General features: G+C 32.2%; 2 protein-coding genes across 2 annotated transcripts; one reads left to right on the forward strand and one right to left on the reverse strand.

Moving 5' to 3' along the window:
- Positions 1-2,714: 2,714 nt before the first annotated feature.
- LOC143056862 (uncharacterized) lies at positions 2,715-16,410 on the reverse strand. The gene is made up of 6 exons (XM_076230030.1): positions 16,355-16,410; positions 14,672-14,830; positions 12,819-12,897; positions 8,210-8,304; positions 6,465-6,548; positions 2,715-4,317 (listed from the first exon to the last, which is right to left on the reverse strand). Exons 1-6 carry the CDS (start codon positions 16,364-16,366, stop codon positions 3,247-3,249), a joined length of 1,500 nt encoding a protein of 499 aa, XP_076086145.1. The 5' UTR covers positions 16,367-16,410; the 3' UTR covers positions 2,715-3,246.
- A 5,912-nt stretch (positions 16,411-22,322) lies between these two features.
- LOC143057531 (uncharacterized) lies at positions 22,323-53,837 on the forward strand. The gene is made up of 8 exons (XM_076230843.1): positions 22,323-22,384; positions 27,780-29,422; positions 39,628-39,744; positions 40,286-42,585; positions 43,665-43,892; positions 44,891-45,087; positions 46,112-46,333; positions 51,928-53,837. The coding sequence occupies exons 2-8, from the start codon at positions 27,817-27,819 to the stop codon at positions 52,700-52,702; spliced, it is 5,445 nt and encodes a 1,814-aa protein (XP_076086958.1). The 5' UTR covers positions 22,323-22,384; positions 27,780-27,816; the 3' UTR covers positions 52,703-53,837.
- Positions 53,838-72,089: the final 18,252 nt, after the last annotated feature.

Genomic DNA, 72,089 nt, shown 5'->3' on the forward strand with positions numbered 1-72,089 from the left:
GAGTGAAAGTTGGATGTTTTTTAGTTTTGACGACATCTAAGTAATTATCGATTTGACCTCTGAAGAATGCTGATGGTCAAATTAGCGATATGAACATACATATAGATAAAAATGGAAAGTGAAATCGCGCATTTTAAATTCTATCGGTCTGTTTAATTTTATTTTATAGATCAAACATATATGTAAATGACTCGATCCACAAACATTCATTATTTTACAAGTAAAAACGATTTATTTCTGTGGATCGAGCCAATCAAATAAATGATTGACCTTCGTTTCATTGTCAATGTTGACATTCTTTTTCCATTAAATAACCGAACACGCACAATTTATGTGTTATCCATCCCTAACTAAGGGGTTAAATTAAAAATCACATGAATACAAATTCAATGAGGTCAAATTATTCACTTGCAAGTGAATAATTCATCATCAATGTTTCTCAGCTTAATTTGACAAAATGAACAATAATGGCTGTTAAAAGCGAACTATTATTCAACACAGAGCCTTGGCTCACATCAAACAGCAAGTTATAAAGGGCCATAAATTACATGTGTCCATTCAAACCGGAAATCGAAAGGTCTAATCTTTATAAAAAAAAAAATGAGAAGCGAGAAGCTAGAAACACGGGTTTCAAGGTTTTAATATGTACCAACCTTCGCTCTTATCTGAAACAATAGTGCAATATCACAATATAAAAAAAAACAATATAAAATATCAATTGAAATGGCTTAACTCAGTCAATATACAATATAATTAACGTACGTTTTCCTTGATGTTATTACCTGTATCGACAACGTCATATATGGCGCAACTTTGTCAAGTATTGTTCAGAACGTTACCATTGGATCAATATTCTAATCGTGAACCCAAAAGCATACACGTATGAGCTCTTAACTGGAATAATTAAAATGTCTAGAATGAATAAGTCACACTATTATATTATTATAAGCATTTTGAGTTGAAGACTCCTATATTTTCTGTCACGTTGACCTTATGTTTTTTTTATTGCTTATAATGTTTACTTCCGGTCATTTAACATAAATACCTGTTCAACGCCATGTTCTTTGCTGTGTTTACATTTGGCATAAAGCAAGGATTCCGGGGATTCCTAGAGGTAATCAAGAAACAGCGCATTTAGCTGTATGCCTAACCGTATATCTGATGAGTAAGGTTGTTGTAGTTTAGAGGTAAGAAGCAGCACAGATAGCTATAAGCCTCGCATTTTATTCTCATTGTAGAGTTTTTACGGTAAGATAACTGTGTTTGATCCGTACAAAAATCCGAGAAATATATTTTTGTAGCTTCGCCCCGTATGTAAACCATAGATTGTTATTAGAATATTGTTCATGTATGAAAATATATCGGCTGTTCTAAAAGTTAAATAAACGTATCATTTTCTGTTATGGATTATTTATTCACGCTACCAATGCCAATGCTGACATAGCAGACATCAGAATTGTGTTTATTTATTCCTTCATGTAGTCATGAGTTTTATGAGTGTATTCGTAGTTGTTTGCTTTAAACTAGACAACACATGGCAAGAAGCCGAAATTACGATACAAGGGAAAATACACTGAACGAATAATTTTGATCTATAACATCATGTAAATACAAAATCAATATAAACTGTTATCACAGAGATATGTCTCGCCTTTTTGTAATTTTGATTATGCAAATGTTGAAATCAAAATATCAATACTTTAACATCTTACACAAGTTATGCAAATATTCAAAGTCAATGAACTATGACTGAGTTACATGGCTAAACAATCTCCATGTAAATGAGATGTGCCAATGCTAATACAACTGCATACCAAATACCATTGACTTATTATATGTCGTTCCCAAACCTAAATACAAACATTAACTTGTAAACTATGTAAAAGTTTCAAAGTCAATGAATCATGAAGAGGGGATGGGGCTATACAATCTCCATGGAAACAATACTTGCAAATGCAAATAAATTTGCATACCAAATATCATTGACTTACCATTAGAAGTTCATCTTAAACTGATCTAACCACAAACTAATAGTAATACATCTACACTAAGATAAGTTTCAAAGCCATTAGACTGTGACTGAGGGGCGAGACCAAATATTTTCCAGGGAAAAGAGATGTTCAAATGCGTATACAACTGAATACTAATTAGCATTGGCCTATCACTAATGGTTCCCCTTCAACTGACCTAATCACACGAACTAATACATGATAACTTAGAAAAAATTTCAAAGTCAATAACCATGACTAAGGGTGCGGAGCCAAATTATCTCCATGGAAATGAGATATGCCAATACTTATACAGCTGCATAACAAATATCATTGACCTACCACTTGTGGTTCCTCATAAACTGACCTAATCACAAACTAAATCAGTTTAATATATATAAAATAAGAAAAGGTTTTCGAAGTCAATTAACCATGACTGAGGGGACAGGGCCAAATAATCTCCATGGAAATGAGATGTGTCAATGCTTATACAACAGCATACCAAATATGATTGACCTACCACTTGTGGTTCACCATAAACTAGACCTAATCACAAACTAATACATTGTTGACGCCATCGCCGCCGCCGACGCCGGAAACAGCATACCTATGTCTGGCTTTTTGACTCCGTCAAGGCGAGACAAAAATAAGGTGTGACATTATATGTTATATGTTATATGTTAAAAAGACATTCCAGGGAATACCAAAATTCAGGCAATTTTTTTTCCCAACATTTATTAAAACCTTAAACATATCAAAGTGTCATCAATAACAAAAAAAAAAAAAGCCTTTGTATTACAATTACTAAATGAATAATTTTAACAATAATGTTCTTAAAATCACAGATACTCATCGGAACCCATTCTATAGGAGAACGACCATTCATCTTCATAAAAGAGGGTATGGGTTTTTCCAAAAAAAAGAACATTCTCATCACCAGTTGGGTTGAGATATAAAAAAAAAGTGTGGTAAAGCAGAGGACAAAAAAAAATATTGCGAATTAAGATTAAATCAAAAAAAGGATTTGATTGATATATAACATCAAATACTTTTTTTAAATCTATCAAATAGATAATCAATAAATGACACTTACTAAACAAATATTATCTGACATATTTTCCCTTAATGTAAATAATCTTTTATTATATTATTACAAACGACTTTTTTTGTTTGAAAACTATTTATATTTTCAAGCTAATATGCCTCTGATCAATCACGTGAGAACTAGTTTTCAAACGATGAATTACTAGACACTATTTTACCACCAATCGTCAACATTGTATGCGACCGATGTCTCTGTTTCATCATTGACTGATAATAATTGGTTGGTTAAATTATCAGATAGACAATTATATCTTGCATTGGTTTCATCCTTTTCAAACTGCTCTAATTCTGTACTAATACCAGACTCTTCATCCGAATCCCACTCTTCCCATGTGTCTTTTGTCGGTTGAGGTTTTAACCACCAAGATTGTTCATCCTCTCGTTTGCTTTCAATTTCTTTGCATTTTTCTAAACAAATTTCTCCTTTCTTATTTGTAATACTTGGAGAATCCAAGCTATCACAAGCTCGTCTGTCATATAAACAAGTTTCTCCTTTTTCATTTGAAAATTCAGGAAAACCCAAGCTAATGCCAGTATCTCTGTAATCATCATGGTCTGTCCAAGTACCAACCCGCAACACTTCATTTAAACCGTTGTTGTTTATAGCTGCCTCAATATATTTACCGAGACAATTGTACCGAAAGCTTGCTATTGTGCGGTTAATATGTCCATGATCTGTTTCAATAATGTAATTTTTCACTTTCGCTTTTACTGTTTTTGTTTTAGTATCGTTATGCTGATCTTCATAATATTTATTCTCAGTGAAAGAAAGACTGGAATGAACAATGTCACCAATGAGCAGTTGAAAATCAATAGGATGTCCTCGCTTACTCAATTTTCTTTCACATTGAATCTGCATTTTTACATTAACTTTATCTAACTTAAGAAGAGCACGCTGTTTTTGTTTTTGTTTTTTAACATAATCTAATCTCCTCAACATCTTGTTTTTGAGAAAAAATACAAAGCAATCCTCATCTGGAGTCTTTGAGCGAGATCTTTTTTTATCTCGTTTTTTATGGCTATCCTCATCTGGAGTTTTTGAGCGTGATCCTTTTTTATCTTGGTTTTTATGTCTATCCTCATCTAGAGTTTTTAAGCGTGATCCTTTTTTATCTTGCTTTTTATGTCTATCCTCATCATTCTTTCCTTTAAAAGAAATTTCTTTTCTGCCATTATTGAACAGTTTCTTTATGACTGCGTCCCTTTGAATTCTTTCATTGATACACTAAAACCACATAGATAAATATATATTTTAACATAATAAGTCTCTCCATACAAAAATTACTAGACTTTAGTATTGAGATGACTCGAAAGGACTAGCTGGTAAACACTTTTATCTGTTCACCTTTCAGATTAGCAATTGCTGTTAAATATTTGACGTTTAACCTATTGACCTTAAAATCATTATCATGTCTCTTCGTCTACAGGGGCATTGAAACACTAAGTTTCAAAGGAGTAGGTCCAGTAAGACCCCTTTTTGGCCCCAAAATATAGCAGTTTTACAAAATTGTTAAAATGTAAACTTTTAGTTATTTATTGGACAGTAGAATGCTTCTGCTACATAAATATGGGCTGTTTTTGACAATACAATGCCCATTTATCGGGTACTAGGACCATTAAGTCATGCTAAATTACTGAAATCTTCACAATTCTAGCATTTTAGTTAAATTTTAGACAGTTTTCGTGTAAAACGAAAGTGGCCGCATTCGTGTTCATCCTTAATATTGAAATGTATGATAATACATAACATATATAAGGGTTGAGGATGAACACGGATGCGGCCACTTTCATTTTTGACAAAAACCATCAGAAAAGTGACATTTTTTGGCATATTTGGTAGATTTTTCATATTTGAGCTTGAATCGGATCGTTTTTAGTGACTAAATCAGTTAAAATCTTTCACTTAAACTAATTGATTCAAATGAAATAGACACTTAAGTGATTAAAAAGTGGTCAAAATCTTTCGTCAGATGAACCTGAAATTTGAGGCCAAAATCGGTCCTTACCGGACCTACTCCTTTGTTTAATAGAAAAGGTATATCCTGAAACCAAAATGTTGACCAGTTCAGTCTATTGATACATGTAAGTCACCTTTTCTTTAAACATTTCGATTTGAAAATAGATGCATTCCTTATACTCTAATATATCAAATGGTGAAAAAACATCTTTGAGCAAAAGACAAGACGCGAACTGTGGTGTAATAACATGAGAATGATGAGCTTAATATAACACTATAAATATATTGAAAAATTTACCAATTTAAAAGAGAAGAGTAATTGTGCTCAGAAAAATTGATGGGACCTTGAACTTCCTGATTCCAAAATCAAAGGAGGTTCTCATTGCCATTAAAGCGGGAGGTTTGGCATGCCACAAAACCAGGTTCCACCCACCATTATTTTTTTCTTGAAATGTCCAATACCAAGTCAGGAAAATGGTAATTGTTATATTATAGTTCGTTAATGTGTGTGTTACATTTTTATGTTGTGTTTCTGTTGTGTCGAAGTTCTCTTATATTTGATGCGTTTCCCTCGGTTTTAGTTTGTTTTTTTCTAAATCAATTTACGAATTTCAACTGTCATACAATTGAGAAGTTGAGCTAGCTTTATAACCATGAGTAATCAAATATTTTCTACATACGGAAATGCATGTACCAAGTCTGCAATATGACATTTGTTTTCCATTCGTTTAATGTGTTTGGGCTTTCGTTTTTGCCTTTTCATAAAGGACTTTCAAATTTGATTTTACCTCAGAGTTCGATATATTTGTTATTTCACTTTTTTTTTTAAATTTACGAAAACTGATATGTTGAGGAGCTGACTCCTTTCGAACGACATGATTACAATTGGATTAAATGCAGGTCAAACTTATTGTTATGGCCCGACAATGACTTATCATTTGGTCTTGCTTGGTAACTGTCTCATTGGCAATCATATCACATCTTCTTATTTGTATATATTAACCAAAGGTTTCCTTCTGTTAAACTATTATATATTTCAAAAACAGCTGGTTAATAGCGTGTATCAAGTGTATTTTTGTTTTGTTTTAGAACACACAGAGCTAAATCATGTTTAATTAATTATGTGTATGGACAAAACAGCACATACTTTCAAAGTTATTTTAGGAGTATTTTGTTCGGGGCAGCAGAAATAAAAAGGCACAAAACTACAATTTGTTTCCGGGAAAAGGTAAAAGACTACGACTTTTTTAAACAACATTGCAACAAACATTTAATTATATTTTTGTAAAAGGTACAATATAAGCTATACATGCTGACAAAGTAAAAAGAAGTTCTATGGATTTTAATTTACACCCTTCCCCACCCTTTTCCCATCCCCATTTAATATCTTAATAATTAAATAGTTGTATTGCTACCTCAATTTCTTTCAGTTTAGTATTCAGCATAAGTACAGCACGCTGAATTGCTTCTGTTGAACCTATTATATTAAATGTCACAACCTAAAAATAAATGATTAAGATTTTAAAAAATTATATTGAATTATAAGGTGAGCTAAAAAAATCATAGGTCACTTACTGCACCTGGAAATGATTTAACATTTAATGAGTAATAAACATTTATCACTATCATTTCAATAGTGCTCGTTTACATGGTAGCTGTCTAGAGGGAGAAATATCCACTTCATCCAGAAATATTAATGCGAAAGAAATACAAACACTCTTTGCTATTACTCATCAATGTTGTGTGTTTAGTGAGCAAGTATCAAAATGCTTTCGGTTTTATCTAACCAGGGATCTTAAAAACAACCTTCTCTCTGGAGAGGAGCATGCTATCCTTAAAGAACAATGAGACATAACTGTAATGACTTCCACACTAAGAAAATGTACATGTATGTACAAAGTCCGCAATATGACAGTTGTTATTCACTCGTTTGATGTGTTTGAGCTTTTGATTTTGCCATTTGATTAAGGACATTTCTCGGAGTTCAATATTTTTGTGATTTTAGTAATAGCACTATAAGACAAAAGAGATGATTTCAGCTTCCCAAGTATGACCTTTTCAATTTTAAACCAAGAGTTCCAAACGGTGAAGTTGAAATCATCACTATATGTTACGGACGCCATCATGAGTTGGATGACCGTTATGGAATATCTGTTATATAGATGATATCGGATATGTTCCTTATGTCGTAACAACAATCCTATTCTCCTTTCACGAATGTGACCTATCGAATTAGACATTTTACCACTATTCGTGACATGTATACCTATTGTGTCTGTTTATTTGTTCACGCATTAATATCATTATCATTAAATTTGATTCGACTGTCATACAAAAAAGAGGTTTACCTCTATAAAACCAGATTCAATCTACCATTTTCAACATTTGAAAATGCCTGGAGCAAGTCAAGAATATAACAGCTGTTTTCCATCCGTTTGATGTGTTTTATCATTTGAATTTGCCATTTGATTAAGGACTTTCAGTTTAGAGGTTTCCTCGGAGTTCAATATTTTTGTGATTTAAGGTAGATCACAAGTATATATTTTTTGAGACAGAATTTTTTCATAATTTCCCAAAATGAAGATTTTATTATGCTCCTTTCACAAATTTAATAAAAAGTATGGGTCACCGTGCTATTTTTCAAGCTATGGGTCGTTGAAAATTGCCAAAATTTGGTTAGTTTGTTCATGAAAAAACACATTAGTGTGCATAAAAAAAAATTCTATGAGATAGAATTTTGAAATAAATTGTAAGAAAGGTTTCATAATAGGTTTTAAATAAATAAAACGAAAACATGGTGTCACCGAACTTGTTTTCTTGCTACAAGTAAAAATAAAAAATTTCCCTATTAGCCCAGTATAAATTTTGTACTAAAAGAGTTATTTCCCCTTAAATGGCTCATTTGAAAAAAATTATTTTATACCAAAAATATTGATATTTGTTAAAATATTTTGAATAATACGATTAATTAACAATTTGTCTTCAAATAGAAGAAAACAGTCGAACCATTGAATTGCAAATCTGTCTCCAAATTTGCAGATTTAGGCAAATAATTAGACCGATTTTGTACTGCGATTGTGCAATCCAAGATGGCGGTAAACCATGAATCTACCTTAAGTAAAAACACTTTATTACTATGAATGTTATAAAATAATCTTACAGCATTGTCCTCTTTGCTTTGGTTTTCAATTTTCTTCACTGAGGACTTATCGATCACTTCTTTAATTGCATTTCCATTTTTTCCAATTACTCTACCTAAAATAAGATAAAATCAAAGCTAAGACTTTTAAAGCAGCTGTAATGTGTAAAGAAGTGTTGACTACTGGGATGGTGATACCTTCGGGGACGAAACGTCAACCAGCAGTGGCATCGACCCAGTGGTGTAAATAGTTATCAAAGGTACCAGGATTATAATTAAGTACGCCAGACGCGCCCACATTGCTCAATTATAATTGCTTTGGTATATATAGCTCATATTTTTGTAGCATTGATATATTCGTGTAACAGACATACAATTCTTAATTCTATTAAGCTGTTGTTGTGTACTGTCTTCAATTAGTTTTAGTAATTCGTTGTTATTCTGTGGTTAACATGTCGAGATGTAGTCTCTTATATTATTAATTTATGTATTTCTCTGTCTTGAGTGTTCTTGTATTTACTTGACTGTACTGTATTTCTGGCATGTCATGTTGTCCTGTTAGCGGTATATTTTACATTGCCATCGGAAGTTTGGCTAGCCACAACCAGGTTCATGTATGTCCTGTACCAAGTCAGGAATATAGCAGTTGTTATCTTATATTACGTTTCATTGTATGTTGCATTGTTGTTTGTTTTTTGTTGCACTTCAGTGTTATGTTGTTTCGTTTTTGTCCTCTTATATTTGATATGTTTTCCTCGGTTTTAATTTGTAACACAGATTTGTTCTCTTTCAATCTTTTTATTATTCTAAACAGCAATATACTACTGTTGCTTACATTCATACCACAAGGTTTAATGTAAAACAAGAATTTACTGTCTGATTAACAGCATTTAAATCCATTGTAAAGACATTATAGAAACTGATTGTTCACCAAAAAATATGAAAATAAGAAGTTTTTTCTGCCTGTTGTGCTAAATAGTTTCCTCAGTTTAGGAGACAAACCAACTTTTTATTTTACATGGCCTAAACCTTTTTTTTATTTTGTTGATTCAGTTGAATAATTAATTAAAAATGCGAGTTTTGCAAAGCCAATTCAAGCGTACCTAAATTTCAAATTTGAAATCTTACATCGATGTTAGATTAACTAATGTTCATTACTGCTCCTAAAACTGTTACACAGTATAGAAATTGTATGCAAAGAGATTTCAAAATCTCAAAAGAGATATTAGTCGAGTAAGTGCTTCAATAATAGGGAAAGAGACATATTCTAGCGGCTACAAATAATGTATAGTTGGACTTGATGTTTAGTAAAGGCAAGAATAGTGTACCGATGTTAAATAGACATAAATCAATCATTCTGGATCACAAACCAAAACCAAGGAAAACATATCAGCCATAAGAGAACGATCAACGTAACAACAGAAACAGTGAACAAATAATCGCCAACATACATAGAAACTGATTATCTGAAAACAATTGGCATACTCCTGATTAGGTACATCTTAAAAAAATTGGTGCGTTGAACCCCATTGTATGGCTAGCCAAACCTCCCACTTATTTCCCGCAATGTTGAAAATTATGTTGCTTAAAAGACAACATATATATGTGACAGGAATATAGTACAAATAAACGAAAGAACATGTAAAGGACAGACAAATACATATTTAAATACTACAACAGTCCATTTACAAATAATTCATAACCTTGTGGACATTAAGACAACAATGCCTTTGAGTCCGGCAAGTTATTTGAAGGGTTTAAATAGGATATTGGCCAATTTGCACAATGATTATAATTGTCAAAATTGAGAATAGAAATGGGGAATATGTCAAAGAGAAAACAATCCGATCAAAGAGCAAACAACCGCCGAAGGCCACCAATGGGTCTTCAACGAAGCGAAAAACTCCCGCACCCGGAGTCGTACTTCAGCTGGCCCCTAAACGAAAATGCATTCTAGTTCAGTGATAATGGAAGTCATACTAAACTCCGACATATACACAAGAACCTAAAATTAAAAATCATACAAGACTAACAAAGGTCAGAGGCTCCTGACTTGGGACAGGCGCAAACATGCAGCGGGATTAAACATGTTTCTTTTTAGATCTCAACCCTCCACTGTACCTCTAGCCAATGTAGAAAAACAAACACGCACCAGGGGGTCACAACAATACGCACAGTAAAACTCAGTTCAAAATAAGTCCGAGTCCGGTGTCAGAATCAGGTTGCATATAAAAAAAATATATACATTTAGTATTGGCAAGAAAATTAAAAATGAATAAATGGAGAAAGTGTGTATGGACAACAGTTGTCCCTGCTTGTAAATATGCATGAGTCAACTTCTCCTTACAAATGCAGGATTCATGTATTAATGATCGTTTAATTTTTAATTATAATGATTGTGTATACGTTTCATAACATTTGGTTGAGGCAATAACTCAAGAACAGTAAAATATTGAAAAAAAACGTTTTTAATCACTTCTTGTGTCCGAAGCGCTTTTCTGGATTCAACTTCATCAGGAACGCTCAAAGTTAAACATTTGAAATCCAAAGATGTATAAGTACCGAAACCGTTGAAGAGCTGTTGGTCAAAAATACCTAAACTAAATAGCCAAATCCATCTAAAGCCAACTTTGCCTGAGGGAGTTGAAATCTTTGTTTCTCAATAATTTCAAAATTTATAAACGAACAATTTTAGTAAAGTTTGTTAAATCATATCAGTACCGAAGCTGACGATACCCTCGGGGACTGATAGTCCACCAGCAGAGGTATCGACCCAGTGGTGTAAAACATTGGAAACAACACGTTTAATAATTGCTTGCATCCGAAACGCTTTTCATGATTTACCTTCAACAGGAACGTTCAAAGCCAAACATAAAAGTGACGCCACATAATTTCAAACCTGGTCGTTGTTTTGTGGTAATAAGCAGTGTGTATAAGTTTTATGAAATAAGGTTGAAACCTAATAAAAGTGAACGGAAACAAAATAATTCAGCAATTGTTATGCTAATAAAGGGGCATATCTCATGAGCAGTAGAAGTGACGCCACCCAGTTTCGAACTCGATCTGTCTTATGTGTTAGTAAGTGTTGTGTAAAATTTTATAACATTGGTTGAGGCAAACTAATTTTGGGAATGGAGGTGACGTACAGATAAGCAAGGGTAATTTTTACCGAATGGGAGAGCATGAAAAAAGAAAAGAACCATGAACTCTTAATCAGACACCATCATAAACTCATAAGACATCATAAACTCATAAAACATCATGACCACCACCATCCTTTAAACTTTTTGCTGTCAACATCATTTAGAATATGATTCAGACTGAGAAATCAATACTCAGAATAGTTGTTTCCAGCAAAAAGTTTTGTCTACTAGTGCTTTTTTTTGTAAAGTTTTATGCCTTCATATTTTGATATTTTCATCAATATTGAAACAGGTTGACGACTTCACTCTAAAATCTATGACAAACACGATGATTTCAATTTTCCAACTATCAATTTCCCATTTATCAGCAGTAACATACCCTCGGCTCCGTCGTATTGTGTTTACATATCTCAATTGTTACGTTAACCTCCTGCATGTTCACACTATACTGACTTTATATGCAGTGGACCTCTACTCAGAAACCACTCGGACATTGTTATGAGGAGGAAAGATTAAAAATGAAGTAGATTTCATGATCATTATCACGCATTGGTTGATCTATAAATTGTGTACGTATCTAAACTAACTGATGGCATGTTTACCTCGTATTAGGTTTAACATATATGTCGTCTGTCTGCTACTAATATGTACCGAACGTGGTCTATTCCCGAATATTACTCTTATACCTTGTGTGTATATACATTGCTATACGACGTGTTTCGGTATTTTGTTCAACATTCATGTATTTATTTTGGATGTTTCTGTTATGGTTCAAGTTGGATAATAATGTTATATCTTATTGTTTGTAGTCCATATAATTATAAAATAGCCTTTCAATACTATCATGGTCATGTAAAATTGTTTGGAATGGTATCCAGGGGAAACAATTATATACTTCAAGATTGCATGTGTGTTTCATGCGTCACTGTTCGTGTTGCATGTGATGTCTGTCCTTGATGGAAGATGTTCGCTGTTGTTTTGCGGTTTGCATGTTGTGTCTACTATTACATTATTTGTGTTTGCGTTTCTCTACGGTGAGTGTTTGTGCTGTATCTAACATTGCCATTTTAAGCGAAAGCATTGGCTAGCCATTTAACCAGGTTCAACCCACCATTTGTTTCTTCAAATGTACTCTACCAAGTTAGGAATATGGAAGTTGTGTTCAAATCGTTCGTTTCTATGTATGTATGTTTGTTTTTGTTGCATTTTAGTGTTCCTGTTGTTTCTTTGTTTTCCTCTTTTAGTTATATTTCCCTCGGTTTTAAATTGTAACCCAAATATTTTTTGTTTATCTCAATCGATTTATGATTTTGAACACTGGTATACCAAGGTTGCATTTATTCATGATCCAGGAAAACGATATACGACGTGTGAATCGACATGATACACCTAACATTGGAATTGTCTCTTAACTTTCATATCGATGACAATTAAAACTATTACTAGCGTTAAAATCACATGTTGAACAGTTACTTATAAATCATTACCTGCTAAATGATTTGGCACTGTGTAAGTCTTTTGCTTAAATTCCAATACACATCTAGCTTCGTTTACAGCCCTTTGTGACTAAAAAAAACTTACAACATATAGATCCTTATCATTACTGAAAAGTTTCATGGGATTATCTTTATAAGGTAATTAATCATATATGACAAACAATTTGGCGAGAAAAAGATTTAAAATTATCACTTCAGTAGTCATCATGTATATGTATGCACAAGTGTTCACAAGATATAAGACGTTTTCTCTAGATTCGTATAAAAAATTAGTGCATTGCAAGAATCAGCGATTTATACAGTGTAATGTTACATGGTTTTTTATACAACTGCAAAACTTTTGCAGCCCTATAATTGTATGGTGATGTCGTCATCATTCTCATCAGAAATGCATATTTAGATTTTTTTATTTTGAGTATGGTTTTAGAATTGGTTCAAAAGGTCAAAAAATAAACTCAAATAAAGGAAACAGAAGAATACCCCTGTTCAAAAGTCATAAATCGACAGAGAAAGGGAACAAATCAAGGTAAACAATTAAAAACCGAGGGAAACACGTCCACTATAAGAGGAAAACAACAGAACAACAGAAACACTGAAGTGTAACAAAACAAACGTCGATGCAACATACAAACTAGACTTGCTACATGTCCCTTCCTAATTATTATTATTTTTCAATTTTGCCCCTTTAATAATTTTACTGCTATAACTAGGAGATTACAATTATACTGACATCTGCAGGAGGAAGGCCTTTCTCCAAGGGCAATCAGTAGGCTGGCACTTATCAGTAAACATATAAATTAGTAAGAGAGAAATATTAGAAAGGGAATTGTAGCAAGTCTACATACAACCATACAAACCGAAATGTTTTACATCTGCCATATTCCTGACTCGGTATACGTACAATACATTTTTTAGAAAAAAGGGTGTGTTGAACCTGGTTGTATGGCCAGCCAAACTTCCCGCTTATATTTTAAAGTTAACAAAATATTGCTAAAATGACACTTCTATGTGACAGAAATACAGCAGAAACAAACACAAAAACACTCAGCACAGAAAACACACAAACAAACAACACATAAGTCGCTACAACATGTAAACAGCAGAAAAACAACAAACACCTTTCACAAGACATCACAAACAGTGAAGTATTAGTTTTATTTTAACAGAAATAGAATTCATTGTTCTTTGTTTTCATGTTGAATTAAAACATTTATATAGAGTTTTGATAGTAGACCCAATTTTCAAGTTGGTCAAAATCGGATTTTTAAAACAAATTGAATATATGGGTTGCTTTGATATGCCAAATCTTTTCTAATATGAAAATTAATCCTTTGTTTGATTTCATCAAAACTTTTTTTTTTGAAAGAAAACTTAACTAGCGCACAAAGAACCGTGAAGATGGGGTGAAGCTTAGTAGACAGAGTGACCTTGCAAGACAGTTATATACACCTAGCAATCATTCTACAATAGCGAACATAACTTTTAGAAAGGAATACCGGTATCACTTGAAGTTTCTTCGAAACAGACCATACAGGAAAACATTGACCAATAACAATTGAATTAAGGTCAGATTAACCCTATAACAAGACAAACATGTACACTTATTAATCAAACCCATACACAAATATAATAATTAGCCTATTGCTAAAATATCTTTAAAATATATCAAACTTAGATGACCCAATAAATGTTAAAAGAAACAAATTGAGGCTGATTTAATACTTTACAAGTCAAGTGTTCATTGGTCAAAGACGTTTTGGATTATACCAAAACGTCTTTGACCATTGAACACTTGACTTGTAAAGTATTAAATCAGATATTGAAATACAAATGCAGTTATCTACCTCACCAATTACTGTAAATCTGTATCCATCTTGTTGTTTTTCATTTCTAACAGACCGCACTCCTTTAATTTTTCTTGATTTTTTTATGTTCGAGCCATCCCTACCGATGGCCAGTCCCATCAACTTAAAGGGGACCATGAATGTTTCTGTATAATCAGGCTACAAAAAAAATCATCAGATATCTCTTACTGCAACTTTAAGTGCATTCATTAATACTGTAAAATGGTGTTATTCTCTGTTCTGCCTTACTTGAATTCACATCATAAGACATCAATTAAATCTGAACTAATTATATATAGAGAGAGATAAAGTTCCGCAGTCCCCCAAGATGCACCTGTTCATGCATGATTTGTTATCGAAAACTTTTCGCAAAATATATTACAGACATGTAGATTTCGGACAGACGCGTAACGTTTACGTGAAAACGCCTGGGCATGCACATAAAATTTGGATAAAAATATGTTTTACTCTAAAAAAAAATCTGATTAAAAGCACATGAGCTTTGTAATGCTTTCTTCAATAATTTGTACACAAATGTTGTAATTGAAGACAACAGTAAAGACTTGTACTCATTATAATCAAGATTCAAATGGCATGATGTTCTAGTGTTTATTGTTTACAAAAAGACCTAAACAACCTTTAAATTCGAATAAAAACTCGTGTTAATTAACTAAAACCGTACCCAACCCAGAATGTGTATTTGAATTGGTCCATTTTTATAGGTTTTTTTTTAACAAATATCTTTATTTATAAACTTGTTTTAGGAAATCCTTGTTAGCACTGCGTGCAATAATTCTCTTTCTATCAAGTACCGAATTGCCAAATATGAGCATACAGGGGGAAAGGCTATGGATTTATGTAAAATTGCCATATGTTTAGCTTCGACTCAACAGAAGGGTACAGAATTCGTAAGCATTTTAAAATAAATGGGGAATGTGTCCATGGGACACAGCTGATGACCCCGCTTGCATATCATAACTATAAAGTTATAAAAGGACATAACTGAAGAATGGTTATAGTGACGCTACCCAAATTAGTATTTGATTTTAATTTTGTATAAATAAGTATTGTGTATAATTTTCATAGCATTTGGTTGAGGCAAACGTGAGTTAGGGAACGGAGACGAAACATTTAGCATTTTTTTTGCATTTGTAAAGAGGCATAATTCTAGGACGGTTTAAGTGACAACCCCAAAATTCAAACTTGATCTGTAATTTGTGGTTATAGGCATCATGTATAAATTTAATAGCATTTGGTTGAGGCAAACTAAAGTTATAGAACGGAAAATAACAATTCAGCAAGTTTTCCATTTGTAAAAGGCATAACTCTAGAACGGTAACAGAGACGCAACCCAAATTCAACCTTGATCTGTGTTTTGTGGTAATAAGCATTGTGTATAAGTTTCATAACATTTGGCTGAGGCAAACTAGAGATAATACCATAGGCGGATCCGGGGGGGGGGGGGGGGGGCAGCCCCCCCCCCCCTTTCGTGGGAAAAATTTGGTTGATTATATAGGGAATCATTGAAGCATGACTAGATCCCCCCCTTAGATTAGTCAGCGGGCCCCCCTTTATGAAAAGTTCTGGATCCGCCACTGAATACTTAGAATGGAAACCAATTTTGGGACGTACGGCCGTACGCACAGACGAACAAGGGTAAAACTTTAAAAATCCACAGCCTACCTTGGTATCCATGTTGGTACATGTAACACAACTGTCGGAAGGTAAATCTTGACTTGACTGTTACAGTATATATACTTATTTAAACCTTCTTTTTCTTTTCTGTAACTTCCTACAAATGAGGAGCACGTCCAATACGGATTTAAAAACAGTTTATGGGGCACTATAATGTTAATAATCAATCAATGAGGCTTATATTATACGGGTAGAAGTTGGTGAAGTAATCCATTTAAGAACATTTCACTTTAACATGCACATGTCTTACTTAAAGTTTTCATCCTCCATAACATCTATTCACATGATAAAATGTAAATTTTTTCGATTGGAACTTTACAAATAGTAGTATTGATGACTATTTAGTCAACACAACATAGCAACCACATAAGTTTTAAAATCGTCATTTAAATCAATATGTTATCAGTACTTATACTGTGTCTGATAATTAAATTGATCACGTGTGAGTCATATATTTTCAAAAAATGAAAATCAATGAAAAATAGATAATTTATATTTATTCGGTGGAACCTACATTCATTTGATCGCTATTTAACAAACTTTTCTATATACATACAGAGTTCTACATGACAAGAGTTGAAAATACGGCTACTTTCATGAGGGTCTGAATGGTGAGAGGTCTTCATTTCTATACATATTCAATATTTATAATATTCATGTAATTTTTCTGTATTTTCTTCTTTTTTTTTTTTTAAATATTTGCTTGTTTTTTTCCTCTATTCTTAATATGATTAGCACCCCATGGCATCATGTTCTTTTCTATTTGTTTGCCCTGTTTTCCTTATTCTTTTTTTCCATTATTCTATAGCATACATTCCAGATGAGCTCTGATGTAAGATTTATTTAGTTTGGTGTTACTGTGTTTATACCTCTTTAAATAAAGATCTTATTACTATCATTGTCATGTATTATATTTAAAAGCATATATAAAAAAAACATTGTATACTAATTTTATTTTTATAAATATATTAGCCTGAAATAGGCATATATTTAATGTTCGTCAATTTTTCTATAAATTTGTTAATTTTTACTTTTTCATGATTTCTGATGTAACGCCACCACTCCCCGCCCTTTTTGAAAAGTAAATAATATGGTATATATAAATATTTTAGAAAACACATTTGTAGGAAAAGGGTCTGGCGCCAACAATATTTTTCAGGAAACTGACAAATTTTGCAGAAATCTGTGAAAAATCATTCAGGTTTTTTTTACGAAAAACTTTATTATGACGACAAAATTACGTCATTAATGATGCAATTAGTGAAAATTTGAAATTTTAAAATACACTGAAACAATCAGACATTTTGACATGTATTTTAATCAAGTTTTCGATTCATTATTTTTTAGATTTTTGGGGCAAACATTATGAGTTAGTTAACCAGTGACGTATAAATTTTCTGACGTCAGATACGCGAAACAATGTATGTGTTTTTAATTTGATAAATGCTTTTGTGATTTTTGTTAAATTGTTTGTTTTAAGATTGTAACACAGAGATGACTGCTGTACCCATATTTTGACTATTTTATTTATTATGTCTGTTTTGTTCACGTATCCTTGTATATATAACGGAATTTGATGAGACTGTCGTCAAGTGAGAGGTTAAGCGCTATAAAACCATGTTTAATCCACAATTTTCTACATTTGAAAATGTCTGTACCAAGTTGGGAATATGACAGTTGTTGTCCATTCGTTTGATGTGTTTTGTCATTTGGATATGGTCTTTCAACTTCCTCATTAAAACTCATTAAAAATTACTTATCTAACAGGAAACAATGTGTTCGAGTTGGCTCTAGTCTGAGCAATTGGCAAAACATATACAAAGGAGTACCACAAGGTTCTATTCTAGGTCCTATACTGTTTAACATCTTCATTAATGACATATTTCACTTCACCACAAACAGTTCACTCTACAATTATGCTGATGACAACACATTATCTTATGCAAATAGAGATATAGACACCGTTATCTCCACACTTGAAAAAGACAGTTTGGCTCTAATAGAATGGTTTTCTTCCAATCAAATGAAGGCAAACCCTGAAAAATTTCAAGCTTTGGCAATTGGCAAAAAAACAATGGGCAAAAACATTACATTTGATCTAGCAGGTAACAAAATAAAATGTGAAAAAGAGGTCAAACTATTAGGCATCACCATTGACTTTGAACTAAATTTCAACACCCATATATCAAACCTCTGCAAAAAAGCATCCAGACAACTAAATGTATTAAAAAGACTTGGCAAATACTTAAACAAACTTGGAAAATTAACAATATATCACTCCTTTATCATGTCAAACTTTAATTTCTGTTCATTGTCCTGGCATTTCTGCAGCGAGGCCAACACTAAAAAAATTGAAAAAGTACAAGAAAGAGCACTTCGCTTCATTTACCAGGATCACAACAGCACATATGAAGACTTACTTTTAAAATCAAAAATGCCATCACTTAAAGTAAGACGCCTAAGAACCATGGCAATAGAGGTCTTTAGAACACTCAATCATGAAAATCCAGTATACCTCCATGACCTTATAAATATTAAAAAAACAAAATATTCTTTCAGATACCAAAATTTAGCTGAAATACCAGACGTAAGAACAACAAGGTATGGCTTGAAATCTTTCAGATATTCTGCTGCCAAACTATGGAATGAGTTGCCAAACCACTTTAGAACTGAAACATCTTTTACCCAATTCAAGAGTCTAATAAACTCATGGAATGGCAACTCATGCCATTGCAATGCATGTGCATAGTTTTATATATTTTATGTTATAGCTTGAAATATAATAGTGCTGCTTCTTGTGAATGTTTGCTAAGCTTTTTATAATTTGTGAATGCTGTGCTTTAGTTTTTATGTTTGCTTTTAGTGCTTATGCATGTGTATAATATAGTATTTAATAGTGCAGCCTAAATGTGCATCAAATGTATGTTCTATGTCTTTTATGTTTTAATATTTGTATTGTGTATTATTGTTATGTAAATGTATGCGTTTGTCGGTTATAAAAGCTCAGAGAGCTTATGTTTATTTGTTATATGACATGCCGACTATAAATAAAGCTTTGAATTGAATTGAATTGTCATTTGATTTTGCCATGTGATTAGGGACTTTCCGATTTTATTTTCCTCTGAGTTCAGTATTTTTGTGATTTTACATTTTGCCCCCGGAATGAAATGTACCTGAAAGCCAAATGAAATATACCACTCTGAAGCATACCTGATTAGAAGTTTCATCTGGCCAATCTATTTGTACCTCTGCATCTTTATATTTCATTTCGTTTTTAAGCAAGATCTGGAAAAAAAATCAGAGTTAGCCTCCAACAAAGCAGTTGGTCAAGTTCCTATTAGCATGAAGTAAGAAATGCCAAAAAAAAATGTATTTCGCCATCAGTTGTGTTTCATTCATTAACAATAACTTGATCTGATGGTGGCCGGTTAAGGCCATTTTGCCTTTTCGTGTTTTCGTTCTTCCAATTATTGGGCAAACATGCGAAAACGTGAAAACACCAAGTCGAAAACGTGAAATGTGTTTTCTTTCAAATTTCGAGTTTTCGACTCTGTATTTTCGTGTTATCGCGTGTTCGCCTTTTAACTGGGTTTTTTTCACGGGATTTCGCAATTTCGATTTAGGAATGCTGATACTGAATTTTAATTTGCGTATTGTTATGCATTAACTTTTCTACATTGGCTAGAGGTATAGGGGGAGGGTTAAGATCTCATAAACATGTTAAACCCCGCAACATTATTGCACCAGTCCCAACTCTGCTAATGCCCCTTTATGACATATGTACTTGTCTCGGGGGAAGGGGGGGGGGGGGGGTAGGGGAGGGAAATCATAAACAAATTTTTTATCTCACTTAGAGCCTGTGCTCAGGGTGCCTACCCAACGAGACCCTCGCGGGTTTTAATTTAAAAAGACAATTAAAAGAACAGCTTTCAGCAGTAGAAAGTTTCTAAAAACCTTTATCCCCGGCTTAGTATATATCTAGGATTTTGATTGGTTAACGCACGTCGTTACAAAACCCATAGCCCCTGGGTGTTGCTAACCCATATCCCCGGACGTTGCTAACCATTATCCCGGGGAACTTCACGCAAGTTTCCTTAGTTCCATGATTGCTCCTAGTGAAATATTGAAATCTGTAGATTATCCATGATGTTTGTAATTAAATATTTAATTTATTAACGATGTTGTTCTATTATGCCGATCATTTACACTCATTTCATTAAATGCATCACTTGACTGCCACATTTTCAAGGAATGGGACTACTGACCTATCTATGCAAATTACCAACGTTGATGTCACACCATCTATGGCGTAACGCTCACAGCATTGAGCGCCAAATTTGACTCAATCCAGTTTCTCTGTCTCCGTATTAAAAACGTCTTATATTTGACTACCTGTAGGGTTCTACCAAAGGTAGTACCCTACACCCCGTAAAAAATATGTAAAATTTCCAAATTTCAATAAAACTTTTTTAGATAATGAAAAAAAACGTTGTTTTCGCGTTTTTACACTTTTACACTTTTACACTTTGTACCCGAATTTCCATAAAACTCGCCCGATTCGGACTAAGAATGTGCATTTCGACAATACATGTCTCTTCAGTGATGCTCGTGGCCAAAATATTTGAAATCCACACTAGTATAATATCCCCAATATATTATGTCAACTCTCAAAATATAAGGTTATTAAGGACTAGTCTAATAGAATTATTGCCTGGTAAAAAAAAAACTTTTTAACTTAGGAAAATATGTATTTCCTACATTTCTCTTTTATTTCAAAACGTAGAATAATTGAAAATAAGTGCATTTCATATTAACAAAATGTTAAAGCTCAGAAAGCTACAAATTGTATTCAGATATGTTGATATGTATTACCTGAAGTCCATAAATTGACTTAGTAAGTAATGGATTTCTGATATTACCTATTACGAATATTTAAATTTGCCTGATATCATGTTTATAAGACTCTGGTAATTTTAGGCTTTGGTCTTACATCTCAGAATTTATTTGATTATATATAATCATTTATAATTTAAACATTTTTATATATCTATAAGAATAATGATTTAAAAAAATATTATATCAATTATTTTAATTATTCAATTTGTATAAATTGCTCTTCAAGGCCGTGTAATTTTCCATACAAATCCTAGCTTTAATTAATGAAAAATATCTTATCCTAACTCACAAGAGTATTCTCGGTTTTCAGACTATAAAAGAATAAATCTATAATATTCCATACACTTCCTCATAATGTAGCATAGGCGGATCCGGGGGAAAGGGGGACAGGGCCCATCTTTGGTGGGGGAAAATGTGGTTGGTTATATAGGGGACGCATGACTGGCGCCCACTTCTTTTATGTCAGTCAGTGCAGTGCCCTCCTTATGAAAAGGTTTGGATACGCCACTATACAGAAGGCTAAATATACAATAAATTGGTTTGTATATTTGTCTTTACAATGAGAGTGTCGGAGCTCGGATCCCGCTCGTGCAGGTGCACTCGACTCAAATCTTAATTGACTAGGAGAACGTGTCAGTTTTCATACTTCACGTTACACTACACTAGCTGCTGCTCCATCATTCATACCAGAATATGCATGCCCGGCGTTGCTTGATTCGTCTGGTTTCTCGTTAAACTAAGAAATCAATTTAAAAAATGATCCAAATGCAGATTACAAAATTATTTTTGATTCCTTCTCACTCATACGTGTTCCATTTTAACCCCAGCATCAATCAAGAGATACTGATCAGAGGCGGATTCAGTGGGGAGCCCGGACGCCTCCCCCTTTTATCGGAAAAAATTTGGTTGATTATATAGGGAATCACTGAAGCTTGGCCGGAGCGGGTCCCCTCTTAGGCAGTCAGTGGGTCACCACTTATGAAAATTTCTGGATCCAACAGTGCTGACATAGACGTCTGGAGCACCGGCAGATCAGCGTTCTACATTACACTAAATCAAACATAGCCCTAGTTTAGGAGGTTGTAAAGTCTGTTTACATTGTTGTACAATATAATCATGTTGGTAAGTTATAGACGTCCAATGTATCATTAATATTGCTTACATGAAATATTTGAATATGTCTACAAGTTTTTCTAACTGCTGCGTCTTTTTATTATTCTGTAAAACTTGACCCCAGGCCATTCACTGACAGTCCGTGCTACAGCGCAATAACTGAAAGAAGTACGGATCAGTACGGAAAGAAATACGCATTTGGTTTATTCCTAATGGCAGCATGTGAAGAAGTAAGATGCATACACACACAAACATACATCACATGCAAGCAAACATTCATTATTGTACTGATGAAAACAAACAACAGGAAAGGGGGATTGATTCCAGAACGTCAATGCAAAGAGGGATAACTCTAGTTTTAAAAAAATGATATTTGTCTGGGAAAGGCAAATAAGCAATTTTTATACATCTTATGCAAAAAATTAAGATGAGACAGCACAGTGATTTTTTTTAAATTTCCTAGATGTAAAAGCGATTAGAATTCCTTAGAATATTGTCAAGGCCTGCTCCAAATCTTGGTCCTTTTGCCTAAAATAACATTTAAGCTCCCATTCTTTTTCGCCCCTCCCATCTTGCACCCTTAGACCCATCTCGCACCACACATATTTGAATTTATATTAAACTTATTGTTGTGGAAAACATGGAAGTGCAAAATCGGTATACAGTATGATTAATATCTCTGGAACCGTTAAGCAGGTTAAGATGAATTAATAATTTCTTAAAACAGATTTTGATAGTTTATATAATAATATCCAAGTTGAATTAAAAAGGAAATTTATTAAGATATACATGTATATATATCACCTAAAAGATGACCGGAAGCCTTGTTTAGTGTGACTCAGCTGGCAAACCATTTGTTAACCACTGCCTCAGTGCCAAAATATTTTTCTAGTTTCAGGACAATAACTTGTTTATAAGTATTTTGTTTGCTCTGAAATTATATCACAAGGTTCAATACCACAAGTAAAAGATTGGGAGGGGTAAACAAAATATTTTTTTTTGGGGGGGGGGGGGGTCAGTCGCACAACAGCAAGAAATCTTCAACTTAATATAAATTCAAATCTTATAATGAAATAAATTATTTCAAGTTCTTTGGCTACATTTATTCTGTGTCAGGAACATATAATATGTCCAGTATTACTAAGTCCTTACTAAGCTTGGATATTGTGTCCATTTTTGCCCCAACTGTTCAGGGTTGGACCTCTGTGGTCATATCCAGCTGTGCTCAGCGAAGCAGTTTATTGAATCAGAAAACTTGCAAGTGAATAATTTTAACTCATTTAATTCGTATTCACATGAACTTCAATATAACCCCTTAGCTAGAGTTGGATTGTGCATGATTGATTCTTGTTAGCCTTTTAGTCTATAAAAGAAAAAAAATGTGAACATAGAAAGTTAAAACAAAGGTAAATCCTTTGGTTGACTGATTCAATTCATTAAAAATCATTCTTGTATCTATGTATAGGTAAAATAAAAAATAAACTTATTTTTTTAACCTTTAAATTGAAATCAAACAGACATATATGACATAGGAAAATCCATTTGCATGAGGTTCATATATCTATTTATATATACAATTATATATGTTTTTGTTTATATCAATTTGTAACATGACCATGGGTTGTTTTCTTGGTCATCGCCGATAGTTGATTGCCGTACAGTGACCTATATAGTTGTTAATGTCTGTGTCATTTTGGTCTCTTGTGGACAGTTGTCTCATTGGCAATCATACCACTTCTTCTTTTTTATATTATAGATGGCATCTTGACTAAAATACACACAAAAAGAAGCTTCATATTAGAGCCCATGCCCTGCAAATTGTTTATTAATCACCATTCAACATGCTTAACAGTTTAAATGGAGATCAGATGAAATTTTGATTAATGCTTTGTTTACACTAGCTATCATGACTATGGTCTATCATGATGAAGGTTATTTGGAGAGAACTAATGTAAGAAAAAGAGAAAACACATACAGGACAAAGTAATTATACCCAGGGTACATGTACATGTATCAATTTTAAATTTCCAACCATGGGAGATAACTCTATACATTTTGTACCTCAAAATTAATCATGATAATGTAACCGGATACAATAACAAAAAAATAACCTGAAAAACATTAAACAATTTTGGCCTGTAGAAAAAGTGAATATCCAAAATTGTTAACACTAAAAGGTTATTTCACTGATGGTGTAGGGTTGACAATTTTTTATATTCTCCTTTTCTACGAGCCACAATGTTTGTTTAATTAAAATACCGAACTAACAGTGGAAGGGAGTTTTGAACCATTGAAAAAGCACTGATGTTAAAACTATTTAAAATGAAATTGTGTCTTTGAATTTCTCATATGTACATTGTACAACAAAGGTAAAAACTTTTTTGTAAAATACTGATGGACCTAAAAGCCAGACCAGTTATAAGAGATCATCAGCACTAGATGTATGTCCAAAGTCTTGTTGTCTCGTCACTCCATGGGATTCCTGTACTATGTGAATGTTGCTATTATGTTTACATACGTCTGTGACATCATTTTTATGGGAGATAACTTGTAAACAAATCTCAAACTAATAGGGTTATTCACCACCATAACCACTGGTGTAAACGTTTAGGGTTTTTCATCCTTCCTTGCCAGGGGCGTAGCTAGAAAGAAACGATGTGGAAGCAACACCCGTGGCCGGGCGGAGCGCGGCGAAAAATTTTTGGGACTCTATTATGCAGCAAATTTTTTTTTTTTCGGTTTTCGGTCATAGGACGGTTAAAAGAGGAGCTATATGTAGATAAAAATTTATGAATGTAAAACTATTAATAAATCTTCTGAATATAGTAATACATAAACAACACATATTTGTGATACAGAATTTACTCAAAATTGTCCAAAATCTGCTCTTCGGGTCTGGGCAGAAACAAACTTCTCTATTACTTTGTCAACATTCACACTGAAATTCCGATGAATATATGCAGTAATGCTATGTAACTTTCGTTGTTCATTGTTGATCGTACATTTGTTTTCAATTACATACGTAGTACCGTGACTGGTAGATCTCAGGGCCATCATGACATGGTAGCACTCGCGAGATGTTATAAACCAGCGTACGTGTCCGGCATCGAGCGACCTCCCAATTGAATTCGTCAAAATTACATGCTAGGTTAGTTTCGTATGTTTCAGACAATATTGAGATTTTTTCGTTTGTGATATTTCCTACAACACGATGAAGCAGGTACAGCACAAAGAAGCGATTTTCTGATAACTTGACGCGACCCCACCGTCTCCAGTTGCCTTATCATATGGTCTATGAATGCAAAAAATAATGAGACTTTCCACTACTGTTTTGGCGTGGTTGCTGGGTGATTGGCTCCGGTAGTCTGTCAACCACATCGCCTCGACATATTTTCAACGATATCGAAGGGATCTGATAATTCTAATGCCGATTGGTACATCTCATTCCAAACTGATGAACTGTACACTGTAAAATGTGCTTCAAAACTACATATCTTAGACTGAGTATTACAAATTCAAAAGTAAAAATCTTGTAAAAGATACAAGTAACCTTCCGATTTTGTCATAATCTCCAAAAAAAACACAATTATTTTGAAACCAAATGTCGTTATTTAATGATATTTCATCAATTAAAAAAAGTGAAAACATAGTTGTTTCCTTTAACATTCAATTTATAAATTTTTATTTTGCCATTTCTTTTTTTGCATGCCGAATCAATGTGCACGCAACTTTGGAGCTACAATCTTTTTCTGAATGAACAGCTTCATCAACACATGTAACTAGGTTGTCAAACTAATATCTGGGATAGACGGAAAAGACACCAAAAGTCTCCGATTCCGATTGACTAACTCATCTCTCTCTTCTGCTTTTTTTTTTTTTTTTTTTTTTTGTGAAAACGACGTGGATGCACGTGCTGTCGTGCCTCCGGGTAGCTACGCCCCTGCTTGCAATTAAAATGATTAAATGAAAATTAACTGATATATTTCATGTGACATGCTAATGTTAAACCCAATAGAATTCTTACATATATACATGATATATATGTAAGGTATATTAATCATAAATATTTATTTTGTAAACATGTGTAGACAATGACAGATTTTGTCTGAAATATAAATAAGATGTGGTATGAGTACGAAAGAGACATCTCCCCATCCAAGTCACAATACTACAGTTATACCACTGTCCCAGGTTAGGGGGAGGGTTGGGATCCCGCTAACATGTTTAACCCCACCACATTATTTATGTATGTGCCTGTCCCAAGTCAGGAGCCTGTAATTCAGTGGTTGTCGTTTGTTTATGTGTTACATATTTGTTTTTCGTTCATTTTTTTTTTTTTTTTTTTTTTTACATAAGGCCGTTAGTTTTCTCGTTTGAATTGTTTTACATTGTCTTATCGCGGCCTTTTATAGCTGACTATGCGGTATGGGCTTTGCTCATTGTTGAAGACCGTACCGTGACCTATAGTTGTTAATGTCTGTGTTATTTTGGTCTTTTGTGGATAGTTGTCTCATTGACAATCATACCACATCTTCTTTTTTGTACAATGTAAAAAAAGTAAACAAATAAATGGTCAATTGAAAACAAAGATAAAATTAAAGTCATATGAAACAAGTGACTGGTTAAAAATAAGGTTTATCCAATTCTTGAACCAATGCATGTATATATCATGTATATCATAAGCATGATAAGCTTAGTCTTCTGACGACTTTATCATTTTTTATGCAAAAAAAATCGTATAATCATCCTTTTTTTTTCTCTCTGTCTGTTATGAAGAGAAAATATGGCCGCACATTTATTGTTGTGTTTTGAAGCCCTAGTTTACCGACTGTCACCTTATAGTAAACAGTCAACAAAAAAGCATGGATATTAAGCACATGTATAACATGTACAATCAGATTATAGTTTAATTTAGTGACATCTATCCATGCGTATTGCGATCACCAGATTTTTACGAGAAGGGTCAAGCTAAGGTCACTTTGAATACTGAAAATATGTCGGCAAATTGCTTCCTGCATGTCCTGTAAGCAAGCAAAAAAAAAAAAGTAAACTTATTCTTAATATGGACAAATTAAAGAATTTTCTTTTAAAAAAAGTATACGTACATATATTAAGTTTGATAATGACAACTATCCATTTTGTTATAAAAAAACATAACGCATAAATTGCACCTTTTTTATAATTTGAGGTTTTATAAGACTTTACTTTCTAAAAATTGAATCTTCCTTGTCATATTTTTGTCTGAAATATAATTAAGATGTGGTATAAGTACAACATGTACAATAGAGATATCTCTCCATCCTTGTCACAATTACAATGTAAAAAAAGTAAACAAATAAATATTTTCTTTCTTTGTATTCATTTTGAATTACAATTTTAAATAGCTTTTTCATTGTTTTTATAGGGTTTTTCCAGCTGACAGTTAAAGGAGTGAAATAACAATGAGTCAGCCAGGAGGTAAAAGAGGAGGTGCAAAAGGAAATAATGGAAAGCAACCTAATATGCAAGGAGGTGGAAAAGGACCCAAAATCAATCAAGGTCCAGGAAAACCTCAGGGAAACCAAGCAAAAAAGCAAGGAGTCCCAAGAGGACCAAAAACAAATCAGCAACTAGGAGGTCCAAGAGGTCCTAACCCAAACCAGTTTCTAGAACAGTCTTGTGGAACCCAACAAACATTTCAAAGAGGACCACAACCAAATTGCTTTCAAGGACAACCTCAGGGAAAACAAGGGGGTCAACGAGGACCAAATCCAAACCAGTGTCCTGGTCATCCTCAAGGAAACCAACAAGGAGGTCCACGTAGACCAAATCCTAATCAATTTCCTGGACAACCGCAGGGAAACCAACAAGGAGGTCCATGTAGACCAAATCCCAATCAATTTCCTGGACAACCTCAAGGAAACCAACAAGGAGTTCAGAGAAGACCAAATCCAAACCAGTTTCCTGGACAACCTCAAGGAAACCAGCAAGGAGTTCCAAGAAGACCAAATCCAAACCAGTTTCCTGGACAAACTCAAGGAAACCAACAAGGAGGTCCAAGAAGACCAAATCCAAACCAGTTTCCTGAACAACCTCAAGGAAACCAACAAGGAGGTCCAAGAAGACCAAATCCAAACCAGTTTCCTGGACAACCTCAAGGAAACCAACAAGGAGGTCCACGTAGACCAAATCCTAATCAAATTCCTGGACAACCTCAAGGAAACCAGCAAGGTGGTCCAAGAAGACCAAATCCAAACCAGTTTCCTGGACAACCTCAAGGAAACCAACAAGGAGGTCCAAGAAGACCAAATCCAAACCAGTTGCCTGGACAACCTCCAGGAAAAAAACAAGGAGGCAAAAAAAGACCAAATCCAAACCTGAGTACTGGACAACCTCAAGGAAACCAACAAGGAGGTCCACGTAGACCAAATCCTAATCAATTTCCTGGACAACCTCAAGGAAACCAACAAGGAGGTTCACGTAGATTAAATCCTAATCAATTTCCTGGACAACCTCATGGAAACCAACAAGGAGGTCCACAAAGACCAAATCCAAACCAGTTTCCTGGACAACCTCAAGGAAACCAACAAGGAGGTCCACGTAGACCAAATCCTAATCAATTTCCTGGACAACCTCAAGGAAACCAACAAGGAGGTCCACGTAGACCAAATCCTAATCAATTTCCTGGACAACCTCAAGGAAAAAAACAAGGAGGCAAAAAAAGACCAATTCCAAACCCGAGTACTGGGATACCTCAAGGAAACCAACAAGGAGATGCACAAAGAACTATTCCAAACCAGTTTCTACAACAACCTCATAGAAACCAATCAGAAGGTGCTATTGGAAAGAGACGTCCAAGAACATCTGGTAGAAAGGACCCCAATATGCAGAGGAGTATAAATGAACCTACTCAAAATCTAATTAGAGGGCAGTTTCAAGGAAATCAGTCTAATTTGAATCAGTTTCCTGGTTTTATGCAGCAACCGTGCAACTTAACAACACAGCAAACTCTACCAAAGTGCCATAGTCAACAGTCAAAAAAAGTACAGCCACAAGTTCAAGTAAAATGTAAGCTATATTTAGTTGGGGGCATATTGTGTTACCCCTGTCTGTCCATCAGTTTGTCATGGGTATATAGTTTTTCCAGATAATTTCTCCTACAATTTGAATGATAGGAAGTTTTCACTTTGCCGGCTGTTTGTACATATATATATATTGATGGTGTATAAAAGAAAGCTTTTTTTAAAGTTATGGTGCAAATAATAATGTAAATACTGTGAAAGTACTTTTATTCGTGGGGTACCAATTTTTGTGGTTTTCATGGATGACTTTATCCACGAATTTAAGTGTCCAATGAAATAAAACATCCATCAGACCATTCGGCCTAGCCACAATCAGATGTGCATTTTGTGTTTCACATGAAGTCAAAAATGAGTATCACCTCAGGGAAAAACTCTTTTGATATTTTGGTTCAAAAATGGTTTAAATTATGAAAAATTGCCATTGTTAGGCTAACACTGGAAGCATTTATATTTTTATTAAATAAATGGTGTTTAAAAACTGTATAATTTTCTTTAATGGTTGCCTTCAAGACATGGTCACCAGTGACAGATTTTTGGTCAATGACAAAGACAACAAAATATGTTTAGAACTATTGAATATCAAACATTTTAATTAAAAAAAATAACAAGAAAATGTTTGACTCACAGTTATTTTAAACAACAGTAGCTTTCTTTGATCATTAATCTTATCTGATAAAACTGTATTTAAAATTATCTATAAATAACAAAACTTGTTAGAACATTAAAATAACTTGATGCATATTCTTACAATAAACAATCAAACTTAGCAATACAATTTATATGTTTTGTCTACGGACAAGACATTGTATTCATATTTAATGAAATGCATTATTAAAACCTAATTTTGATATAGCTGAAAGTGTTATCTTGAACAAAAAACATACATTTTATCAGGTTTATCTATCAAATGATGCTTAACTTCAAGAAAAATGGAAACAAATACATTTTGATAATGTCTACGGACAAGACATTTTATTGATTTTCAATTAAATGCTTTCAAAGAGGATTGTTAAAGTTAAGATTAAAAGTTACTAATTAAGTTTTAAGCGGTGTTTTTTAATTTTGGAAAATATAAAAATGTACCCATAATTCTTTACATATCTCAATAATTTATTGATTAAGACAAAATGAAGACACATTCTTTTAACTGAAATCCATATATCTGACTGTTTAAAACAATCAAACTATTATTAAAACTCAATTTTGACATAGTTGAATGTGCTCTCTTGAAAAAATAACATACATTTTACCTATCAAATTAGGCTGAACTCAAGGAAATTGGATACAAATATATTGTGGTAATGTCTACGGACAAGACAATTTCAGTTAAAAAAAAAATCTGTTAGAATTAATTGTGACTATATTTATGTTGAAAATACTGAGTTTTAATTCGAATAGATAACTTTCATCACCTATAAATAAGATTTAAGTTCCATAGCAGACAAATAATTGAATTTAATACTTGTTATGTACAAGTGTCTTGTCCGTAGACACTTCCTCATCTGCTGTTAATACTGAAATGCAAAGGATAAAGTTAGAGAGAGAGAAATACTTTTTCTTCATTTGATTTAGTTAATCTTTTAAGGTATGCAGCAACTGGAATAAACAATATTGAAGTAAAATTAGGTATGCTTTTTATGACTGATAATCTGACACTTTTTAAAATCCACTCCTGTAAAGTAATTTTACAAAAATTGAGAACACTTAAATTACCATTTATTTATTAAAAATTAGATATTTCTAAGTTTAAACAACACATAGGACTAATTAAGGCCTATAAAGCCAAGCAATATTGATAAAAAGACATGTCTACGGACAAGACATGTGTCTACGGACAAGACATTCTGACATATTTTTGAATTTTTTCCTCTATTAATAGATGGTAGAAAAAAATGTTAGTAGTGTTTTCATATAAAAGAACAGGAACTTAGCAATGCAACATTAATGTAATTATGCTTCCAGTTTACTAGGGAATGCATGTCTACGGACAAGACATTTTTTCACTTTATTTGTATATTCAACTTTGATGGCATATATCTCCACCTAGGGTACTGCAATTTTGATAAATGAGGTAGTTTTTGATAATGTATATACTAGAAGAGAAAACAAAACACATAATAGCATAAATTTGATTTATTTTTCTCTTTTATCACTACACTGAGCAAGCTAAAAACAAAAGTACAAAATTTCATAACAAGCACATAGTATTCAACTTTTTATCATAACTTTGTAACCACTGAAGATTTTTTGTTGTAACAAACAGTAAAAGAAAGATGAATAAATTGTCTATAGCAATGAACCAATAATGTAGTTCAAATTAAGTTCACTTATTAACTATCAATTGATAAAAACAGCGAAATTTTAAATGAAACAACATAACGTGAAATTTTGCCCATTTTCAGCGTGTATTTTAGTGGTTTTTTTTCAAAACGGTAACACCTATACATGATATTTGATATTCATTGTGAAGCCCTACATTCTCTTCTTCAGTTCAAAGATGTATTACTTAATATGTAAAGTTTATCTTCTTGTTTTTATAAGCCTATAACATAGACCCAATATGAAATGCACATCTGATCTTGGCTAGTAGTACTGCAACTGACATCGAAAAAGACGCTTAGTTAACGAGTTTAATGGTCCGGAATAACACACGGCTGCAAATTGTTTTAAATGATAGAATAATATCTATATTTTAATTTCCGTCGGGTCGTAAAAAGTTTCTATGGTCACATTTTTGTATTTTATCCCTTTAATGGGGGTACCCCTCAATTTACGGTTTTGGGTAGTTACCTTAAAATCCAAAAATATATTTTTTTGGTTAAATTTCCCGCTATTTTCGTAAATATTTTCTATGCACATATCATCAAGGATCATCGGAATGATGAAGACATAAATATTATACCATCTCCAAGTAAAACTTTCAAACTTAAAGTTGGCTGTTTTTTAGATAGAAATTTAACGCGTTTTTCTTTGAAAACGAGAAAACATATGATTCAAAAACAGTATTTGACATTTGAGAGGACACAACATATTATTGCGATACTGCATGCAAATTTTGTTGGGCAAATTCCAAACAATTTTGTCAAAAACTCAAAAATAAAAACATCATTTGTACCTTTTTTAATTACGGAAATTTCCTATCCGTCAATCAGCTCCACCATTTATTTTTTCATTCACAATCAATTTGATAGTTTCGATGTGATTATGTAGATTTTGTAGGAGACGTTAATTTATTTTTGAGTGATTTGAATATATATAGTAGTTTATTCGTGTATTTTCTGTAAATAAGTTATATTTTTGTTAATAAAATTTTGACTTTATATAAAAGTTAACCAAATCCTTCGGATAAGAGGTTTTTCCGGATAATGACTATAGTTGACATTGTGTGAAAATACATTGTATGTCAATGTTTAACCTCAGAGCAAGTGGTCGGGGGAAAAGTACTATTGAAGTTTCACAGAGATTTGGTGTGTGACAAGGTAATGCTAAAACCAACTTCTCTTGATATTTTGCTTTCCGTGGGCGAATCATCAGTGATGTTATGAGACTTGCACCAGAAGGCAAAATTGGTGCATCTTTAAATTAAATTGATTGATTGATTGTTGGTTGCTTAAAGTCCAGTGGCAAATATGTCATGCATGTTCAGGACGAGAACAAGCTAACAATAAAAGCAATAGGTAGGTTTTGTCATAATAGAGGCCATTCGGAAGGATGATCGGGAAAATTTAGACTGCCACTGGAAAATGATGGGATATTGGATTGGGACAGAAATTTTCCATTGCAACATGCCACCTACGGACCCCTTAAAGAGTTGATGCAAAAGTTTTTAACGTGCAAAGAACGTGACACTCCCTTTACACGAGGCAGCGGATTTAACGTCCCCATTCTGACCGGACGTGACTGCGAACTTGATACATCCCGCACAGCCAAACGGACGCCCAACTTCGTTTATCTGCCGGTCGGGGGAAGACCAAGTGACCATATTTCGTTTCCCCAGTCACCCTTGGGGAACTTTAAATTAGAAACAACAGAAATCCATATATGTGATCAAACTGATCGACATGTATCCTCACAACCTGTTACTTATTTACGATCTCGCGCTCAGTTTCTTCCTTGTAGTTTGGATATGAAAACAGGGTTTTTGTGTAAAAGAAAAACCTTTAAAAAAAAACCCAGAAAACTACGCAAAACTGAGTCCTCTAAAACGTGTTAACAGTCTTTTAAGTTGTGCTTATTAATGTGAGTAATCATTTATCCATGCATAACCAAGTACTTATTGAAGTCAACACCTGTGCAGTTAAGTAAAACAGTCACTGAAGAAATAGAATTTGAACTTGCTGTCAGTTCATTAATAACGCTTGTTAGTGATGTGATTTGTTTTTCCATAAGAAAAAGCCTTTCTCATGTAGCACATTCTCTATATATACCGATCAATTTTACCCAAGATAATAATTGTCTCTGATGCTTACCAAACTGCCAAACTCCAGAACTAACTAGATATTGTGACACCTTACAATTCAGACACAGTGGGGCCAAGGGATATGAATTATAGAGTTTAGCTCTGAACTCAATTTAGGGGATGCCATATCTGCTGCAGGAAAATTGAAGTCTATATTAAGATTTTCAGAATTACACCAAGGTGTGTCTGAAAATATCTAGGATACATTAAAAGAAGAACAATTACTTCATCCTGCCACCAGTGGTCTTATGAGCTATGTCCTCGTTTTGGTATTTCTATGGAAATGATGCCCGCATAGCTTGTTAATAGATAAAGGAAGATGTGGTATGAGTGCCAATGATACAACACACCATCCAAGTCACAATTTATAAAAGTAAACCATTATAGGTCACGGTCCGGTCTTCAACACAGAGCCTAGGCTCAAAAGTTCATTTGATAGTTAATCGATGAAAAATAACCGTATATTGTCCCTAAAGATAACAAAAAATCGTAAATGTATGGCTATTACAAAATCAATCGTTTCTGTAGCAACATTCGCCTTTTTACATTTGGGACTGGCAGTGCAGATACATCATGCATATGCATATGGGAATATGGGTCACGAACATTGATCGAAACTTTGTACTTACATTTCTTTTGTGTTTCCTATGCAAAGGGTAGACTATATCAGACGAGTTTGACCAAATCATGACGGTATTTACGCTCCAGATAGCATTTGTACTAAAAAAAACTGTGTTTGCTTTGAACAAACTCTGTCCTGCGCCGAACTTGTTCTTATAAAAAAGGGAAGTGTCTTGTAATGCTAATACGCGTACTGAATCCGCATATGATGACTAAGATATTGATTAATGTCCCTATTTTATGAATACTTGAGCTATTGTGTGACGCTTTTAAAAGTTATATAAGGATCATGACTGAATTTAAATTACAACATTAGAAAATTGGCATTGCATTGTATAATTTTTCATCCGTCTCTTAAAAAATCAATGAGTGAACTTTTTTAACAGGATTATCCTACTAAAAAAATGTTCATGCACCAAACTGACTTTGTTTTTACACTCAATTTTTTTTAAACCTCGCATTCGCCTCGGGTGACTATAGTATATTTTGTGCTATTACTGCTCTGTCGAGACTTTGCAAATACACAATATTTATTTATCTATAACTAGATACTAATTTTCACAAAATACACAACCTTTAAGATGCAAAATTAAAAACACTGTTTCAGCGCTTGAATTTTGTTTTTTTCAAAGATAGAAAAAATATTGAAATAATTTGATAAACTGGTGTTTTATACTTTAGAAAATAATTCTGTAATATACTATAGTGAAATACTATACACAATATGAAAGTTTATGGATGTGAAAAGGTCAAGGCCACTTCTTCTTTTGCTATGTCTTAAATGGAAAAAAATCAGAAAGTTCCAAATCAACGCCATTTTGTAATGGCAGCTTTTCATATAGTTAGTCAAATTTGTCTTTTTAACATCGTTTATAGCATATGTTTATGATTGAATCGTTTTTGCAGCATTCTATTGAATAAATATCAGAATATTTCTCCTTTTTGTTCTTGTGTTTGAAATATTGATATTTTTAGGTTTGACCTTTAACCTCAATTTCACAAAATTGTGACCACTCTGGATTTTTACGACCCAACTTTTCATATTGTACACGTTGTCCTCTTTCCATCGATATATAATTTAGTTGTGTGTTCTTCCGGACCATTAAAGTTTTAAAAAATGAACTCTGGTTGCAGTACTATAGGCCGATTATCCAAATCAAGACATGGAAAGATCCCAATCGGTAGGTTTGACTACTGAATGATCTAGAGAATATATTGAATAACGCCAAATCTGAGAATACTTTAATAGCAGTCACAGAACTACAACCGCATGCAGGATTATACCTATTTAATCTTTAATAACCTAAACTTTACAACTTTTGATCTTTTAATTCTCATAAAAAATATTTTTGATCGATGAAAGTTAGATTTCCGTTATTGATATGCCAGTATGATTAAGTGTTCATTTTGTATCCTCATAGTTCTCGTACATATGGGAAATGATAATTTCATGCTGGGCTTGATTTTGATAAGAATTATTTGACAATTCAAGATATGTTTAAAGCATATGTTTATCAGTCAGGGGACTTATTAAATTTGAGAAGCAAATTCTAAGCTTTGTCACAAGTTGTGATTTTGTAGTTTTATCAAAATTTTAAACACATAGTTTTAAATAATATCTTTTAATTAGTAAAAATTTAAAAGATGAACTTTTTGCTTCTTTTAAGTAGCAAGGTTTATGCCTTTGATGCTATCATTTAGCTGCAAATTCTATTTAAGTTGAAAAAATGCTATAATAATTACTTTACATAATGAACTGATACTTTCTTAAAAGATTTTTCCCAGTAGTGGGAGTATTTTTCCTGTGAAGTTCAAGGTTTCATCTTTCAGATTATGGATAAAATTCTACTGTTCGCGATAAAAAATTTCACTGTTCGGGGGGTGTTGAAATTAGTGGGTTATTAAAATAATGATATTTAAACATGTTAAAGAAGTGATTTTTGGAAAGGAAATTGAGGTATGATACTTAAAGAAGTGATTTTTATGTCATTATCCTAGATTCAGCACAAGGTCATCACCTGAAATGACCTGGTCATCCTATCAACACAGATGTTGGTTCTGATAATTTTAGAAACATAATTAGTCCCTGGATCATTAGTATTCTATATTTAAAGCTACAATAAAATTAAATCACTTCTTTTAGTGATTAATTTGTACTACTTAAATGGGTGATTATTAAAGAAAGACAACTCTTTCTTCCGACCTTTATGGAAATAATGTTACTTAATTGAATCAGTGATTTAGAAAATCACTCATTTAACATGTTTAAGTAAGTCCCCTGACTGTTGATGTTACTGTTTTCTTTAGGTGACATGTTTATGGCCTAATTAACACCTTTGATGGTCTTTAATCTGTTGATAACTTTATCATGGGTTAATTAGTGTTATCACTACGATTTACAGGGGTCAATGTTTACTTGCAATTTCCTTCTATCAAGACTATTTGTAACCTTCGTTTCTAAAGGCTTTAATTTTTCAATTATTTTTTTTTATTAGAAAACTAAAATTCACGAATTTAAAAACCCAAGAACATGTTAATATTTCTCAAACCACCAAAATTGATACCCACGATTTAAAGTACTTTCACAGTACATGCAGTATGTTGAAATCCCACAATTTTTACCAACAAAACAAACAGCAGTAAACATGATAAATTTGAAAGTATCTGACCCTGAAAGGTGTTATTACAGACCTTGATTATTGGTACATAAGGGATATGTACATGTATACATGTGTTATTCCAACACAATTCATGATAGGGGGAGATAACTCTGTCAGTAAGTGGAAATTCTGACAGAGTTATCTCCTATCATGAATTGCGTTGGAATAACATATGTATTTTAAATTTATCATTTCATGGCTACAGGCCTTTGGAAGCCTGTTATGGGGTATAAGTTTTTATACGACCGCAAAATTTGAAAAAATTTTCGTCGTATATTGCTATCACGTTGGCGTCGTCGTCGTCGTCCGAATACTTTTAGTTTTCGCACTCTAACTTTAGTAAAAGTGAATGGAAATCTATGAAATTTTAACACAAGGTTTATGACCACAAAAGGAAGGTTGGTATTGATTTTGGGAGTTTTGGTCCCAACATTTTATGAATTAGGGGCCAAAAAGGGCCCAAATAAGCATTTTCTTGGTTTTCGCACTATAACTTTAGTTTAAGTTAATAGAAATCTATGAAATTTTGACACAAGGTTTATGACCACAAAAGAACGGTTGGGATTGATTTTGGGAGTTTTGGTTTCAACAGTTTAGGAATTAGGGGCCAAAAAAGGGCCCAAATAAGCATTATTCTTGGTTTTCGCACAATAACTTTAGTTTAAGTAAATAGAAATCAATGAAATTTAAACACAATGTTAATGACTACAAAAGGAAGGTTGGTATTGATTTTGGGAGTTTAGGTCCCAACAGTTTAGGAATTAGGGGCCACAAAGGGACCCAAATAAGCATTTTTCTTGGTTTTCGCACCATAACGTTAGTATAAGTAAATAGAAATCTATGAAATTTAAACACAAGGTTTATGACCATAAAAGGAAGGTTGGTATTGATTTTGGGAGTTTTGGTCCCAACAGAATAAGGGGCCCAAAGGGTCCAAAATTAAACTTTGTTTGATTTCATCAAAATTGAATAATTGGGGTTCTTTGATATGCCGAATCTAACTGTCATGACTGTGTATGTAGATTCTTAACTTTTGGTCCCGTTTTCAAATTGGTCTACATTAAGGTCCAAAGGGTCCAAAATTAAACTTAGTTTGATTTTGACAAAAAATGAATCAGTTAGGTTCTTTGATATGCTGAATCTAAAAATGTACTTAGATTCTTGATTATTGGCCCAGTTTTCAAGTTGGTCCAAATCGGGGTCCAAAATTAAACTTTGTTTGATTTCATCAAAAATTGAATAAATGGGGTTCTTTGATATACCAAATCTAACTGTGTATGTAGATTCTTCATTTTTGGTCCTGTTTTCAAATTGGTCTACACTAAAGTCCAAAGGGTCCAAAATTAAACTTAGTCTGATTTTAACAAAAATTGAAATCTTGGGGTTCTTTGATATGCTGAATCCAAAAATGTACTTAGATTTTTTTTTATGGGCCCAGTTTTCAAGTTGGTCCAAATCAGGATCTAAAATTATTATATTAAGTATTGTGCAATAGCAAGTCTTTTCAATTGCACAGTATTGCGCAATGGCAAGAAATATCTAATTGCACAATATTGTGAAATAGCAAATTTTTTTTTAATTAGCGTTATCTTTCTTCGTCCAGAATAGTAAGCAAGAAATATATCTAATTGCAAAATATTGTGCAATAGCAAGATTTTTTTTTAATTGGAGTTATCTTTCTTTGTCCAGAATCAACTTAAATCTTTGTTATGTACAATATACAATGTATATTCACTTTTTACTACCAACTGATAAATTAAAATAATCTTTACCATTCAGTGATAACAAGCAGTTTTTTTACATCTTAATATTTTATGATGTATTTAAATGAGTAGTTATTGTTGCAAACTCCATTAGAAATTTTAATTGAGATTAGTTTTGGAATAAGGGAAAGGGGGATGTGATTAAAAAAATTGGGTTCAATTTTTCTCATTTGAAATTTCATAAATAAAAAAGAAAATTTCTTCAAACATTTTTTTGAGAGGATTAATATTCAACAGCATAGTGAATTGCTCTAAGAGAAAACAAAAATTTTAAGTTCATTAGAACACATTCATTCTGTGTCAGAAACCTATGCTGTGTCAACTATTTAATCACACTCCAAATTTAGAGCTGAATCCAGCTTGAATGTTGTGTCCATACTTGCCCCAACCGTTCAGGGTTCAACCTCTGCGGTCGTATAAAGCTACGCCCTGCGGAGCATCTGGTTGTTCATTGTTGTAAGCTGTACAGTGCACTTTATATCTTAGTTGCCTACTTCTACATGTTCTATATTATTTGAAGATGGCAAATGCTAGAAATTTAAGAATAAATTATATTTCAATTGAGTCAAATCATGACTGTAATAAATATGCATGATACAATGTAGATACTTTTGGTATTTTATATGTATTATAAGAACTGAAATAGATATCTATAATAACATGAACAAGTATGTTTTGTTTAATACAGATGTATATGTGCCAGTTCCTGTTACTCAGTTGACTCAGACTCCACCTCCTCAAGAGTCACAGCCTCAAGTTTTGTTGCCTGGGCCTGTATCACAGACAGGAATCAATATACAAAAAGGTAAACAAAACATTATGTAATGGAAAACAAAGGATATGGAGACCCTATGACACAAAATCATCACATGGACAACGAAAAATACATACAAAACATAAAGGAACAGTGCTTTTATTGCTATTCTTCATCTCAAAGTCACAGTGAGGCCTTGAACATGGAGAAAAACACTTTCACCTCACTGCAAGTGTATCAAAGACAGCCCCTAACGCAGACTTCATGAAAGATGTGTCTTTTTTTTTCATGAGCGCTTATTTTTGTGAATACTTTATTTCATGTTTAACATGTTTAACCCTTTGTTCTAGTCCACCTTGAGGCTATTTGATTTTGTGATTTTCAAATTCACTTAATGAAGTAAGATTAGGAACCGTCCAAGTTTATTAAAATTTTGCAGCTATTTATATTGGGGTTATTTTTCTACTTGTGAAAGTCTTGAAAATAAATTGCTGGCTAAAATTAGTACTAATCACAGTACTGATTATATACTTTTCAACCTATAAATAGTACTTGTAAGTATTTTCCATGTGTATTAATTACTAATTAACAGGTGATGGTCAACAGAATTGTGATAATAAAAGATCTGAAGCTAGATTAAAAAGAAGACTCGGAAAAGATTGTAGACGTGGTGACGGCAAAGATAAAGTTGGTCAACAGGTACATGAACATGATAATGAGGACCAAAATGGCAAAATACCAGACGTGGATGAAAATGAAGTATTTAAATTCATGATCAAAACTTTTGGCGGAGGATGTAGTTTTGAAGACTTTTTACAAAGGTGTGACCTTTTTCCTTTGGGCTCCAATATTGTGCTGTGGTTCAGAAAAAACAATAGAAGATTTCATATTTTCTGGGATAAAAAAGATATTGTTTATCTTCAACCATTTTACAGAGATGCTAAAATTTGTGCTGAGTGGAACAGCAAGAAAAATCCTGCAGAATGTCAAAATGCTCATTGGGATTATTTTCACATCTGTCGTCGCTTCATTAGAGGCAACTGTCAAGAGAAAGATTGTCCACTGTCTCATAGTTTTAGAGGTCCTCACAATTATCGTTTGAAAAACAAACTTGGAATTGTCAATTTTAGTGATGATGAAATGAAAATTGTCCTAAATTGCAATTCACCTTCAGTTTGTGCAGATTATATTTACAACAATGGTTGTAAGGTCGATAACCCAGAAAGAAAATGTCCTCATTTACACTTATGTCGCCAGAAAATATTCGGAAAATGTCCAGATCCTTGCAAATTTAATAGAACACACACCATTAATCAGTTTCACAATAAATGGGTTCTTACATCATGTCATATGAAAGACTGGCCTCCTGCTAAAGTCCTCAAGGCTATATATGTACCTGCTAGAGAAAAGAAAGAGAATGATAATTATTCAGATGATTCTGACCTGAGTCATGATGAAGACGACCTTCATGACCTTGAGGAGTCTAGCGTTTTTGATTATGACAGTGATGTCTATGTCAGCAATGAAAGTCTTTCTAGTTCTGCATCGGGTCCTGCAAAAAATAAAAATTTACATTCAGTTGAAAACCTTAGTATTGATTACAACAAGGAAGGGACAAGGTCAACGCATGATCGTAAAGAAAGGTTTAGATCATTGGAAAATATCACATGTGGAATTGTGGGTAAAGATGATCAAGATTTAACAGAAATGGTTGAAACAGAAAGTAGTTATGATGATGAAGATGATTATGGTGATGGTAGCGTTGATGATGATTACGGTGATAATAAAGTTGATACAGAGAATTTTTGTGATCGTAAAGTTGATTATAACAATTATGGTGACGGTAATGATGATTATGGTGATGGTAATGATGATGATAATGATGATGATGATGATGATTATGATTATTATGGTGATGGTAATGACGAGGATGATAATGGTGATAGGAATGTTGAAAGTGGTCCTGGAGAGAAAGAAATGATATTAACGGAAGATCAGACCCAGGTTCATCAAGGAAATGGTGATGGTAATGAGTTAGATGATGGTTTTGATTATGGCGATAATGATGATTATCAAGATAATTATGATGGCAATGATTATGATTATGATGAAAATGATTATAACTATGATGTCAATGAGGGTGGAGATTATGATCATGAGTATGGTGATTATGATTATGAAAATGATGCTGAAGACAATGATAATAATAATGAAATTGGTGATGATAATGGCCCTAATGATGATGGTGATGGAGATGATGACAAAATAATTGAGGAAGAGAAGATAACTATGGAAAACAGTGAACAAGTTCAGCAAGACTATGAGGATGACACATTAAAAAAGAATCAACAGCAATGTAATGAAGAAGAAAAAGAGGACAAAATGATGGAAAACCAGAAAGGTGAGAAACAAGGCAATGATAAAAACTCAAAAGATATCCATCAAAACTTACTTGATGATGATGACATAAAGGAGAAAGAGAGAATTCAGATGGAAAATTGGAAAAAAGAACAGCAACAAAAACATAATAATGACGACAATATTATTGAAAGAGAGAGATTACTAATGGAACAGTGGAATCAACAACAGGCAAGAAGTTCTATACCACAACAGGATGATGTGAAATTAGATCCAGCACCATCCCCATCTGATCCAGATTATCAAGAAACTGATTCTTCTTTATTGACAGATGAAACAGAAAATACCAGAATCTGTGTATTTGTTTCGAAAAATAAATGTACATTTGCATCCTGTAAAAGACATCACCTGCTATCTGGCTTTCCGTACTTGTGGCAGATTAAGATATCTGGGAAATGGTTTTCGTGTTCATTATTGGAAAATGAGAAAATAGAAAAATCTTTCTGTGATCTGCAAGATGTTGCACCAACAGAAGTAAGTTTAAACAGTTTGTATAACTGAATTGTTTTTTTAAACCCCCATTTTTATATTAAAGTTAGGCAAATTATTCTACACATGCATACCGTCTAGATACTATATATTATCAGTGCTAAAATGTTTCAATAACATAAATTTTTCCATTATTTTAGCAGGATCACTTGCATTTTAACTGAATTTATTTCTATAACCTATGTAAAAAAAACCACACATTTCATAATTTGTTTGGATTCAAATGGGTAAAATAGAAATTGAAAATTGATTGATTGAATGTTGCTTTATGTTCAGTGGAAAATATGTCGTGCATGTACTGGAATATAAGGTTATGGTATTTGAAATGAAAATGTTAGTATATAATTAGTAAATGTATGTATGCATATCGCTATTTTAAGCCCTACCTTAGAGGAGGGGCTTTATTTTTTATCCTTGTCCATCTGTACATCCGTACATCCTGAAATTGGTTTCATTTCTTTAACTTGTGCTTGCCTCCACCAAATGCTATGAAACTTATAATCAATGCTTATTACCACAAAACACTTATACTTTTATAGAGTTATGCACATTTACAAACAGAAAATTTGCAAAATTTTTGTTTCCATTCTCTTGTGTGTCTTTCTTCAGTTTGCCGGAACCAAACATTACAAATCTTATACACGATGGTTTTATAACAAAACAGAGATCAAGTTTGAATTTTGGTGGCATCACTTTTGATGTTCTAGAGTTCTCTACAAGTTGAATAATTGCTGAATGTTTGTTTTTGCCTTTTTGATTCAAGTTTGCTTCAACCAAATTTTATGGAGCTTATATACACCATGATTCATAATAACCACAAACACTCTAATCAAGTGCACCTTTTTGGTAGTATCATTAATCATTCTTGAGTTATGTCCCATTATAAGGTTATATGCAAGCAGGGGCATCATAGGTGTCCTATGGACACATTTCCATAATTAATTTTCATGTAAATGGGTAATAACTCAAATAAATTGCAAACTGAAGGGTATTTTTTTTTTCTGGTTGATGATGTATTCAAATGAATGACTTTTTAACCTGATTGAAAGACAATTTTTTTTCAGATGAAATGCGATGACAACAAATACAACTGCCATATTTGGTTCCAAAAGATGCATGCAGTTATTTTAGATGTTAATGGTCAGCCAGCAGCTGATGATGACCAGTGGTCAACTGTCAGACGTCTGAGTACTCCATCCTTTGCTGAGAAAAAAATGACAGTCAATAGTTATCTTACACAGTGGAGATGGTATTGGAAAGATGATGGTGAAAAGTGGATTATGTTCAACAAGGTGAGACATGTAACATTATAGAATTGATTTATTGATGGTGTTCATATACTGCATATTCAGAAATATATAATACATAAGATTGATTTATGTCAAAAAGCATGTTTTTTAATTCTGAGTTCTATTGAGTAAAATTAAAAGACGTTTGTATTTCATGGTCAGCGGTTATAGGGGTATTAAACACAAATTTTAACACTCTTGGCCAAAATTGATTGTTGTAGGAATCTGAAGTTTCCAGACTGAACAACCATGGAGAGACATGGAGCATTATTATTTATTGATTGTTGGTGCTTTAATTTACTATATAAAAGTAGATGGGGTATGATAACAACTCTTCACAAGAGACAAAATAACACAGAAATTAACAATTATAGGTCACCGTACAGTCTTCAACAATGAGCAAATTCCATGCCTCCAATTTCAGCACTCTTGACTATATCATGGTTACCAGACTTTATCGATGGAGGACAGACAGACAGAACCACAATTTTTACCTGCTTTTGAAAATTTGCAATTCAAATCTATTAAGAATATAGCTATACTAACCTGCCGTCTGTGGTGTTTGAACTCACATTCTCAGTGTTGACAGGCTAGTGATTGCTGTTACTACTTGCACCAAATGGCCATTTAGGCCCCTTGTGAAATTATGATTATAATCAAGCCAAATAAGATATATTTCATGTTTTGCGACCTCACACATTATAATTAAATCTGAACTTACATATATATGAATAAAAGAAGGGTTGGGATATATGTTGATGAGACAGAAGAAACCCAGTGACAAAATAACTCATTTATTTTTTTGCAATTTATTAATTTATGAAATTCAATCAAACTTAATCATTTGAATTTAATATTTCTTGACTGAAGATCTGTAGGCAATTAGATGTCACCGTAATAGAATCATTGTTCACAAGTAGTGGCCAGTAGTAGAAGTATAAACATATTTAGAAGGACAGGTACACTGATAAAATATTTTATGTACATGTATTTTTTTCTAGGATTTATTCCTGTTCACACTTGAGAGGAAATATCAAACAAAGCAGAAGAGCTATTTGTTTTCCAAGGAGAATAATTTCTTGATGCACAAAATAGACTTTATGAAAATGGTACAGGTTAATCTTGAAACAGAAAAAGTTAGAGAAATTATCAGACGTCCCTTGTTTGTTTCCAAAGATGATGTATTGCGAGAAAAATTGTAAGTTCTAAAAATTATTGTAAGTCTGCTTGAATATTTCTTATGAGGGTCTGGATGGGGTCTACAGAATAAAGGGCAGTTATAAGTGTGACTTTCTATTAAAAAATGAGGCTATTAAAGGTTAAATAAATAAATGTCATTAAGAATTGCCTTTTATAACACTGAACTTCTGTGGTCCACTGATTTGTAGAAAATGCTTGTATTAAATTTTATTTTTTGAAAGGTAGATTAGGTTTAAAAAAGAATTGAAAATGAATGTTGAATGTACTTAATCTTTTCACTGCAGTGTTGAAAAGTGATGGGGTTAGTGTAAGAATTTACTAGTGTAAACAGGAACTTGTGAATGGCCCAAAAAATTACTTTTAACTCTTAGCTTTGTTATTTTGTTGCAAAAGATGGGGCTACATTTATACATACATTTTTCATAAATGATATATTTCTAAAGGTAAACCAGGTATAACTTTAATTAAAATGATAGGTCTGCATTGACATCAATGGGAGACTTTTTTTACAGAATTTACTGTGTAGGTAGTATTATAATTGGAGTTATCTTCCTTTGTTCCAAATTGAATCTATAGCATTTATAGTTTTATTTTTTTTTCTCACAAACACAAAAAAGCAAGGCCATTGTATATTGATAAAACATTTGCATTGATTCCATTGACAAAATTATGTTACAACAAAAAATTCCACATTTACATTGTCACGGAATATAAGTTCCTTCATAATATAAGTTCCAAAAGGAAAAATATTCTGGAATATTATTTCCATAGGAATAAATATTACAGTATATGTTCCTATATAAATAGTATAGAATATTTGTTCCAACAGGAATAGGTATTATGACATTGTTTATAACAAAGTTTCCAGTGGAACTTCTGTTAGGGGGAACAAATATATGTTGACAACATAACTTACTTACAATGTTACAAAAGCTATGCTGAATATTCAACTTGTAAGAAAGTTACGGATATCTTAACTTATAACTGAAAGACAGATTTCAATCGTGTATTTTCCATTTTAGTTTAGACAGTATACCGTTCCCATCTGCTATGAGTACACCAAAGCCTGCACATTTCTACAACTGGGACTGTTCCCATGACTTTGAGCCAGTAGAGCTAGATAAGACAGGGAAGGAGTACAAAGATATCATGAAGTCATTACTAGATTCTATGGACCCTTCAAAGTTTGATTTCAAATTTATTTATAGAATTCAGAACAGGAAAATTTGGAGTGAATATGACACGTGGGTATACTTTTTTTATTTTAGTCATTTAACGTGCAAAAAAGTTAAGTTAAGTTTTTGTATTGTCATGTCATAATTTATAGCCACTTATGTGTAGCTTTATTTGATAATGATACATTTAAGGTGGTACCCAACACTTTCATCAAAATTAATTTGGCTCGTTTAATTTTTATAAAATTTTTTCAAAATATTTACTTTGACCCTTTAACAAAAATATAAAAATTTCAAAAATTTTGAACCAACTGTTTTGTCAGAAAAATTACACTGGTTAAATAGCAGTTTGGCAAACACCAATTTTGATCATTGAGAAGCTTAATATTCCCTTTACAACACAACGTAATTAAAACGTTAAGCTGACTTTACAGAGTTAACTCCCTGTAGTGTTAGGTACCACCTTAATTCAGAAACTTTTGCATTGATTTATTGTTACGATTTTTGAAAATGGGACAAACATGTGAGATAAATAATTGGATGATTTCAGTAAATACTGCATACAAATAATGATACTGTAGATTCATTTTTATTTGTTGGATACCAATTTTCGTGGGTACGTGTGAAACACGAATTTAAATGTTCAACGAATTTAATTTTTTATAGACTTTGTATAGAGAGATTGGCAAAACCACGAAATCAAATATCCACGAGGATGCAATTTTTCAGCAATGTACAAAATTTGAAACCCACGAAAATAAATGAATCCACAGTATCAAAATTAAAATACAAGACTTGACATGTTAACTGACCAGTATCCTGAGGGTAACACTCGAGAATTTTACCCCGTACCAAGGATTTTTTTACCGGGTCGTTTAAAACCCAGAAATTGGGAAAATGACCAGTATTTACCGGAGTAATATTGAGCCTTTAGACTGATTTCATCAGTGATTTTTCTTTTAATTGAAACACTGGCAAATTTGTATTTCTTTCTGGACGGGATGTTTAACTTGCTGTGTAATCTCAGGGGTTGAAAAATCCACTAGCCCGACGCCCGGGACTAGATCATTTGCGCCTTGGGCAATCAAAACTTTAACCCAATATGCCCGACGGACTAGTAACAAAACATTATTGGCGTTTCCAAAATAGATAGTGGAAAATCCCTTCATCCATATTCTATCTTAGTCAATCAGATTCAATTACATCATCCGGGATTCGAAGCATTTGAACTGGTTCGTACAGGTCTAGGGTTGCATTCAATATCATAGCGGCTACTTAGGGCTATGCAGATTTATGACTAATGAACGAGTAGCTAGCCTAGCTGCTACATAGATATTGATAGCAGCTAGGCTAGCTACTCGTTCAGTAGACAAAAATCTATGTAGCACTACGTAACCCTACGATATTGAACGCAACTCTGTTGTACAGTTACATGTTTTAAAAATAGAACAAATAACTCAGGGTGGACAGGTATCATCTATTGATTGCAATATCTCACACTTTTAATATCGATTTCTCAGTACAGGGGGTATTGTACATTGCTTCTGTCGAGATTTTCAATTAATCGATAGATGAAGGGGGTACTATTGAGGCTTACAATTCATCTAGAAAAAATGTAAAATACGATCGGGAAAAGCGGAAAAGAACATATCTAGTGACATGGACAGAAAGATTCCCCTGGGCAAGGTCGGCTGTGGCGCCAGAATGAAATTTCTGAAACCATGTTCTGCGAATATTGCCAGTGTTTTCCTGAGCATCCCAATAAAAGGTCTCCCTTGTATGTGTGGACAACTAATATAATAATTAAACCACTTGTTTCACACGATAAAACCAATAAACATGTTTTCTCTGCCAGAAAATAAACTAGTTTAAAACGGTATATAATGTCCCCTTCAAAACATGACACCCACCATGTATTATGCAGCAAACTCTGATTTGTAAGGCATACATGGGCTAGCAGGTCAGTTTTGATGGGCTAGCAGTTCTTCGAAGAGGGCTAGTAAAATCCTGCTGCCAATAAGTCCTGGGCTAGTTATCTGGAACAACATTTTTTAACCCCTGAATCTCTCACATTATAAGACCCATTGAGTGCATGGCTTCACTTAACAGCATTGGTTTCAAAACACACCTTTAAGTTACACCAATTACCTTAGACTGAGGCCGTTAATCAATTGTGTATAGTGATCTGGAAGGATTTTTTCACTATGGGCTCAGGGCCCCCCAAAAATAAATTCAATGGGCCATTTTAAAAAATAATGGGCCATGTTGTCAAATGAGTGGGCCATTTAAATTGACTACTGTTAAAAAAAAAAAAAGTATCAGTATATTTGTACCCCTATTTTTGACATTTTTGACTCTTTGAGTATGTTTGTTTTGTTCATGCATCGTTGACAATGAAATGGAATTTAATGTGACTGTCATACAAGTGAGAGGTTTAGCTAGCTATAAAACCAGGTTCAATCCACCATTTTCTACATTAGAGGATGCCTGTACCAAGTCAGGAATATGACAGTTGTTATGCATTCGTTTGATGTGTTTGGACTTTTGATTCTGCCTTTTGATTTTTGATTTTCCTTTTTGAATTTTCCTCGGAGTTCAGTATTTTTGTGTTTTTATACGCCCGTTGTCTTTTAGACAGGACGTATTATGGTATACCGTTGTCCGTTCGTCTGTCCGTCTGTCCGTCCGTCCGTCTATCCGTCTGTCTTCCACACTTCGGACAATAACTCAAAAACACTTTCACCAATTTCCATGAAACTTTAGTGAATTGTTTATATCTATTGACGTAAGCTCCCTTTCGTTTTTTTTTAATTTCAGATTTTAAGTTTTGGATTTATGGGCTTTATTCATAAAAAAGGGGGGATTTTCAACACTTCGGACAATAACTCAAAAAGGCTTTCACCAATGTCCATGAAACTTTGATGAATTGTTTATATCTATTGATGTAAGCTCCCTTTCAATTTTTATAAATTTCAGATTTTAAGTTTTGGATTTATGGGGCTTTATTCATAAAAAAAGGGGGATTTTCAACACTTCGGACAATAACTCAAAAAGGCTTTCACCAATGTCCATGAAACTTTGGTGAATTGTTTATTGATGTAAGCTCCCTTTCAATTTTTATAAATTTCAGATTTTAAGTTTTGGATTTATGGGGCTTTATTCATAAAAAAAGGGGGATTTTCAACACTTCGGACAATAACTCAAAAAGGCTTTCACCAATGTCCATGAAACTTTGGTGAATTGTTTATATCTATTGATGTAAGCTCCCTTTCAATTCTAATAAATTTCAGATTTTAAGTTTTGGATTTATGGGGCTTTATTCATAAAAAAAAGGGGGATTTTCAACACTTCGGACAATAACTCAAAAAGTCTTTCACAAATGTCCATGAAACTTTGGTGAATTGTTTATTGATGTAAGCTCCCTTTCAATTTTTATAAATTTCAGATTTTAAGTTTTGGATTTATGGGGCTTTATTCATAAAAAAAAGGGGGATTTTCAACACTTCGGACAATAACTCAAAAAGGCTTTCACCAATGTCCATGAAACTTTGGTGAATTGTTTATATCTATTGATGTAAGCTCCCTTTCAATTCTAATAAATTTCAGATTTTAAGTTTTGGATTTATGGGGCTTTATTCATAAAAACACTTCGGACAATAACTCAAAAAGTCTTTCACAAATGTCCATGAAACTTTGGTGAATTGTTTCTATCTATTGATGTAAGCCGTGTTTGAATTTTTATGCTTAAAAAGGGGGGATTTTCCAATTTTGGGACAACACTTTCACAAAATTTTATGCAACTTTGATAAATTGTTTATATCTATTGACATAAGCTCCCTTTCCATTTTTATAAATTTTAGATTTTACGTTTTCTTAAATAATGAATTTTTATACTTAAAAAAGGGGGATTTTATCAAACTTTGGTGAATATATTAATGTAACATCCCTTTTGATTTGTATATATATATTTCTAGTTGATCATATAAATTCATTTAAAGCATAAAAGACAAGTTAAAAGAGCAACGGGCGTATCATGCGCTAAAGCGCAGCCCTTTATTACTTTTTTTTTGTGCCAAGAGGTGTTGGTACTTACCTTTATGATTTTAAATTATATCATGGATATTGTTCCTGTCATTTTGTAATTTCAATTTCAATGAATATACAATAAGTTTTTTTAACTTCCTCCAAACCGGACAATATTTAAGATGACCTTTATTTACAATATTCAAACTGGTTTTGTTGCCTTGTACATGTTCATGTTTTTTTTGTACATTAAATTTGGGTCTTCGTCGAAACCATGTATACTTATTCCAGACGTTCTGTATCAGAGGACATTTCTGGCATTTCCTCTGCACTTCTTGTATTATTATTACTTCATGACAATGGCAAGACTAACAGTAGAGAGTATCATTAATTGATTAATATATATAGAACAAAATAACAATTCGCTGAAGTTATGTTTACAAAATGTCAAAATGAGCCAAAGACCAAAAAATGACAAGGACAGTTAAGCGCCTTTTATGGAGACAAAAACTATATTCATTAAAAGGCTTTGGGGTTTTTCAATCGAAATAATAGCAAGCTAAACTAACTTAAAAGATTATAATTAGAGATAAATCTCGTCTTTACTAGTCACAAATTTAAAGTTGTTTATAAAAAATTATATCAAGGATGATGGTTAATTACGTTTTTTGGGTAATCAGTTAACTTGCCGCATGGTTCTATTATTATCATACGAAAACACCCGAGACGTTAAACCGCATGGTTCTATTACAAAAGGAAAACACCTGAGACGTCCCAAAAATATATAGGTGCTCCTATCATTGGAGGAACATTACATAGTTGTGTATAAACACATGGTGGTACGGAACACAATTGGAAATCCATTTGACAATATCTAAACGTTTCGAAATGAAGAGAAAAATATCATGCGCCACGTGGGCGCTTACATTTGTCACTCTATGAGCCATTTCTAGTCGATATGCGCTATAGGCGCAGGGCGCATGTCCTTCCCGATCACTGAGACTGTGTACGTGTATTTCCTCTATTTAAAAAAAGTTTAATTGACAATAAATTTGAGTAACTTCAACTTTTTTGTCATGTTTAGCAGTATACTCCCAAATTTTATGTTTTCATTCTGTATAAATATTAAATCCAAAACAAATTGAATGCAAATAAATAGAAAATTAACCTAAAGACCGAGCAAAACAAATCCCATGAAAAAATTGGGTGCTCTAAATCTGGAAGGGTATTAGTATGGGCCAATTTAAGAATGGAAGAGAATTAAGGTGTACGTTAAGAACTTTTACTACATCATGCTCATTAGGTTTTTCTAAAAAGATTATACTGTATGTTGGTAAATTGAAGAGATTGTCTAATTTTTCCAAAGATATTTTACTGTTAAATTTAGCAAAATTAGTTTAAATAATTAACTTTTGATTTCAGTGCATTGAACAAGTCTATGAAATGCAAAAAAGATACATGCCAAATGCAATGATTTAACTGACAAAAAAACAAACAGACAAAATCCACACAAAATTAAATCGGACAGGATACAATATACATAATCTTAATATTAAGTAAAATGCATGTAAATTATTCTTAACAGTCATGACAGTATATAACATATATATTCTAAAAACTGGGATTTTTTGGCTTTGCAGAAAGAAGAAGCTCATGTTAGCTGATGCTGAACAGGATTGTCAAGGTCAAAACCTTGACGAGAGAGATTTATTCCATGGCACAGATTCCTTGGATACATGCCGTGGAATTTGTACCAATAATTTTGACTTCAGAACCAGTGGTCGCAATGCTACTGTTTACGGTGAAGGTTCCTACTTTGCTGTCCGTGCCAGATTAAGTCATAGTTATACAAAAGCCGATTCCCTTACAGATATGCGATTTTTATTCAGAGCCAAAGTTTTAGTTGGAAAGTTCACAGAGGGGAATCCATCCCTACGTCGACCTCCAGAAATTCCTCAACAGATTCATAAGCTGTATGATTCATGTGTGGATAAAGTTGAAGATCCACAAATCTTTGTTGTGTTTGATAGGAACCAATGTTACCCAGAGTACATCATCATGTACACAGACAAGGAACCAGTCCAAGTGGCGAAACCCATGGAACCAGTCCATGTTGAGAAACCCATGGTTCAGCCCCAAGTGGAGAAATCCATGGTTCAACAATCAGTAGAAAAACCCATGGTCCAACCCTTAGTGTATCAACCCATGGTTCAACCCTCAGTGAATCAACCAATTGTTTATCCAGGAAGTGCTGCCTCACTACCGATGCACATGGGAGGTCCATTAGTTTATCCTCATCCGGTGGAAAGTTCCACTACTCCCACAATGCAAAGTTCCCGTGCGAAACCTGCTTCTAGTGCAGTTCATCTGAATAAGCATTCTAAAAAAGAAAAGGATGAATGTGTTCTTCAGTAATTAACACCACAATGTTTATATATTTGTATGTCTTTCTTATATTTATTTTTATTTACACTTAGTATTATAAAGTACAATGTAAAAATGTATATGCATTTGAAAGGAGTTTAAGAGATTATACCTGCCAAATTTTCAATGGTCTCATTTAGGAATTTAAGCACAGAAGGACACTACCCATCATTTAAACATGTGATGTTATTGTGTACCAATCTAATAAACTATGTTTTTTATTAAATGAGTTTCTTCAATGCTAAATTGCCATTTTAACTCATTTGTAATTTTTTTGTCTGTTTTACGGTACATGTAGTCAGTTTATATACTTTAGTTACTCAAAAGTCAGGTGAAAACCACTCATGCGAAAAATTCTCATACATTTTAAAAGTTGGCAGATATGGGCTGTACATGACTTATTTTAAATTAACTATTTTTTCAAGTATTGAATGTTAAAATTAGTTTTGAAATCAACGGCATTTAAGATTTTGCTTTGGTAAGAGTGAATATGTTATAATGTATTTTTACATTAAGAGTGAATATGTTATAATGTATTGTTACATGTATATGTACATGTATTTGATTCTGTTGGCTTTTTTCATATATTTAAGTTAGTATTTATTTGAAAAGCTAAATTATAACTAGTGAGTTCTATTGACAGTCATCATAAGAACAGCATATTATGTATTGAAATGATTGTGAAATTGGAAATTAGCCAGGTATAGATAGCCTTCTTATTTTTATTTATATTGTTGGTAAAAGTGGGAATTTCATTAATTCTTTATGTCATATTAGAATATACTTGAAAGCTTGTTAATCCCAAAATGTATTGAAAAAATTCTTAGAAAGGATTTGTCAATAATGCAAAATTTAGACTACTGTTTCTGCAACAATTCTCTTTGTGTTAAGATCAGGTACCATGTTACCTGTTACCATCTGTATATCCCTTTATCAGGAGAACATGGAATTTTTTCCTGTCATTGTTCCATACAGTCATTGTATTTAATCTATGTAAAACTAAACCAGTGTTAGCTATAGGTCCTTATTGTTGGAATGCAGTTGTATTGGTGTTCGTTTCATTTCCATGGAAATTATTTGGCTCTGCTCCCTCAGTCATAAGGTCTATTCACTTTGAAACTTTTACATATTTTATGTAATTATCATGATTATGTCAATTTAAGATGAAACATTAATCATGCTAATTATAGGAAGTCCATTATATTTGATAATGGCATATAAATACAGTTGTATTTGCTTAACCCCATATAATTTTACCCATACATTTTCATTCAAACTATATAACTCTGTCCCATCAGTCATATAGTTAATTGACTTTGAAACTGATGTTATTTTACATGATGAAGTTTGTGAACTAAATTATGATCAGTCATTGTTTTTCCTCATTTCCTTTAAATCATTTGGCTCTGCATCGTAAGTCGTGGATCATTGACCATGAATGTCCTACATAGTAAATATAAGTGTTGTTATTTTAACCAAATTTTGCATAACATTTTAGAAATTAAAAATCTATGTGTTAATAGCTACATTTATATAGTTCATATTTTCATATTATATGTATACATACTGGTCATTACAAGTATTGAAAAATGTACAGTACTAATAGTCAGGTGCTAATATTTCAATTATAAGGTGCTTTTATTTACAGAAAGTGTTCAGTGTATTGCAATTTTAAGGAGAAAAATATGTTAAGTTTATTCGTAGAGGCCATTATGAATTATTTTTTTCTAGATTGTAAAGTTTTCAAAAAGGTGTTCAATGAGTTCTACATTTTAGTGTGTAAACATACTGTTAATTTGTGTGTTAAAAGATAAGATAGTTCAAATCTCAGTCAAATAGCTTATTTATCATTTGTTTTTTTAATGTTTTTAAAGACTTGCCTCCTGTTAGGACACATAGTAAGTTATTGATTAAAAATTTAAATAACTTGTCTTTATAAAAACAACTGTTTAAAAAAAAATCTAGTCATATGCCCTATAATGCTCATAATGTGGTTCTAATTATCAAAACCTATATATTTAAACATTATTATTATACCCCCGCTTTGAAAAAAAGGGGGGTATACTGTTTTAGCTCTGTCTGTCCTTCCGTCAGTCCGTCAGTCCATCCGTCAGTCAGTCAGTCTGTCCGTCCCATGAATATTGTTCGTCACATTTTTCTCAGGAACTACACTACCAGGATTTTGAAATTTGGTTTCAGGCTTGATATAAGTCAGCTATATTGTGTGATGCGTTTTCAGATTCATCACTCGACAACTTCCTGTTTACCGAACACTTGTATCATTTTTACACCTGATAGCCAAGTTGAAAATCTTTCGTTACATTTTTCTCAGAAACTACACTACCAGGATTTCTGATATTTGGTTTCAGACCTGATATAAGTCAGCTATACCGTGTGATGCGTTTTCAGATTCATCACCCGACAACTTCCTGTTTACCGAAAACACATTTGGACGGGGGTATCATCAGTGAGCAGAAGCTCACAGTTTCACTTGTTAATTTTTGTTTTACTATACTCTTAGAATTCTCATTTACAAATTTTGAGTTTGCCTGCCATCGCAAAAAATTAAATGTTGCCACAAATTAAAATTTACAATAGTTGGCATAGAGTCTATGATAGGGAAAATGATAATGAGGAAATCTAAGGATCTAGTCAGTCTGTCTGAATTATGTATTCTTTATTACTTTTTCTAAATATATATTCCATGCAGGCCAGTTATTGGTAAATATGGTTTGTTGTTCTCCCTAATATGTATTGCAACTATTCTATAATGTATTTGTAAAATAATTCATCACACAAAATAATTCTAAATGACACAAATTTGTTATACATATGTATTGACATAAATGTCCTATACATATTAACACAAATGTCGTATACATATTAACACAAATGTCCTATACATATTGACACAAATTTCTGATACATATTGAAACAAATGTCCTATACATATTGACACAAATGTTATATATGTATTGACACAAATGTCCAAAATATATTGACACAAATGTCCTATACATATTGACACAAATTTTCTATACGTGTTTACACAAATGTTTTATACATATTGACACCAATGTCCTATGCGTATTGTCACAAAGTCCTATACCTATACACAAATGTCCTATACGTATTGACATACATGTCCTATACATATTGACACAAATGTTCTATACGTATAGACAAATGTTCTATACATATTGACACAAATGTCCTATACATATTGACACAAATGTCCTATACATATTAACACACATGCAACACAAATGTCCTATACATATTGACACAAATGTCCTATACATATTGACACAAATGTCCTATATGTATTAACACAAATGTCCTATACGTATTGACACACATGTGACACAAATGTCCTATACATATTGACACAAATGTCCTATACGTTTAAACACAAATGTCCTATACGTATTAAGACAAATGTCCTATATGTATTGACACAAATGTCCTATACATATTGACACAAATGTCCTATATGTATTAACACAAATGTCCTATACATATTTACACACATGCGACACAAATGTCCAATACATATTGACACAAATGTCCTATACGTATTAACACAAATGTGCTATACGTATTGACACAAATGTCCTATACATATTGACACAAATGTCCTATATGTATTAACACAAATGTCCTATACGTATTGACACACATGCGACACAAATGTCCAATACATATTGACACAAATATCATATACGTATTAACACAAATGTCCTATTTGTAAAACACAAATGTCCTATACGTATTAAGACAAATGTCCTATATGTATTGACACAAATGTCCTATACAATACTGACACAAATGTTCTATATGAATTGACACAAATGTCTTATACATATTGATACAAAATCCTTGTACATTAACAAAACGATTGTGCATTTTATGCTACTGTAGGTTGGGTATGGTGTCATATAGTGACATATTCTTGTTTTAAGATGTTTGCAATTGTTAGCAGACCTTAGTGCTAGTTGGACACACATTATTGTTATTAGCTGATTGTTGTTATACATATGCAATGTTCTTATACTATTTTTATGAAATTTAATGTTTTGTTTATTTAGCATTTCTGTCATTGTTCGCTGAGGCATAATGCCAATTTTTGACATATCTTTTTTTGGTTAAATCTGGACGATTTTCTCTTTTCCTTATGGCATAATGCAGAAATGGTGCTTACAAAATGTAAATATTTTTTTGTTGTTGTAAATAGTATATACTAGTAAGTATATTTGTAATTTGCTAGTTCTCATTTACTTGTAATTTGTCAGTCCTTTTATATAATGGTGATTTCTAGTCCTAATTTAATGTGATTTGTTGAAGTCCTAATTTTTGGCATGAGATTTGCCTGTCCTAATTTAAATGTGATTTGCTAGTCCTACAGTCTACTTTCATGTTTATTTGTTTTTTTTGATAAAGATAATTGCAATTTACAAGTCTAATAGTCAAATTGTTATTTAATACTTTATTTAAAATGCATTTGATCATTTTTATTTTTATTGTTTACATTTATTTAAATATATATAAAAAAAGTTTGCTTAACATATCTTGTTCCACCATTATTATTTTTTTATTTATTTATGTAAGTAATTTGTCAATTTGTAGATTAATGAGAATTAACTGTTGCTAAAGATTCATTTATTTTCCTATGTAGTGATTTTTATGGGTTAAGGGAGAGAAAAAAATTGTTGATAATTTATTTTGTAGTTTTACAAAAGTCTGCATAGAAGCCTTTGTAAAATTTTAGTGTGTTCAACATATAAATTATTGGTATTGGTTCACATGCATCCATGAAATCCCTGAAAATTAATATCTCACAAATAATAATAAACCAACAGTACTTGAAATCCATGTTTTTTTAGACCTTCAATGAATTGTACACCTTTGTCTTTGTATCATTTTTACATTCATTCAAACCATATCCCTAAATTTTTTACCTTGTTTTAGTTGTTACCTCACTAAAACAGTCCACATTCATTTATTATTTTATCAAATTCCAGTTCTAACTCCTAATAATGACCATTTTGACCAGTCATGGAAATCACATGATAGGATTTTTTTTTGTGTTTTAATAATGGGATTGAAATTAAGGCCTTTTATGATATTATGATAAAAAAAATGCAAAGAAATAAATTTTACTTTTGATACAGCCTCATAAGGGCACACATTAACACATGATTTTCTGACTAGTCACACACAAATTTATGCACCTGTGGAGCAATTAAGGATGTCTGCTTGTCATGTTTTGGAATTTTGTCAGATTTTCGGAATTCTCTGGTTTTAACCATTTGAATGCCTTAAAAATTTTGTACATGAACCCCCATTTTTCTTTTTATAAATCTTTTACGTGTATAATCATAAGTCATTTGTAAAAGTCTTATGATATTTTATTTATTTTTTAATAGTATTTGAGAACGTTAATTGGTCAATGATAAAGCTATGAAAAATCAACAGAGAACATTTTCCCTCCAAAATTACAATGGCTAATATCTTGAAAACAAGCACATTGACCCCTATATTTTTTTTTGCTTTTTGGATTCCTCAATTTATTCCCTATCAATACATACTAGTTTTATGAAAAGCTATTTATTTTGAAACTGAGCAGCGAACATCCTTAAGTCATTATTACACAAATTCTTGTCTGTGTATATCGAAGTTAGACCCTCTCAGTGAATAGCATCCTTATATCTAAAACCTGAAGAACATGGAACTTATTTTCTAGAAAATTTGTGTTATATCTTTCATGGAAATAATAATCAAATAAGGGCTAATAAAATGGATTTAAAATGTAATTTAACAAAATGACTTTGAACCTAACACATTGAAAACTGTGTTAACAATTAAGCCTAGTTGATTCAGAGGATACATAAATTCTATGTTAATTTTAAATCAATTATAATACAGTAATTTAGTTGTAATAGAGGGGTCCTGTAGTTTTGAATTATAAGACAATATTTAATTGTAAGATGAAAGATTAAGATAAGTAATATCTAAATATATCCCCCATAATTTGTTTTATCAAATTATAATTGTAGATATAATTATATTCTAAAATTGAATTTTATAATTCTATATATAAGTTTTCCCTAATAGAACCATTTTTTGAAGAAAGAAATTTTGTTTTGAATAATTGTAATATATCATCTGTCTGGATAATGTTTTGTATTGATTAAAATGTATGCCAAAATGAAAAATGCATACATAATTAATTAGTAGTTATTCAAAAGAAATCAGGTTCTTCACTAATACAATTTGTTAAATTTGAAATGGAATTTATGTATTAGTCAGTTTGTCTGTGTCTATCGAAGTTAGACCCTCTCATTGAATAGCAACCTTATATCTAAAACCTGAAGAACATGGAACTTATTCTCTAGAAAATTTGTGTTATATCTTTCATAGAAATAATAATCAAATAAGGGCTAATAAATGGATTTGAAATGTAATTTAACAAAATGACTTTGAACCTAACACATTGAAAACTGTGTTAACAATTAAGCCTAGTTGATTCAGAGGATACATAAATTCTATGTTAATTTAAAATCAATTATAATACAGTAATTTAGTTGTAATAGAGGGGTCCTGTAGTTTTGAATTATAAGAAAATATTAAATTGTTAGATGAAAGATTAAGATAAGTAATATCTGAATATATCCCCCATAATTTTTTTTATCAAATTATAATTGTAGATATTCTAAAATTGAATTTTATATTTCTATATATGTTTTCCCTAATAGAACCATTTTTTGAAGAAAGAAATTTTGTTTTGAATAGTTGTAATATATCATCTGTCTGGATAATGTTTTGTATTGATTAAAATGTATGCCAAAATGAAAAATGCATATAATTATATAATTAATTAGTAGTTATTCAAAAGAAATCAGGTTCTTCACTAATACAATTGTAAAATTTGAAATGGAATTTATGTATAAGTCAGTTTATTGAGTAGTAGTTCAAATTTATAAGAGTCATGCAAAATCTTAATTTTGCAAAGTAACTCACTTGCGACTATGAGTTTTCTTTCATCAGTCATTTACAATTTTCATATAGTCATTTGTAATGAAACAATAATTTTGAAACTAAGATAAAAGGTAAAATGACAAAATTTACTCTCTGGTACAAGTTTGAATTAAAACTTGCTTTATACATTTATGTATATGTGTTATTATATTGTTATAATTCATTGTTAATTATCAATAAAATTTCAGCTTTACAAGTTTGATCAGTTTATATTTAAACACAATTTGCTGAATGATTCAATAATGAAGTAAAGTTTTCATGTTATTGTTTTAATTTTGAAAAGATTCAACTGCTGATATGAGATTTATAATAGTTATACCTTTTGACTTACGAAAGATTATTATCAGGTCCATCATTTGGGGTTCGTGTTGTTTATTCTTTAGTTTTCTATGTTGTGTCATGTGTTCTTTTGTTTTTCTGTCTTTTTCATTTTTAGCCATGGCGTTGTCAGTTTGTTTTAGATTTATGAGTTTGACTGTCCCTTTGGTATCTTTCGCCCCTCTTTATACGACCGCAAAATTTGAAAAATTTTTCGTCGTATATTGCTATCACGTTGGTGTCGTCGTCTGCGTCGTCGTCGTCGTCGTCCGAATACTTTTAGTTTTCCCACTCTAACTTTAGTAAAAGTGAATGGAAATCTATGAAATTTTAACACAAGGTTTATGACCACAAAAGGAAGGTTGGTATTGATTTTGGGAGTTTTGGTCCCAACATTTTAGGAATTAGGGGCCAAAAAGGGCCCAAATAAGCATTTTCTTGGTTTTCGCACTATAACTTTAGTTTAAGTTAATAGAAATCTATGAAATTTTGACACAAGGTTTATGACCACAAAAGAACGGTTGGGATTGATTTTGAGAGTTTTGGTTTCAAAAGTTTAGGAATTAGGGGCCAAAAAAGGGCCCAAATAAGCATTATTCTTGGTTTTCGCACAATAACTTTAGTTTAAGTAAATAGAAATCAATGAAATTTAAACACAATGTTAATGACTACAAAAGGAAGGTTGGTATTGATTTTGGGAGTTTAGGTCCCAACAGTTTAGGAATTAGGGGCCAAATAGGGACCCAAATAAGTATTTTTCTTGGTTTTCGCACCATAACGTTAGTATAAGTAAATAGAAATCTATGAAATTTAAACACAAGGTTTATGACCATAAAAGGAAGGTTGGTATTGATTTTGGGAGTTTTGGTCCCAACAGAATAAGGGGCCCAAAGTGTCCAAAATTAAACTTTGTTTGATTTCATCAAAATTGAATAATTGGGGTTCTTTGATATGCCGAATCTAACTGTCATGACTGTGTTTGTAGATTCTTAACTTTTGGTCCCGTTTTCAAATTGGTCTACATTAAGGTCCAAAGGGTCCAAAATTAAACTTAGTTTGATTTTGACAAAAAATGAATCAGTTAGGTTCTTTGATATGCTGAATCTAAAAATGTACTTAGATTCTTGATTATTGGTCCAGTTTTCAAGTTGGTCCAAATCGAGGTCCAAAATTAAACTTTGTTTGATTTCATCAAAAATTGAATAAATGGGGTTCTTTGATATACCAAATCTAACTGTGTATGTAGATTCTTCATTTTGGTCCTGTTTTCAAATTGGTCTACACTAAAGTCCAAAGGGTCCAAAATTAAACTTAGTCTGATTTTAACAAAAATTGAAATCTTGGGGTTCTTTGATATGCTGAATCCAAAAATGTACTTAGATTTTTTATAATGGGCCCAGTTTTCAAGTTGGTCCAAATCAGGATCTAAAATTATTATATTAAGTATTGTGCAATAACAAGTCTTTTCAATTGCACAGTATTGCGCAATTGCAAGAAATATCTAATTGCACAATATTGTGAAATAGCAAATTTTTTTTAATTAAAGTTATCTTTCTTTGTCCAGAATGGTAAGCAAGACATATCTAATTGCAAAATATTGTGCAATAGCAAGATTTTTTTTTAATTGGAGTTATCTTTCTTTGTCCAGAATCAACTTAAATCTTTGTTATATACAATATACAATGTATATTCACTTTTTACTACCAACTGATAAATTAAAATAATCTTTACCATTCAGTGATAACAAGCAGTTTTTTTACATCTTAATATTTTATGATGTATTTAAATGAGTAGTTATTGTTGCAAACTCCATTAGAAATTTTAATTGAGATTAGTTTTGGAATAAGGGAAAGGGGGATGTGATTAAAAAAATTGGGTTCAATTTTACTCATTTGAAATTTCATAAATAAAAAAGAAAATTTCTTCAAACATTTTTTTGAGAGGATTAATATTCAACAGCATAGTGAATTGCTCTAAGAGAAAACAAAAAATTTAGTTCATTAGAACACATTCATTCTGTGTCAGAAACCTATGCTGTGTCAACTATTTAATCACAATCCAAATTTAGAGCTGAATCCAGCTTGAATGTTGTGTCCATACTTGCCCCAACCGTTCAGGGTTCAACCTCTGCGGTCGTATAAAGCTACGCCCTGTGGAGCATCTGGTTTACATTTGTATGGGTAGTAGTGATATTTGAAGGATGGCAAGTTATCCCAATTCAGATTGTTAGTGATGTACTCTATGTGAAAATAAGGAGTTGCAGTCTACTTTCAAATGAGACACCTTTGTGCTAAATGATGCAAAAAGTAATGGAATCTAAGTATATGTTATATTAAAAAAAAACAGATGAGGTATAATTGCAAATGAGACAACTCTTCACAAGAGACCAAATGAAACAGAAATTAACAACTATTGGTCACTGTATGTCTTCAACAATTGGTAAAGCCCATACCGCATAGTCAGCTATAAAAGGCCCTGAAGTGACAAATGCAAAAACAATTCAAACGAGAAAAGTAACAGCCTAATGTATGTACAAAATAATGAGAGAAAAACAAATGTGTTACACAGCAGCAAATGACAACCACTGAATTGCAGATGTTAGACTTGGGACAGGCACTTGCAGAACAAAAGCTAAAATTTGTGGTCAATGGTGTTTTTCATATAAAAACAAGGATATTGTATGTCATATGCATTAAATAAAAATATATATGTTCATTGTGACAACTATATATACACTAAATAATACAATAATTATTATGTCTAAACAGCAATAGGTTAGTCAATGTTGTACTTCATATAAAAGATATGTGTGATATTGCAGAGTTTAGTCTTTAAATTTTGTTGGGTTAAGATAACTATTTTTGTTAACAGATCAATCTTATATGGATGTTATATTTGCCACTGGACATTGAACACTAATAGTTTCATTAAAAACATGTAAACATTTACATAAAAATGAACACAAAAATATATCTGGTAAACTAGGTCATTAGGACAATATAAAAATGAAAAGAATGCATATATACAGTGATAAAACCATCGCTTTACTTTTAAATTAGATATATTTATCATTTTAATATGAACTGAGATGATGAGCAAGAATACATTGATAAATGAAGGTGAGTTGAATAAGTTATTGGAGTTTACTGAAAATATCTCTTTTAGAAAAAGAAAAAGGTACTTGTGTAATCGAAGTATATGCGATTTCAATTTAAAAATAAATTGAAAAATATTACCGGGTTTGAAATGAAATAATCAGCATGAAATGTGAGCAGGACCTGCGTGCACTTCCAGAGCACCTTTGATCGATCGCAGTTTTGGTGAGGTTCGTGTTGCTTAGTCTTTTATTTTTTTTCTATGTTGTGTTTTGTGTACTATTGATTGCATGTTTTTAACCATATCGTTATCTGTTTATTGTTGATCTATAACTTTGAATGTCCCTTTGGTATCTTTCGCCCCTCTTTGTTTATTGGACAAATTTCCACCAAATTCCAAACGATGTGAATGTAAGCAACTCTAGGTTAGTAAAAATCTACACTGCAATTACTGTGAGACAGTCCAACTTGGAAAATCTTATGACAAAACAATAAATATGACCGACAACAATAAAAGACTAATTTTCCAGTACGGGTCCTCAGTCGTTGGCAATGGTAAACTAAAACAACTTAAGAGCAGACTTATACAGTTTGAAATTCTTGGCTAATCAGATGGACACAAAGCTCAAATTATAACTTACTTAAAGACAGATGACAAACGTGCACTGGCATTACTTTACCTAAAAATGAAACTAAGGATCATTTGAATAAGGTTCAAAAGTTGTGAATGGATGCCTACAAGAGTATAACGATCATCTTATTAATGAAGATGTATGTGCTAGCTATTTTTATGATCTTTGGTCGGGTTGGTGTCTCGTTGACGCTTTCCACATATCCATTATCAACGTCATTTGATAATTTGTTTTTTTCATGTCGTGTATTTTCTTTAAACAAATATTTAGCTATTTATTATATTTTCTATTGACATTAAGCTATTTATTCTTTATGCTTAATTGATCTCAACTCTTTAGTAAACATTTATGAAAAACATGTTAAAATTGAGTTTGCTTAATGTGTGCTATTATATGATTTCATATTATATTCCTGGTTTGATAATACTTCAATTGTACCTTCTTTATGCAAAATACAATATGTAGCTGTCATTATTTGTTCATAGTTGTATTCATATTTTATATGTTACATTGATTAGAAACCTGTAATTAATTGCTACACACACTATAACAAATTAATAACTATCAAACAAATTTCCGACTGCCCACATTTAAACTTTCAAATTGTCCCACAAACATATTCCCGATTGTCCTACATAATTTCATTATTTTTTCATCTTTAATTTCAAAAAGTTGGACAACAGGGAAGACATCGCTTCAAGATATCAGAAAAAATAAAATATGATTTTTTGGGGTTTTGATCAATCACCAATGAAAGTGAAATAGTGAAATAATAATTCGCTTTTAGCAGCCAGTTTGGGTCAAAATAAGATAAGAAACATCGTTGATGACTCATTGAAACCGTATTCCAGTTACCTTCAATTAAGGCCCTTTTTATAAATTAGAAATTTGTTAAGCACGAACTAGGTGTATGTATTTGTAGCATTAAATATTGTTCCCCATAAAATATTGTCTTTCGGACAAAATTTCATATAAAATATTATCCACTGACAGTATTTAATTATGAATTACATTAAAAGTTACAAATATTAGAATAGTAATGCACTGACAATCACTTATTTTGTAAATATATACACAGGCACGTTTCGCAGAAAAAAAATCCTATATACCTTCTCTAACATGAATATATATGTTAATAACCTCCCCTTCATGAGACAAAATTTCAAACACTGGACACTTTAAATTTGCAAAACACTCATTTGCAAATCCGCCGCCGCCTCAAATAAGAGCTACAGTGTCATGTATATAACCAAAATGTGCGGAATTACATGGGATTCAATAATTTCATTGGTTTTCTACTGTTACTATTATATTTATTTTTCTATTTGATTTATAAAAACATGGGATTTTCAATATCCCATGGGACAGGGCAAAATCCCATGGGATTTACCATTATCCCATGGGATTTTGGTTAAATCCCATGGGATTTTTTTTGGTCCCATGGGATAATTGTAGTCCCATGGGATATTTGTTGTCCCATGGGACAAAAAAAATCCCATGGGATTATTATTATCCCATGGGATTTTTAATATCCCATGGGACAAAATAAAATCCTATGGGATTCAAATTATAAATATATAGATATAAATATACAGTAATGTGTATGTTACAATGTATCCTATTTGGTAGTAAATTGTTATAAGATGAATCTTTGTAATTGAATATCTTTTTTCTTTGGAAATGTTAATTCAACATATTGTTCTATAACTGTTCAAAACTAAACTTTTAAACAACAAAGTAGATAATGCAAGTATCAATATATGTTTATTTATGAAATATAGAATACTTTCTTGAAACACTATTATTTACCATTTGAAATCAATGAAAAACTCTAATATAAGGCTGAACATACTAGTACTGTAAATTCAGAAATTATTGCGTGCATTTATTATTGGATTTTTGTCATTTAAGACTAATATGAGATTTTAATTTTTTACGATTTTGAGATCAGTTTAATTCATATAAAATATTTCTAAATGGGAGTTTAAATTATTGCGTTTACATCTGTGTTGCAATTTTTGCAAATATAAACCCTCACAATAATTCTTGAATTTACAGTAGCTATTTAAGTAAATCTATTTTTTTCACAATATCCCTCCACACAAAACATTAATAGTTTCTTATCATCCAGCATTGTGTGATCTTTTAGTCCACTTTTTGGTCATTCAGCGCACAGAACATTGACATTATTGTGGTTTCAATATCTTTGGTATTTAAAAGAACTTCAAATCATTGACTGAGTGATGAAAATAATAGCTGATCCAACTTTTGTCTTTGAATTTATTCTGGTCTTGTTTCTATGTTTTCTCCATTTATTCTAGATGATGAATTTTAATCCTTCTGAAAAAGAACCAATAAAATCTGAAGTATTATATAAATTTTTTTGCATACATGTAGCAATAATATGATTTTTAATAAAAATAGCTATGCGGTATGGATTTTACTAATTGTTAAAGGTTGTCCAATGTCATCACCCGTACGAAAATTTCAACAGGAGTTCAACTGGACTTCAGCTGGACTTGAGACGTATTCCAGTCTGACTTTGAAAAGTCCAGTCTGACATGAGCCGTACACGTACTTTTTCTTATACTTCGGTTATTTGCCAACCGGTATTTTCTTAAAAGTCCAACCGCACTTTTTGTAATTCTGACAAGAAAATAAACACGGCTGGACTTTTGAGGGAAATTATTCTTTCTGTAGAATGATCAGCAGGATTTTTGTCTTAGAAAATTTTACAGTCATTTATGAGCAGGAATTAAGACTTAGAAAATTTTCATCAGCCAAATCTGCACTTACAGAAATAAAAAGTTTATCACTAGGATTCTGTTCTTTGAATTTAAGGAACAATTTCTTTCAAAATGGAAAAGAGTTATTTATATAAATGAAAATTTGCAAGTTATAATAATGATATCATATTTTTTTACAATATACTTTAAGATCAAACTATAAGATGTGATCTTTTCCCCTAAAATTTTCAATTCCATTATAAAATATCTAAAATAGACTGTAAATGGAAAGTTGAAATTTAATATAGGTGATATAATTTTGATTGAATTATATCCCAGTTAATATGTTTTCAACAATTATTTAACATTTTTACTTTTTCATAAAATAAAACCCCTAACAAAATAACACCTATTAATTGGTTAAATTTATACATTTTCTAGTATATTTATATTTAATAAGATGAATGCATAAAATGAATAATTATCATCATTCTTTAATATATATCAATTAGAAATTTGAGCCATAACAGTGATTTAATAGCAGTATAGTCTTGTAGAGAGTGCCATCTGTTTTCAATTAACTCAGTCTGGACAGGTCACAGGAAGTAGTATCTACACAGAGGTTGATCATGAGGCCATTTGAAGGATAACACATTTCTAAATACATATATCTGCAATAACTATCACTTTTATCAAACATTTCATAATTGAACAAATTAATAATTGATTTTCTTTTTTTTAATATATCACAAAATATTCAAAATTAAGACATATGCAAGAAGTCATAAGAAGAAAAATTTTCACAGCTCCTCAAACAACCTCATGTATTGCAATACAACAAAATTTGAATTTGGAATAAACAGGAAGATGTGTCTTCTTTCTAAAACAAAATGAGAAACTTACATTGGATTAAAGCAAATGTTTGGAAGTAGTTCTTTTCACATATTATTAGAGAAGATGGATCCTTCTGACTGGCATCAATTTCAATTTAGGAAGATTGTTGTTTGCATGTTTTTTGGATTGCATATTCTGGTAAGTACAATCTGATATTTACTTCAACATATTGATGAAATGATTACAACATTAAAAATAGCTTAATTTTTGTTTTTCAAGAGTAAAAAGAATTAAAAAAACTACATTAAATACTTAATTATGCAAAATATTTCAGTTTGAGTGATTTTCAAAGCTTAAAATACTTTTATTTTATGCACTTTAAATTTATTTAGTCTTAATATATATAAATCATGATAATTATAACCACACATTTTTAGGAGTAAGCATTTAGCTTCTCAATTCCCCGTTTCTTGATTTTGATAGTAAGACAGTAGAAAAAAGAAAAAGAAATAAGCAGTATATGCATAATGCCATCTGTTTCATTTTTTTATTTTCAGATTATAACAAGGGATGCATATCAAATCAGAAGAATCCACCATCTGAAGAAAAACTAAGCAGTAGTTATCGAGAGGGAGGGTTCTGCAGGGGTGGACCCCCCCCCCCTCATTTTTTGTGGATCAACCCCTGCTGAGGTCATCTTTAAAGGTCAAACAGAACTTTTAAAAGTCCAGCTGAACTTTTATGAGTTCTGCTGGACTTCTTAAAGTTCAGCCGGACTTTATAAAGTCCAGCTGAACTTTATAGAGGCCATATTTTTGCCAGAAATGCCGGCTGGATTTTTTCAGACGTACTTTTATGAAAGTTCAGCTGGACTTTCTGAACCGGAATCCTGCTAATTTAAATATTTCGAGCCGGTTTACGGCTAATTTCGCTGAAAGTCCAGCCGGGTTATCCATTAAAAGACATTCAAAGAAAAGTCCAAATGATTATTATAAGTACGGTTCTCAGTACGGCTACTGTCCAGCCGGAGTACGTGTCATGTTTTTCGTACGGGCAGTTGCTAACCTCTTACATCCTTTGGTCTCTGATGGAGAGTTGTCAAATTAGCAATATACCACATCTTCCTATTCTAATACTACCGGTATATAATAATCAATTAATTTATTCTGCTTTATAACATTTGGGTATTTTCCTAAGTTATATATATCATATATAAAGATCAATGTTAAAACTTTAGGCAGTTATAATAACATATTCCATTATTCACTAGAATTTGAATATATTATACAAAATGCAGACAACAGAAACAATATATCTTTAAGCTTTTGAAGTTCTGACAGAGTTCAATTTGTGTTTTATTTCAATGTAAAAATACCTTGAAATCTTCGGACATATTGGAAATTATAACATTGATACAAAAAAATATATTGTTTTATACTTATTTTTTGTGTTGTTTGCTTGCTGTCTCATTTACAGTTATACATACATCAATAATCTTCTTCTTTATTAAAAGTAAATATGGGATATTTTTTATTTTTATAATCTGAAAACATTATATTTCTATAGAATAACTTATTACCAAGTTCACAAACACCAACGTGTTTGTCAGATACTAATTTTAAGACATGCATAAATGTTCTAGACCATATAAGTATTTGGACCGTACGTTTACGGTCCCAAACATATAAGTATACTCTTACAGTCCGACCATATGCATACAATCAGACCATTTGAGTATACCCGGTACTTGTACTGTCTAATACCAGAGCTCAACCAAACATGTATTTTTATTTCTACTGCAATTAAACTCTTTGTATTAATCTATTAAAGATTTCAGTTATGTTGATCTGTAATGTATATTTGTTTCTAATAAACTTGACCAACTTCTTAAAATTGGGCAGACGTACGCGTAGTCTAAATACTCATATGTTCTGGAACATAAACATGATTAACAAGCATTCGACAGGATGTCATGCTAAAATCCCTTAATATTAGTACTAAATTTTGAGTATATATATGTAAATCCACAGGCTACTTACTGAAATTAAAGAGGATACAATTTAGAGGAAGGACTGGACAGATGAATGCACAAACACTATTAAAACAGAGCATAAAACTTACCAAAAACAAGATGTTTTACATTTATCCTTCAGAAGCAGGAAAATTGAAAAGTTTTTTTTTCTTTCTCTGCTGTCCATGGTATAAACTTTAAATTCATTCATGCAAAATATGAAAATCTGCAAAAGTAGGACCTTGAACCTCAGCTTATCCACATTTTGACTTTTGAGCTGCATATTTTTTTTTTCTTTTCATCTTGCTGACAATCTACATGATCTAAACATAAAAAAATGATAAAAACATAATTCTAGATTAACTTTCTGTTTTTATTTTTGTTGATACAAACAATTTTTCCCAGCTTAAAAGGAAAACATCATCACAAAAAAGGAGGTCATACTAACCTCCTAAATATTTAAACAAACCAAAATAATTACTTGATTAAGATCTTGTCATAAATTAATAGCATTGATACCCTTATTTTTGAAGACCATATATATATATATATGTCTTTTGCATACTTATATTCCTTTGTACAACAGTATGCATATTAAGATTGATTCCGAGGACTTAAATGTTAAATTAGCATGATTAATTTTACAGTTTCTCAGCTCCATGTGTACAATATGAGAGTATCTTGCAATACTGTATATTCTGATATTCAGAACATATTGTGAGGTTTTTATTAATGCAAATGAGAGCTGTATATCATTCTCATTTCTGAGACATATTTATGAGCTGAAGACCAGTGCCAAAATTTCCTCACTGCATTGAAGACCCATAGGTGACCTTTGGTCGTTGTCTGCTCTTTGGTTGTCACTTGTGTTGTTGTCTCTTTGACAAATTCCCAGTTTCTACTTCCCATTTTACAACATGTATGCAGATTTTTCGTAAATTACAATAATCAATCACGCAATTCTGTCCATTATTTATTTGTTATTGAAAATAAGCAAAAATAAATGCACACAAAATTTAACATTGTTAATAAAGGCTTTTTTTAAAATTCAAAACAGTTGCCTACACCGTTAATTTCCTTGTTTGATTTATTTCATATTTTTAAAGCCTTAATAGCTAGGTAGATGGTATGCCTGGATGGATCCAGTCATTTTATAAAGGGGGTTCCCTGTTCCCAACCCAAGATTTAGGAGGGGTGGTTCCAACTATATGTTCCCATTCAAATGCATTGAGTGTCCAAAAAAAAGGAGGGGTTCCAAGTTGAACTTCCAACCCCTAGAATCCTCCCCCTGTGATCCGGAATTTTTTTCACTTAACCACTGGGGATCTCAACCATTTAAAAGTTTTTCAAACATGAGAGGGTGGGGGTGACCCCCCATGGACTCTCCCTATATTTCATTTGATGTGTTTTATTGTTCCATACAAGAATATATATGGTTTAGGGGTGGGGATCTTGACCGTTTACAAGATAATAGCACATTCTCAAATTGAACGGGACGGGGTGACCCCCAGGGACTTCCTTTTAATTTTAATTGATTTGTTTTATCGTCCCCTTCAAGAATATATATGGTTAGGGGTGGGGATCTGGACCGTTTACAAGATAATAGCACATTCTCAAATTGAACGGGGATGGGTGACCCCCAGGGACTAACCTTTAATTTTAATTGATTTGTTTTATAGTCCCATTCAAGAATATATATTGTTTAGGGGTGGGGATCTAAACCGTTTACAAGATAATAGCACATTCTCAAATTGAATGGGGTGGGGTGACCCCCCAGGGACTTCCCTTTATTTTTAATTGATTCATTTTATTGTCCCATTCAAGAATATATATGGTTTAGGGGTGGGGATCTAAACCGTTTACAAGATAATAGCATATTCTCAAATTGAAGGGGTGGGGATTACCCCCGAGGGACTCACCCTCCCTTCTTTCTTCCCCCCAAAATACCTGATCACCACTCACCCCCCCCCCCCCCTTTCCTCATTTCAATCACCCTTCAGATATGATCTGATAGTTTTATCACTTACAATAGGAATTGGTTTAAATTCCCCCAATTAATTCTAGTCGGTCAAATATATGAATAAATTGATTTAAATTTCGTTTTTGATAAAGAAGGACAAAAGTTTTCTATGGTTAATAGAACTTGATAATTGATAATTTGGGAAGCTTTCAAATTCATAGCATGCCGGTGGTTGTGTTCAAAGTGCTGGGTTTTTTTTATCACCCTCGTTGTTTGCGGACTAACGATTTAGGCCTGTGGTGGATAATAGTGTGCGTGCATTAATTTTCTATACCTTCTTAATTAATATTTTCAAATACTGACGACAAGTGTTGTAATGTATCAGTGTCTTTTTTTGAGACCAACGTGCTATTTACATGTGCGATCGAAAATGCAGGGGAAGGAAACTTGTCAATTGTGTTTATTTTTAATCCAAAATAAAATAAGCCGCCGTAAAATTAATCTTGGGTAAATTCCTCAACTTGATGCAAGAGACTTCTTTTTTTTAAGCTATATTTTTAATGACTTACACTTTTTACCATTATTCTCTTTCTTTCACTATTCTTTATTCCTTTTTTTCTTTGCCCGTTATTCTCTATATCCTCTTATGTGGACTTTCGGTGGTTTATTTTTTTAGTTCTGTGATAAGTCAATATTTCATGCAGGTTCATGAAATAATGGTTTTATGCATATCAGCCAAGATTGTGCGTGGAATTTTAATAAAC

Source organism: Mytilus galloprovincialis, chromosome 13, assembly GCF_965363235.1.
Source record: "Mytilus galloprovincialis chromosome 13, xbMytGall1.hap1.1, whole genome shotgun sequence".
Lineage (NCBI taxonomy): Eukaryota > Metazoa > Mollusca > Bivalvia > Mytilida > Mytilidae > Mytilus > Mytilus galloprovincialis.

Bases quoted from the DNA above. Each gene is read 5' to 3' on its own strand.
- LOC143056862 (XM_076230030.1), bottom strand. The intron at 8,305-12,818 runs GTAATGATTTAT...ATCTTATTTTAG, and splicing joins AGTGCCAAATCATTTAGCAG to GTAGAGTAATTGGAAAAAAT. The intron at 6,549-8,209 runs GTAAGATTATTT...ATTTATTTTTAG, and splicing joins AAAGCAAAGAGGACAATGCT to GTTGTGACATTTAATATAAT.
- LOC143057531 (XM_076230843.1), top strand. From the start codon at position 27,817: ATGAGTCAGCCAGGAGGTAAAAGAGGAGGTGCAAAAGGAAATAATGGA. The intron at 29,423-39,627 runs GTAAGCTATATT...TGTTTAATACAG, and splicing joins GCCACAAGTTCAAGTAAAAT to ATGTATATGTGCCAGTTCCT. The intron at 45,088-46,111 runs GTAAGTTCTAAA...TTTCCATTTTAG, and splicing joins GATGTATTGCGAGAAAAATT to TTTAGACAGTATACCGTTCC.